The 72089-nt window shown below is 38.9% G+C and overlaps 1 protein-coding gene across 1 annotated transcript; it reads left to right on the top strand.

Moving 5' to 3' along the window:
• Positions 1-34224: 34224 nt before the first annotated feature.
• SLC27A6 (solute carrier family 27 member 6) lies at positions 34225-67836 on the top strand. The gene is made up of 10 exons (XM_027894783.1): positions 34225-34891; positions 42385-42591; positions 44382-44540; positions 45539-45663; positions 55754-55948; positions 60929-61019; positions 62672-62870; positions 63438-63535; positions 64518-64648; positions 66722-67836. The coding sequence occupies exons 1-10, from the start codon at positions 34378-34380 to the stop codon at positions 66896-66898; spliced, it is 1896 nt and encodes a 631-aa protein (XP_027750584.1). The 5' UTR covers positions 34225-34377; the 3' UTR covers positions 66899-67836.
• The last annotated feature ends 4253 nt before the right edge of the window (positions 67837-72089 follow it).

Genomic DNA, 72089 nt, shown 5'->3' with positions numbered 1-72089 from the left:
CACAGCTTGAAAAGCTATTAAGCCTCTTAAAGAAATAATAAGGAATCAAATCTTGAATGAAGTGGGTAGGAGAGCTATACACAATAATTCACGCAATTATGTTCATGGGCCAGGGCCCCCCCCCTGTGCATAACCACCACCTGAACTTGCTTTAAGAATAGCACGTAACAAGGTGAGTAAAAAGCACACATTGAGTTTCTGAGCCGTGGGGGCAAAGCAACTCCTTTCAAGTGACTTGAACATTTGATGTGTGGCCACAAACTGTGGTTTGCCTCCAGAGGAGCCCCAGCCATGACACAGTGAAGGAAGTGGGAGGGAGGAGGGAATGGACTGATGACGTGCCAAGCCAGAGGCAGGACGTCAATCAGGGTTATGTCCCAGCAATGGCAAAGCCTTTTTCGGTGTCCAGGCTGCTCTGGAGCACCTTGGAATTGCACCCTGTAGCTGTACCCATCCCCACTGAGGTCCTGCACATGTTTTCCAGCTAACCCTTTCAGAGGGATCAGGAGACAAAGGCAGTCAGTAGGGAAAACGCAATGGAAAAGCCAGTATGGAAAAGGCAATCAGCAGTAGTGAGATGCCAGAATTCAGAGAAGCTCCTCAAAAGTGGGCTGCTGGAAAGCTCAGAGGAGATCCAAGACCCAAGCCACACTTACTGGCTTATTGGTTTTGACTAGAATTAAGCATTTGCATGGAGGTGTTTGGGAAAGTCATATGAAGACAAATGAGCCCCTGCAGTCTGAACATCACTGGATTTGCAGCAGAAGGAGCTTTTAGAGAGACCCTCTCCCTTGGGTGTCTTACTTTCACAAGGGGTCAAAGCTGTCCCTGCTGCCTGTTCTGGTAGGAAAAAGAGTTCAGAAGGTCTGGTAAGAAATGAAGCAGTGCTGCAGGCCAGGACACAGAGCATCTTGCTGTGATAGTGGTAACATATCAGGCAAGGGGTACTGAGTAAGTCACATAGGTGAGGATATACCTAAGGTGTGCTTGTGCAGACTGCCTAGAGGAAACCTAAAAATAATAAGCACTTCACACTGAAGTAGCCCATTCTTTGGGGAAAAAAAAAAAAAAAAAAAAAGAGCAGCTGCTCCTGAGCCAAAGGGTTAATTTTTTTCTTATTACGAAAACCTGGGAAAATAGAAAATTTTTGTTTTCGCTCTCCTCCAGATGAGTCCTGCCAACTTGCTCAGCCTAAGGGCACAACTCGGTGCAAGGCATAGGCAGCATCATGAGCCTAAACAGCAACAGCTTCATCTGCTGTTCTGTTCCTTCCTTTGCAGTCATGATAATGAAATCCAGGGGGAATTAAAAGTATCCTGGCTGCAGAGCCCATCAGCTAACCATTGTAATGGGGCTGTGAGATACAGAACCACAGACTAGCAAGCACAATTAGCTAATAAGATCAGTGCTTCATCATAACCCCATTTTAAATGGGCTGCTGATAGAATAATTTTGACACCAAAATAGCATCACAGGAAATGCATATTCATTGAAACTCATTGTGTGTTCTATTAAGCAACATTACAAAAAAGCCAGCAAGCGATTTTCACCAGGGGCTGTCAGTGGGAGCAATTTCTCTGCAGAACGTTGTGCTCAGGCCTGTGCTGATGAGAAAATTTTCTGTGTCATACCCTTCCCCCAAGCACAGCCAGGAGGGCATGGTTACAAATGCCAGCTGTGAAGGTTTTAGGCTGCCCACAGCTCCCCTCGTGGACCTGAGCCGGGAGAGGCGGCACGGCCGTCCAGCAGCGCTACAGAGGCTCTGCAGTATCCTCTGTAAATAATTCCACCCAGTTCAGCTGGGTGTGCTGAGCCACGTTTATTCCTGGGGGGCACTACGAGTCTGCTCTTTCCCCTGCACACAAAGATCAGGAAACCAAACCGACCATGCCCGACTGTTTGAGTGAGTTCCTGGAAAACGGAGGTAGCAGGGGCTGCCAGATCTCACCATCAGCTCAGGGCAGTGTACAGCAGCATGTCAGTGTGCTGCTTCCCACAGCATACATGGATGCACAGCGCTCCCCGGGCTTGGAAGCTCCCCAGCAATGGTGCTCTCTCTCGCTGTCCAAACTGAAAACTGAGTGCAGCTCTCTGAAAGGAAATAGCAACTTTTTTTTTTTTTTTTCCCCTCCTCTGGTTTCTCCTGTGACAGCAAACTGCTCCCTTTTAGATCTATTCTAGGTTTCTAACAAACCAGCAAAGGGCAGTTCATCTCCTGAGAGCTTGTGGCGTGAAATCTTTCACCACAGTGGTAATCCCAGTGCAACGAGGTCTCCAATCTTCAAAGGCACCTCTTGGGCCAGCTCCAGCTCTGGACAGCCCTCTTCTAAGATGAGAAGACACTGCAGCTGGGTGGTGTGGCTTCTAGTGACTCCTCCTGTGACCTGTTCTCTCCGTGCCCTCTCTGCCTCCTGAGCCTGCCCCGAGGGTGAACTCCCCCCCTGTGCCAGGATTGCTATGAGGTTTGCTTCTCTCTTGCCTAAAGGACTCCTGCCAGCTTGGTGACCTTCTGGCAGATGTCAACACCCCATGCCCCACACCTCCCTCCTCCTCCCAGGCGGGGCTGACTTCTGCCAGCGTTTGTCCCCCACCACAGCCCGTGGCCCACACACCTGGCATGATTTCTGCACTGGACACAGCCAGCCTATGGCTGCTGCCAGAGGCACAAACAGATAAGAAGCTCCCCTCCCTACTGGCCCAGCCCAGAGTCAGGAGATGATGCGGAAGGCACTGGCATTGCTGGTACCTGACCTCCCCCAGGCCCTGTCCTTGCCTTCTCTGGTTAGCTTATCAGACTGAAACACAAGGTCATGCACCAGAGGTTGTTGCCCTCCAGGAGGTAGCAGGAAATTAGTGATGGGGGCAAAGGTGATCTGCTACCTCTGAGTTTCATTTCCAGTAAGTGTAGGTCAGGGTTAGAAGACCTGTTTTCACGCTCGCCAGCTTCTTGTGCTTAAGGAGAGTTATGGCTCACCAAGCCCAGCCGTGCTGTGGTTTTTTTTCCTCCTGCAGATCTTTTTGCTCTGCAGACAGAATTCATTGCAAGATCTGAGAAGTTAAAGGGTCAAAGCCTCCATCCATTACTGCTGTCTGAAGCAGGCACACACTCATATGCAAATGGTTGGCTCCTCAAACCAGGCACACACAATTTGCAATAGCAGCAGTCGCCTCTTTCTGTGAAGGAAGGTGTGCAGAGTGCACAGACACTTTCTTGGGCACTGTCTGCTTTCCATTGCAGGTCTCTGGCAACACCCACACCCTTCTAAAGGAGCATGCTGTGGAGCTTCTTCAGTGATCAGGGTGGCCTCCCTGTGGAGGGAGCCGGCAGGACACTGTGGGCTTGGGAAGTCTCCAGCTGGTTGCAGCACGGTTCACGCTGCCCCAGAGAGCAGGCAGGCACTGTGGAGAAGGGGAACAGGACTGCGTTCACCTCTTCCTTTACAGATATGTGCTGCTGCTGATGGAGTGTAGCAGAGCTGGCTGTCCTAGGGAGGAAGATGAGGGGCTGTCACCAGCTGCTCCTCAGGCTTTCAGGCCATCCACAGCTCCCAAGAGAAGAGGCAGGATTGCTGTCCATGCCACAGCCTCTAGCTCCATTGCACCCATGCTGTGGTCTCTGTGGGCACAGGAGCTTCCTGCTCTGCAAAGTCCCCAGCACGCTGTTCAGCAAACCAGTGCAGGTCATGGATCACATTTGGTGCTGCAGCATTCCTTCTCAGGCAGGTAACCCACTGCTCTCCTCTAGCCAGCCAGACTGACAAAGACACGGTGCCATCAGCTGGGCATTTGATGCCACTGCCTGGAGCCCAGGCCACTTTCCTACCTGAAGGCAGAGACTTCATTTAACCTCACCTTTTGGGGCCGACAGGCTTTGTGGCAGACAACAGTGTGTGCAGACCGTAGGCCTGCTTTGGGAGAGGAGGGCAAACCAGTCTGCAGCACAGAACCAGGATTAGAAGGTGTTGAGCCCACTAAGAGGGCAGCAGCTGATTCTTGCTATGAAGCAGATTTAGGGAGCCTTTTACCCTTCACCCCACCATCCACCAACACTTACTTGCTGCATGAAGGCAGGCATGGCAGCAGTGGTGCCCCTGGCATTGGCAGCAGTCTGCCACGGGGACAAAAGCCTTTGTCTGCAATTTGCTGTGGGAACCTCTTACACGGAAAGAGGAGGTCCAGGTGGCAAGCTGGAGAAACAGTATTCCTTAAGCTTTAGCAGCTGGAGGACTGCAGCTGACTGCACAACCCAGCAAAGTGCAGACAGCCTTGAAAACCTTTTCAATTATGCTCCTTTTCTTCCACACTGACTTTCCACTGGACTACCACAGCATATCTCTCCCTGGAGGTGAGAGATCATATTTCCTCCTCTCCTCATACCTCCTGCTCCCTCACTCTCCACTGGAAAAAATAGGCAAGAACAGAACCTCTTTCCAGGTGTGCTTGCTTTTATGCCATGTGAGAAACTCCCTTTCTCTGCTCTTTCCCTTGCTGCTGCTTCTGCTCCTGCCCTGTGTCTTTTTTGCTTCTCACTCTGCCTGTCTTCTTTCTGTTCCTGGCTGACTGCAGGGCTTCTCAAAATCTGGTTTTAAAATGGGAAGTGACTTCTGGACTTTGTGGCTCTGGGCCAAGCCTTCACAGGCAGTGGCTGAGAAAATGTACTTATTTACTGCTTTTTGACATGACCAAACCTTATTCCAATGGGCACTTTGGCATGAGAGGAGCAACCTCAGAAACTGACAGAACGATATGATTTGAAGAACCCAACCTTCATCTTCGTGGATGGATGGCTCCTGAGCAATATACTTTGTTTTCACATAATGTTTCTTTCCAGCAGCTCTCATGACTTCTCTTGACTCTGCTTTATTTGAGTGGTGTACATGGGTATGTCCTGCCTCTATCAATATATCCTGTCTTCTGAAGAATTCCTCTCTCTCTCTCTCAGGGCTGGGGCCAGGGCATGCAGGGGTGAGTCAGAAAATGACATTCACACTAGTTACGTGAAATTAAAGGCCCAATTCTGGTGAGCTGGGTCCTTTTGAAACTTACCTCAGCCAAAAGAAGGAGTCAGTAGAAGAACAAAATTCACAGCGGGGCAGCATCCCAGAGACGGCACAGGCTTGGGAGTGTTGCCTTTTGAATATCAGCACCGTGCTCGAGGCTGCTTTAAAACCACATTTGTGGCTGTATCTCTGTAAAACACCGTCATTGTGAAAGGAAATTACTATTTCCTTTCAACACTGCAGTGTTGGAAAAACTTTTTTAAAATTATTTTCTGTGTGGGGTTTTTTGTTTGTTTTTGGGGTTTTTTTTTGTGTGTGTGTGTGTGGTGGTTTGTTTTGTTTTGTTTTGTTTTGTTTGTTTGTTTTGGTTTTTTGTTTTTGGTTTTGTTTGGGGGGGTTGTTTGTTTCTTTTTTTTGTTTTGTTTTTGTTTTTTTGTTTGTTCTTGGTTTTTTTTAAGAAATCGGATTAGTGAGCACCAGGGACCAGCAAGAGTGAGAGCCGAAACCGGAGCCTGCCCTCCCCAGCCGGGCCGGTCCAGGCGGGCCTGCCCTCTTGTTGGACTATGGACTATGCCGAGCTTATCCTAAATCGAGGTGTGCTCTGATGTGAGATCTCTGTATACTTTGAAGCCTAATCAGCAAGAGAGGAGACCTAATCAGTGGAACAGGCTGGCATTCCCTAATCCAGGACACCCGGGAACTGAGGAGCTTTGAGGATGCAGTGAATCAAGGTGTTGATGAGTGTCTGTGTGTAATTTGCTAACGTGGCAAAATACTCACGGCCCGTGTGTCCTGTAGCTGAACTGTGTTCATCATAACACTTAAACTCACGCCTAGAGGTGACAAACCCTGGCCAGGTGCAGACCCTTCCCCTGGCATGTGGAGAAGTTCAGCCGGGCTTACCCAACCCACATGGAAATTTACCATCCAATTGGTCCAGAGGGGCTGGGCTTGGGAAGTCGCCGGCCCTGAACTGCTGTGTGGAAATGACGGCAGGAAAAGTCCGGCGTTTGTGCTTGATTTGTGCAGCACCACCGAGCGCCCGGGCTCGCACAGCTCTAGAATAAATAACCAGCGTCTGCCTGGGGTGTGTGGCTTGTTGCACACCGGGTTACAAATCCGATTTTGGGGACCACACTCTCGCAGCTGGCGGTGCGGGGGCAAAGGCGCGGATCCCCTCGCCCCGTGGGGGCCCCTCCGTCCCCTTATCGATGTAATCCGGCGTTGAGGGGATCCAAGTCGCAGCAGAGTTTTCTACGTTTGTTTTTCCTGTGCCTACCATAATTTCTTCCTTCCCTTACTTGCCATTTGCCCCCTCCGGGAAGTCACTGAGGGGCAGAGATGTGCTTGGCCAAGGGGCCAAGAGTACCAATAAACTTGTAATTTCGGGGTTGTTGAAAACTGCTAAGGAAGGGGTTGGAAGATACGGGAGCGGATCATGGCTGAGGACTACTGGAGAGATTTCTTTTACAGGACATAGTGTCGACATTCACAATGGATGTTCTGAAAGGATGAAATATCTCTCTTGTGCTTTAGCAATCAAATGTAACCTAAGTAGTAAAAGGTTATTAAAAATTCAGGAGGAATTTATTCCTGGAAGGGGTTTTTGAACATTGGAATGGGTTGCTCAGGGAGATGGTGGAGTCACCATCTCTGGCGTGTTGCAGAAGTGACTGGATGTGACACTTATGCCATGATCTAGTTTATGAGCTGGTCATCAGCCAAAGGTTGGACTTGATGATCTTAGAGGCTTTTTTCCAACCTTAATGATCCTGTGATTCTGTAACAGAAAAATTTCAGCACTATTCAGCTGGAAGAGTTGAGTGGATTATGTCTGATGCACTTGAAGCAGGGTGGAATCTGTAAAGAGTGTGACTTTTGCTACTGAAATTAGGTTTTAGTTCTTGGCACTGATTTTTTTTTTTTTATGCTATCACTTGTTACCTTTTCCCTTGGTAAATAAACTCCAGCTTCCTCCCCCTTAACAAAAATCAAAAGCACCTGTTGTAATCCATGTGTACAGCATACACTCACCCCCATTGTGGAACTCTTGCAAGCAATTTAGTAGCTTAACTGTCTTCTGATCACTACTGGTAAATTCATAAATGGTCATGCTTAAGTAGACAACTTTTCCATCAGAGATTTCTTGTGAATTCCTTTAACTGAAATAAAACAAACTTAGTTGGGAAGACGGACTAGAAATTTTATCATACTTATGTATGACAGTTTAGTATAACTCAGCTTGTGATTCCCATGTGATTTATTTTAATGAAGGTATTGGACAAAAGGGACATTTTATAACACATTCTGAAACAGCTTTTGAGAACAGTTCGAGAAAGCTTGAAATCATTATTGAATGAATTGGAAAGGAAATAATCCAAACTTCACCGTATTAGTGGACATTTAAGTAAGCCTTGCCAAAGTGTAGCTGAAAGAAAAAATTGGAATGAAAACTTTATTTTGTGTGTGTAAATTCTTTTAAGATTAATATATGACAAACTACAGAGAATGAAAATTTGAAAATTACTTTTCACTTTCTGTGTATTTCAGAGACTTATTTTGTAATTTTAATTTCTTTTTTGTCAATAAAAGGAAACAGTAAACTGCAAAATTATTTCTGAGAAATTAAAATTCTTTGCCTTTATAACAGTAACCAGAAGTGTTTCCCTGGCTACTGAGTAATATTGCAGTAAATAATATGTTCACTGTGATTTGCAAATAGCCTTCAGTTTGTTTAACGCATGAAATGCTAGAAATTATTTTTGTGAGCCTAACTGAAGTAAAAGAAAGCACTGGAAACCTCACTGGGTTAAAATTATTTTTTTATGCAACTGATTGCCCACTAGAATATTCTTCTGGAATGAAATGTGTCTCCATTTACTTTGCTGTTGCATCCTGAGAATGATTTTGAAAAGTATCATTGAGAAATGGAAGCCTTTCTTGATTGGGGTTAGACTCTTATAGTGAATCAAGGGGTTGCCATGTACTTCTTGGGCACCTTTTCTGTAGTCCCTGACAGAGTGAACACAATAAAATAAAATCCCCACCCTTCAGTATACTTCTGGTGGGGTTTTTATTGTTTTGTTGTTGTTTGTTTTTGTTTTTGTTTTTTTTTTTTTAATGAGAATTGTGATGCGATAACTCTGGAAGTCTCACTATTTTTTTTAATATAAATTGTGTTTAGGTTTGATACTCTTGGGGTTTTTCTCATCTTGGGTGAGTGTATTTCGAAATGAAATTATCACAGTTTTATTGCTTTCATTTTTCATTAAGTTATACTTTCTCCTGGGATTTCAGATATTGATTATGCAAGCCATACGTGTCTGAAAAACCTACCTGTAACACAGCTGATGTTATTTAAATGCCAGTGAAAATAAAGCATTTTGGCATTGAATCTCATCAGCATATTAATGCCTATCTGACTGTTGTGGCCGACCTGCAAGACTTACTAGAAATCTTGTGTCCCAGTCTTGATTGGTTCATGATTCTTAGGAGTGATGAAGTCCCCAGAGTCGAAGACATCTGCTAACACAAGACCTCGGTGAGGGGCATCAGAGGTAATTTTGCTGAGGGATCATACACAGTGTGGGGTAAGTTGAACTCTTTTAGTTCTGTTAGAGGTCTAATGCTGTGGAAGGGCAGATCAGGCAAGGATTTGAGGGAAAACTCGTGATTGTTCAAGGCTGTGTACTTGATGCTGTCCCGCCCAGAGGTAATTTTGTGCATGTAACATCAGAATTTCATCCTGCAGCACCTTCAAGTGTGCTTCTGAAGCTTTTTATTACAGAGCTCTTAGTGACTGACGTTCACTGCTGTTAAATGGGAGCTGATATTAAATGAGTCTTGTGCCCAAGAGCATAAGTAAAACCTGTCTCATTTGAATATATTTTATATTTGTATTCTCTTTTCTTGTACAGAAATGTTTGTTTCTTGCAGTTCTGGTTTTTGCATTTCTAACCCTTCAGCTTAAAATAAAAAGGTGCCTATAAGGAAACAAGCATTCTTAAGTAGACTTAGTTACAGCAATTGAAGGTATTTCTTATGGTAGGAGACACTGCTGTTGAATGTGGACAGCATTACTGGGAGGTGAGAGCCTGAGGGACTGCAGATCCTACAGTGTGGGAGTAAGAAGTAGAAAACTGGGGAAATTTGACTGGGGAAGACCTAATTCAAACTGGTGCATCCACATCAACAGCGGTCTGCAAACCACATTTTCAGCAGAACACAATAAATCCAAAACTTTTGGCATACCCTTTTCCAGACAGAATGGGAGTATACTGTACCTTTGGTGGAGGTAAACTACAATCTTAGCTAAAAACTCATCTAGCTGTCTGTGTCGAGTTGGAGCACCACAAGGCTAAAGTATTGTATCACTTCTGAATTGGTACAGTCTTATGAAAATAAGGCCCAAAGCTCTTTGTGTACTAGTGCACACAGTGTCAAATTACCTGGGCACGTCCACGTGACAGAGCTTCTAACTGAGAGTCTTTTTCAGTCACATGGAATGTATTTAGTGCGTTCTGGAAACCTTTCCCCGGAAAACAGTCAGTTTTACAAGCAGTAAATGTAGCAGTAGCTTATAACACCATGATGTTCTGGACCTGAGGAGTCTGGAGCAAAGCACAGAATCCCACAGAACAGCCGAGGCTGGCAGGGATCCACGGAGGTCCCTTGGCCCGACTCCTCTGCTCAAGCAGGCTCGCCTGGAGCAAGTTGCCCAGGACTGCGTGCCCCGGGCTTTGGAATATTACCGAGTATGGAAACTCCCTGGACAACCTGTGCCAGCATCTGACAATCCAACAATAAAATACTGTTTCCTTATGTGCAACTTTGCCTCCAGCCACTCCCGAGAGTGCAGCAGACTGGAAGAAGCTGTCAGTCTTTCAGAGGGTGGAAGCTGAAACTGATATTGCTCGAGTTAAAATCAGAACTGACTCCGGTGGGTCTTGACTTTTCCTGTCTAATAGAACTGTGAGGTGGAAAGGTTTGCAGGCTCTGCCCAGGGCAAGGAAAACAAAAGAAACTGAAAGGAGAAACAGGCCTGGAAAGGTAGGTGAGAGGGAAAGCTATTTGCAGAAGGAGGGAGAGAGAAGAAGCTGTTGGAAATGGATGAAAGACACAGGAAGGCACAGAAGGCCAGGAAGCCCAGATGCATCCCAGTCCCTGCTGCCCACCTTTCCCAGCTCTGAGCACTGTGCTAAAATGGCCTAGCTGGTTAGCAAGGGACAATGAGGGGCGATACTGCACAGGGTTTGGAAAGAACTCCATGGCAGCTCCCCTGGGGCTTGCACTGAGCACTGCTGCCCGGCACAGGGGCACTGTGCACCTCTGCACACACACAGGTTTGTGAGGACACAGAAGTGGGAGGAGCTGCTGACTCCCTCAGAGGCAGGGAGATCCTGCAGAGAGACCAGGACAAATTAGAGGACTGGGCAATCACCAACCATAGGAAGTTCCACGAGGGGAAGTGCCAGATTCTTCACCTGGAGTGGGACAGCTCTGGCTATTTGTACAGACTGAGGAATGAAAGCAGTGCCAGAAAGGGCCCTGAGGGTCCTGGTGGATGGCAGGTTGAATCTGAGCCAGCAGTGCCCTGGCAGCCAGGAGGGCCAACCCTGTCCTGGGGACATCAGGCACAGCATCATAAGCCGGTCAAGGGAGGGGATTGTCCCGCTCTGCTCTGACCTGGGGCGGCCTCACCTGCAATATTGTGGCAGTTTGGGGCACCACAATGTAAGAAAGATATTAAGCTGTTACAGAGTGTCCAAAGGAGGGCAACAAAGATGGTGAAGGGTCTAGAGGGGAAGAAATGCGAGCAGCAGCTGAGGGCACTTGGTTTGCTCAGCCTGGAGAAGAGGCTTCCCCTCAAAGGGGAAGTGGAGGGACAGGCACCAGTCTCTTCCCTCTGGTGACCAGTAACAGGATCTGTGGGAATGGCCTGAAGTTGTCAGGTAGGTCTAGGTTGGATATTAGAAAGAGGTTTTTCTACTGGAAGAGGCTCCCCAGGGCAGTGGTCACAGCACCAAGCCTGAGGGAGTTCAGGAGTGTTTGGACAATGCTGTCAGGCGCACGATGTCAGTCTTGGTGTTGTGCTATGCAGAGCCAGATCTTGGTGATCATTGTGGGTCCTTCCCAACTCAGGATATTCTAGGATTCTTTTAGAGCTTCAAGACTCGTAGGTATCTCATATATCTAGTCTAACCCTGCCCTCTGTCAGTGTGAAGCCTTTTCCCCATGTCTTGTCTTTACATGCCCGTGTAAAAATTCCCTGTCCACTTTGTTGTAGGTCCTGTTTAGGTACTGGAGGGCTGCTCTAAGGTCTCCCCTGAGCCTTCTCTTCTCCAGGCTGAAAACCTCAGCTTCCTCATTCTTTCTTCTTTAGGAGAGATATTCCATTCCTCAGACCATTTTTGTAGCCCTCCTCTAGACTTGATGTGACAGACATGATGACATAGACATGAAGTCTATGTCAACCAGTGTGATGCTTACTGCTGGCACTGGTTGGTTGGGGTTTTTTTTCAAGTCATGAAGAGGAATCTGGTGACTGCAGGAATAGCCTGGTTAGCTGATGTGGCTTTTGTTGAGGATGGATTCAGATCTTTGGTCCTCTAAGAGCTAAACCAAAGGGACAGGGAACCAGTGCCCTGCAATGTGTGATTTTGACTTCATCTGAGAAAGAAATTTTCAAAAACAGAAATGTGTCTCATTCAAAGTAGTTGTGTTTTAGGAACTTCCCACTGGAGTGCATCTTCAGAGGTGATGTACTTGGCAGTAGAAGTCATCAGCGACAAGGCTTTTCACTGCCCTTAAAAAAATTCTGAACAAGGCCCAGGTGCAGCATGTATTCCAAAAGCTGATGGCATCACTGCTCTTTATTTCTGTCTCACTTCCTCCTTGTTTCCTGGCAGTCCAGTGGCATCTCTCTTGGGCAGTTCAGATGTTCCACCTAATGAAGTAACAAGAAAGGAACCCTAGGCAGGGTATAACCATGTATTTCAAAGATGGAGAATTTAGTGTTATCAATTGACAGCTGTGCAAGCTCATTTAATGCAAAAGGAAAATCAAAGGCTTCTATAGATTGAGTGTTTTCACTGGATCTGTGTAAATATATGCACATCTTTTTCATATAAAGTCATTCACTGCGATTTGTTCCTCTTTTTCTGTTTTTCTCTTTAAAGTTTTACATTTTTCTTCCTGTTGTATTGTCCGAGCAAGTAAGATGTGCACAAGGACTGTAACTGTTGCAGTGGATCTGTAAGTGTAGGTTCTGATTACAGTCCAACCTTGTCCTGAAGCCTCACAGGATTATTTCTTAGCCTTAATTGTGGTCATGATTCTAAACATTACTTTTGAGAGTGTCTTGCCCAACACACTTTTTGATTTAAATGAGAATCTTTTCAAAACAGAGGTTAAAAACCCACCACAACATGAACAAAAAAATAAAAATCCATCCTGTGCGAAGAGTCAAATGGCATGTCATCTTATGACTGGCTCATCACAAACACCCTCCACTGCTCACACAGCAAAGCGCTGCATAAATAAATGTAGTTTATGTTTATATGTGAACACACGTAGTAAATAAAGTATGTAAACAAACATAGCAAACAAGATCAATAATTGCAATAAGACCCCCAAGAAATACAGCAGTGTGCACAATATAGACCTGTGCAACAACAGGTTGAGTCCATAAACTCCTTTTCGTCTCTCCTGCATACCCTGCAGTGGGAGACAGGGCCAAACCCTGAAAACCTTGAAAGGGTCAATAAAAATCACGGAAAAATTGTGCCCGCCCCGCCGCACAAGCCCCTCCGCAGTGAGAACAGCGGGCAGAGTTCCCGGGATGCTCCGGCAAATCCAATACTGCCCTCTGGAGTTTCCCGGCAGGAGAAATCAGCTGCCCGCTGCTCCCGGAGCTCTCGGCCCGAGCCGGGGATGCGAATCCCGCACAGGCCGGGTGACCAGCACCTCTGTCCCTGAGGGAGGACACAGCGCCGCAGGCTCCCGAAAACAGCACACGGAGAAAGAAGGGACCAACCGTGCCCACCGCCCCGCTCCCTCTCCCCGGTGCTACAGACCACCCTGGCCATCGAAATCCTTTAAAGGCACGCAGCAGGTGAAAGGGGGTTGTGCTCACACTTGTCCGTGCAGACCACAGAGCTGTTTTCTTTCCCTCCTCCTTACTCTTTCTCAGCTCCTTTCAGTGTAAATTCCCTCGTATTTCTCTCAGCAAAAGCTATTCGTGTAGTTTTAAGAGAAATGGAGGAAGAAGCTAGCTCATGGAGACTTCAGAGCAGTGTTTGTTGGCCCTTCACACTTGATTAATTCGTGTTTATAATGCTCTCCCTCATTTGAATGGAGCTTGTTGAGATTTATTTCAGAATAAATTTTACTTTCAGAAATTCGGGTAGTCCTGGCCTGCCAGCACAGACAGGAATTGCACTAAAATAATTGGCTGTGGTTTGGTTACTAGCATTCATTTACTATTCTTGTAGTAAACAAAGAATACCGGCAGCGCTGGTCTCGGTTTCACCTGGGATCCTTGGAGCAGGGAGGAGCCAAAGGGTGGGTGGTAAAATTCCCTACGGGGATCCGGTATTATTTCTAGGGGGGCTACCTGAAGGATCTAAGTACGTATTAATTAATATTTACAGGTGTAAATTCTTATTAAAGGAGAGAAACCCGATTTAATTAAAAAAAAAATCAAAATATAAAAAGGTGTTTTTACTTTAAAAAACATCGTCGGGGAGGATAATAGGATGAAAGCTGAACTTTCTGAGTTTTAAAACTTAAAATGAAGTCCCTTCTGGGGGGGCGGGGGGGGGAAGACTTCTATTGAGAAAAAATTATTCCTAATCAAAAGTGACAAACAGAAAATATTAAATTTTCATGTAAAATTGGGTACAAGATAAAACCAATCTTGAAAGGTTTCCAGCAGCCCATAAGCAGGCTCTTTCTAACATGACTTGCAACCGTGGTTAATTGGGTTTGTGAAAACCAGACACACAGAAAGTCATTCTTCTCAGCCTCTGACTTGATTCTGGAAGAAATGCGGAGGCCCAGGGATGAGGACACAAAGAACTACCGTTCTCTGAGGCTCTGAGATAGTAGTTTTTTCTCTAGATTTTGGCTAACTTAATTTCTTGTTTCCAGAAAGACATTAGGAAGAGGTTTCTAAGAGTATGAATGGAGCAATTTCAGCTTTGCAGTATTTCTGCTCTGTTATTTCAAGGAGTTTTTGGGATCGTTTTGGCTTTCCCCCTCCCTTCCCCTCCCCTCCCCAGCTTGTATTTCCATGTAGAAAAGCATGACTTTATTAAAATAACACAAAGGAATAACTTAAACATAAAAATCTCAGCAACCTGTATTCATAATACACACTTACAATAATTGATCATTTTTATTAACTTTTAATCTTATTATTGCAAGTTTTTTTTTGACAGTTGCCAAGGAAAAAAAACATGCTAGCAATTCAGTTTGCAATAATCCTGCTTGGTAATGATAGAACATTATCACCATCTGGCAGCTATTCAGTGTCTGAATGAAATTACTTGGTCCAAGTGCTCTTTGTATCACAAGTGCTGCCAAAAGAGAGGATGAACTGGCAAACCTAATAGCACTCTCATCTCAGAAGCCAAAACCGAGATGATGTGAGAGTTGTGGAAAGTGTGTGAAGAGTGTGAAGAGGAAATCAGGCATGTTACAGATCAAGAGAGAAAAACATGTAAGAGCTAAACTGTGGCCTGTTTCAGCATGAGAACAAAAAGCTACATTGAAAACATTGCAAAAATAATAATAACAATGCTAGAGAACGTTGTGTTTCAAACTTTTTCCTTAATGTAAGCCACATTTTAGATTATATTATATCCCTTCTGCTCCCAAACACTGACTACTGTGTGCAGACCAACTTGCTCATGAGCTGGCACTTGAAAAACTGCTGTACAGCAATTGCTGTAACAAATAACACATGGTGGCATTTAACATTCTTGGTTTTAATGTCTTCAGTGAGGTTCAGAACACTGCATTCACCTAGGGCACCTTGACACCTCCCACGGGATACAAGGTTTCTGAGCTTAGAGTGAGGTAAACAGAGCTCCATGAAAAAGAGCATCCCAGGTTCTTACGCTTCAGAATTGGCTGTTCATGGACTAGGAAGAATACTGAACATAGTACGGGTTTGTGGAGGGTGTAAGGAATTCCACTGGTCTGAATCCAACAGGTGACTGTAGATCAACTAAAAATCTACTTTTGCTGAGGCAATAAATTTCTCATAGCCTGGTAAAAGCTCTCAGCTTCTGCGCATTTTTGTCAGGAGAGGAGGGGATCAGTTACTCGTGACTCTTGAATATATTGGTTTCTCCAACTACTTCTGTGGTGGTCTTCTGTGAAACAATAGGGCTCACCTAGAGGTCATCTTAGAAGCTGACACCTTCTTTTGAAATCATCAACAATTTTCAGTTCTTGACATGGTATTTAGACAGCTCTGAACTGGCTACTGTAAAGAAAATATTTGTATTTTTCTTATTGAATAAAGTTTTATAGAAATACACACACACGCACCCCCTAAACATGTATACCGTTAAACTTTATGAGGACTACTCCAGCATAACCTCTGGTAACAATACACTCAATTAAATTTGCAACACCTACAGAGCTCTCAGAAGCTCAGAGAAAAGTCTGGTCCTCCATCTAGCTTTATTTTTATTGTGGTGACATACTACAGAATAGTAGCCTGTCTGGTTTTTCCTCCTTTCTCCTTTACCCTTTTACTGCTTACCTTCAATTCCTTCCCAACACTCAATTTTCATGAGAAGTTAAAGAAGAGCACAAGACAAAAATTCTATTCCTGGCTGCACAATTAAAAGTCAGTGGTTTATTTACTACTGACATAACCCAATCAGAAAAAAAAAAAAAACATAATAGAACTGAACATAAGCATTAAATAGAACTGGAATTACTCATGTCATGTATCAAAGAAATGTCTTACAGAGGAGGCACCTGAAGCCCAATAAACAGTGCTTCAAACTACAGCAAGGGAAACATATTGCCAGCACAGGAATTTGTGTTAAGTGCAAGTCACGTTTAGAATGTAATATTAGAAGATTCTGGCTTGATTTTCTATACACTGTCATCAAGAACCTAAAACTGGATGCATTTTTGTAAAATGTAACATCTCTAATAAAACAAAGAAAACCTCTCTGGTAACTGAAAGCAATTATGTAAACAGATAAAGGCAAAACTTAGTGGAAGGGGAAGTGACACTTGGAAAGGTTAGATGCTGTATGACACCGACGCATGCCAGTGGAAGTATGAAAGACAGTCCTTACCAAGCATTATAAAAGACATGACCTGCTATCAAGTCACTACATTCATGTTATCACATAGCCTTACAAGGTGCACATCAGCTGTGGGCTCTCCACAGCAAAGAATCATTTTTATTCTGCTTTGAGGGTCTTTCTGTGCATCACAGAACCCTTCAAAACAGCCTTTAGTTTCATTTAAAAAAAATAATTATATGACACTAAGGCATAGATCATTTATTACAGAATAGAACAATAGAATAGATCAATTTGGAAGAGACCCATAAGGACCATTGAGTCCAGCTCCCTGCTCCTTGCAGGACTGTCTAAACCATACGCCTAAGAGCAGAATCCAGATGCTTTTTTAACAATTTGCAGCAAAGTAATTGAAAGTAACTAAATCAAACCAACCTAATCTACCAAAAGAAATTACTACAATAGTACTAAGGGACCACAAAAGTGCTTTGAAAGCTTTTTTTCAGAAGGCCTGTAGATGCTACACATGCTGTGTGGATAGGGACTTTCAGAATGCTATCAGTATATTCAGTCATTTCAGTCACCACAAGATGGTAGCATTTCTGAACATTACTGATACTTGATTTCTTTCTCTAGTGCTTCCATGCCCAGAAGTCTATGAAACAGCAGTAGCCTGATTTTTAATCACAGAATGGTTGAGCTTGGAAGGCTCTGGGTATTTTCTGGTCCAACCCCTTGACTGCAGCGGAAACACCTAAACCCAGCTGCCCAGATGGCTTTTGATTATCTGTCTATCAACACTACCTTGGGCAACCTGCACCAGTGTTTGGTCACCCTGAGGGTAAAAGAAGACCTTTTTCCTGATGTTAGAACCTTTTCCTCATGTTCAGGAGGAACCTCCTGTGTTTCAGTATGTGCCCATGGCCTCTTGTCCTGATAGTAATCTAGCTCCACCTTCTTCACACACTGCCTTCAGGTATTTGTACATGGTGATGAGATTCACCATGAACCTTTTCTTCTCCAGACTAAAGAGTCCCAGCTCACTCAGCTTTTCCTCGAAGGAGAGACACTCCAGTCCCATAAAGATCTTCATGTTGGCCTGAACCCTCTGCAGCACGCACAACTCTCTCCATGTGCCCACAACTGGACACAGCACTACAGATGTGGCATCCACAGTGCTGAGGAAAGGGGGAGAAGAACTTCCCTTGACCTAATGCAGCCAGGGCATAATTATTTTCTAATAATAAGCATAGTATTAGAGAGGTCCCAGAAGCCCAGAGGAAAGTCTGGTCACGTATCTGACTTTATTCTCACAATGGAGATATATTAGAGAACACTGTTTGCAGTTGCTGCCTCCATTCTTCCTCACTCTTTTCCTCTCTGTATGCAATTCTTTCCCAACATTCAATCTTCAGAAAAAGTTAAAATAAAGAAGAGCACAAGACAACAATTCTATCCCTGGCTGCACAATAAAAAGTCAGTAGCTCATTCATTTGCATGTGTTTACAGACAACAAATTATATCCCACCTCACTTCACCTAAAAGTGTTTATCTTTAATGTTTTCTAAATGCCCTATAAAAGAAATTACATCTATTTTATTTACAGTTCAGTTAAAAATTGTAATTTATTTTCTGGTTTAAGGAACAAAAGATATACTAATAAATTTCTCTCCATCAGTGTTGGAGCTACTTTTATTAGGGTACCAGTACCTTTTTTTCCTACCAGTACAAATGGAATGCAAACTAGTCTTGATAAAGTAGGGAAGCAATGACATGGAAAACATTTAAAAAATTAAATGCAAGAAGGAATTGATTGTACCTACACAAAAAGGAAAATAATTAATCAGCAACTCTGTGGAGAAAAGGCTTTGGTTAGAGCGATCAAATCAGAGGATGTCTTACAAAATAGGCACAGGCAGACCAAGTCTGTTTATAGTTTCCAGCAGACCACGTAAAGCAAGCTCCAAACACAAAACCATTGAGTCTGCCCTGGGTACAAAGCACAGTGGCCAAGACAACTTGACCTGCATAAAAGCTTTTTTTCTTTGGTTTTCATTTTTTTTTCTTTGATTCTTTGGGCAAGACTAAGAGCTTCCAGAACAGCTTGGAGAACAGAGAGAGGAAATCAGCTGTGTCTGCATTCCTCCATGAAGATACAACCAAAAGTGCTAAAAGGTAATTTTGATGTCCTCTGGCAGCAACAGCTCGTGCCAACCATGTCATTAAGTGCAGAAGGTGCCTCTGAAAGCGCCCATCTCTTCCTGCCAGTCATACAGCTTCCCCACCTGGGTGCTTTGAGTTGCACCTAAATTTGACGTGCAGACAATGGTGAAGTACAAGCCCCCAGAGAAAACTTCATTTCTACATGGGTCTCCCCTGCACTCTCCCCTCTTACTCTGCAAAGCCAGAGGAAGAGCACACGTTTTCATGAGTAGTAGAGGCTGCTGCAGCATCTCTGGGTGAAGAGCTTGCAGTGCCTGAACACTGAACCAAACACCATTTCCAAGGTGACCAAAGGGAATAAGGCAGCTGGGTATTGTGAAACCCTTCCACAAACTAATAAGAGACTCTTAGGCTGCTGAGGAGGCTGTAAAACATATTGTGTAGGGAGTTTTCTTAAAAAAAATTATTTTCAGATGTGCCCTAAGCTTCTGTTCAGTGTATTTCCAAAAGCCTGCTACGGACTTACTTGAGAACATTATACTTTAATTCAAGAAGGCAGTCATCCAGTTGTGATGCCTTCTGTGTAGCATTCACAGGAGATCAGGTATTTTCACATGGGCACAGGGACTGGCTGTGCATTTTTTCTCATAAATGTATGAGTTGGTGAAATAAATATCAGTGTATTTTATTTACTTTATTGGCTTTTACAGTGAAGATGTCCTAGATGACTTCTTTTGGCCCCACCCTATGCTTTGTATTTTTGTTCAGAAGCAGGTCTAAAATTACCCCTTCTGTATGCAACAGTAAGGTCTAGGTGACCTGCCAGAATTCAAGATATGGAAGGTTATTGTGGTAAGAACAGAAACAGATGGCAGAGTCAGGTATTTTTCCATACATTTTCATCTGCTTCACAGTTCAAAGCTTCAGTCATGTCTCAGTGTTGATTTCTCTTTCAAGTTTTTTTGCTTCTCCCTAGGTACTTTCCATTACGATATCAGACTTCGACATCTTGTCTGGTTTTTTGCATTGTTTCTTTGTCATATCAGCAAAACAGTATCAATAGCATCTCTGCATTTGTTATTTCAAATTCCTGTATAGATGATTTTGCTTTTGTTTTGGAAGACATGCATTCAATTTTGAAAAATGTATTACCTAGGAAACAAACTTTCATGAAGGAATACCTTCAGGGATTGGACAACAGCCTTAAAAAAATTACAATAGTTGTTGTGTTTAAACCAGAGTCAAATTACCATTATAAAAATTTATTTAAAGTATTATGACAAGAATTCTTAGTACTGAAAAGCTTTTAAATGTGTAATTTATTGACCCGTGTCACAGATGGGTGTGAAACAACAGTGACCTATCAAATAAGGAGACCCTGGAAGAAACTGAGGGACTGAATAGTTCACATGCAGACCAGAATATTTCTGGCAATAGGAAAAAAGCCCTGTAAAGACAAAAAAATCCTTAACACATTGACGATTTCAACCATAAACAAAGAGGGCAATGAGTTCTTTATTCAAAACCTGGAAGCCTAATAGCTGCAATGATACCAGGACTTTCATTTGCTGATAAAGCTGCTTCTTTTTTTAAGACCTGAAGAAAGAGGGTGATACTTACATGCTTTTGCCATGCCAGAGAAATAACCTCAGGAAAGACATTCAAAAGCAAGTTTGTTAATATCTGAACATGTGTGCTACAGCTGTATTTACACAGAAGTGTACATACATACTCTCAGTCTATTTTGTCTCGATGCTGCCTTGGGTTAAGTGGCTGCTTGTTTATTGCCACTGGTCACTTTTTCAAATATAACACCTCAGTGTTGATCAGTTCTGCAGTCTGTTCCACTCAGCAGCTACGTGTCCTACCACCACCTGGTTCCTGCCCAAGCTGGTGCCATGCACAGAACAGCCCTGCAGCCTCCAGAGAATCCTTGTGCTTGGTTGATGTGCAGCACCGCAAGTTCATCATTCTGCTTTTCCAGTACATGATTTAACTTGCACGTGAATCATCCCTACCTATGAATAAATCGGCTCTTTTTTTTTTTTTTTTTTTTTTTTTTTTTTTTTTTTTTTTTTTTTTTTTTTTTTTTTTTTTTTTTTTTTTTTTTTTTTTTTTTTTTTTTTTTTTTTTTTTTAGTTGAAAAAAAATCAAGTTAAATAATCAAAATATTCTCTGGGAGATCAACTCAAAGAAAGAGTATTACATAAGGGAGGGAGGGCATTAAAAGAAAAATCACCCTCCCACTTATTCTTCTGGAAGAAATTAAAGTAGAAATTCCGTAATGTCCAGACACAAATATCTGGAGTTTTGACAGCTAAGCAACACAGGAACCTGAAAACCTTGAACATCCGTAAATCTGAGAAGATTTTGGAGATTTTAGGCAGTGCAGGAGCTCCAAGACTCAAGCAGGGAACCAAATGTCAGAGAGCAGGCTAATGTCATAAAGGTTCAGGGGCAACTGAAAGGTCGCCTGGCATTCTAATTCTCACTCTGCATGCTGATTTGAAAATATCCCGGTGGTTTTATGTGGCACTGCTAATTTTATCTGGTGCTGCCAGTGCTCCCTTAGGCCTAAAAACACTTGTTTGTCTGGGTTCTTTGCTAGGACCAGATTAAATTTTTAGACATGTCAAACAACTTTGATGTCTCTCAAAGTTTTCTACAGATAGGAGTTTTAATTAAAAGAACAGTTACAGAAATCAAATGAGAGGATTCTGTAAATGTTGGTGCATTATACAAAATACACTATTTTAAGGTAAAAGCAAAACAAATACAGATGATTTCAAAAGCTTAAAAGAAAGCTTGTATTTCAGAAGCAGAAAAATATATGTATACTGGGAAGAAAAACCTAAAAGATTCCTCTTTTTTTTAAAAAAAAGGACAACTTTATGTTTTGAAACTAATAAGGCACATTTTACCGCATGCATCATGATTAAACTTCAGCAGTTTAATCAAAGGGGAAAACCAAAGGAAACTCAGAGTTGCTGGAAATATGTTGATGTCCTTCACACACAGCAGAGAGGAATGGGGGTGGGCAAATTTCGGTCCAAGTGTTCTGATCTGTTGATACCTAAACATACTGAAATAGTGCAAACAAGAGAAATAAAAGTTCTAAGATGAGGGATCATCCTTCTTTAATTGCAGCAAAGATAGGCTAATCCCAAATGGACATCCAGAAAATTTTTCAAAGTAAAGTGTTCAATACTGCTTTACTTTACCATAATATAAATATCATTCTTGAATAGAAGTTATCTTCAGAGGTCCTAGAGATAAATCAAAATTCTGAGACCCACAAGGTCAAAGGGAAGAATAAATGTGAGTTTTTAACTGTTTCTTGGTAGGTGGACTTAAAATCCTTCTCAATAATAAAAAACCTTGGCAGTATTTTAAATATTCCAGTATGATTACTATTAGATAGTGCTTGCTTTAGTGTTTAACAACTTTTTTGTTGTTTTTGCTTGAGTTTTACTTTGAGCATTTGCTTTTATCAAATTCACTTTTATCAAATTTACTTTTATCAAATTCAATGTAGCTCACCAAAGGCTTCTATCAAAAGCCTTGAAGGAATATATTTAAATTAAACAATGCTGGCACGCTGTATTGTAAATAACTACATATACAGTAGCTTTTAAAATAGAGTCCTTTGAATGTGGTCTAATGAGTGAAGCAAAGTGTTTATAAAGTAATTCATAGTGTTTTAAATACCAGAATTTTGGTAATACACAGGTATATTGTCATATTCACTTATCCTTCACATTGGAATTGAAAAGTTTCCCCAAAACACTGTTCTGAAAGAAATTCTGTCATCAAGTTTAGAAGTTCTTCCAAAATAACTAGGTTTATTTCGATGTTTGTCTTGACCATTATCTTAATAACAATTGCCGTATGAAGTTATGGGCCCATTTAGTAACAGACACTGGTACTTTGCATGGAGGCTTATTTTTCTGTATACTTTTTACTTCCTGTTAAGTGGGCATCCACCCTGCCGCATAAATATGAACAATACATATGCATTTTATGTGAATTAGAGTATAGAGGATCCTTATCCAAAAATCTCTGTACTTCTACTTCAGGGCATAAAGAAAAAGAGAGTCAAGGCTATAGGACAAATCTACTTACCTTGAAAAGAAGATAATGAAAATAAGGAAATAATAAATAATGAAAAAAATGTCAATATCAATAGACTAGGAGTCCCACCTCCTTGAGCCAAAAATTATAGATATATAATTATAATATAGATAATATATCTCAAATCTTCGTTCGCGAAGCCTAGCCATTAGATAATATATAATATGGATGTATAATACCTGAGACAAGGACACAGTAAAAATTAACTGAGTTGGGTAATCTTAACACAAGTACTACTTCCCTTACAAAAAATCCTAATCATCCTACAGCGTGCCTCGAATGCCTGAGACATTTTTCTAAAAAAAAAGAGCAACAACGTGGCAAAGATATGAAGGACTTTCAGAGAGAGAGAGAGATACATGCACAGCCTTACAGAGGGATTTGTGAGAGACCTGAAAGGGATGATGATATGTGGAATATACTCCTTCTAAATGTTAGAGACAGTAAATGAACTTTTGGAGTCACACAGCAGCATTTTGATCAACAATCATTTTTAAAAATTGTTTATGCTCTGTGTTGAAAAACAGTTTAAAAGTAACAGAACTCTTGATTGCGGAATCCTTAGTAGAGAAGTCTATTAAATGGCTGATCCTCTTCCTAGATTATATTTAGCAATACCTCACCCATAATTTTTCTGATCTCTTTCGAAACTTCAAGGACATGCTTCTTGAATTTTTACTAAATTTACTACGGAAGCCTTTCTCAGAATAGTTCATTAACCATTAGTTTCTGAATATAGTGTTTGCAGAGCATGCAGACTAAATAATTTTGTTACAAAATAAACAGAAAGAAGAATGGAGTAACCAAATTGTAAGTACACTCAGGACTCCTTTACAAAAGGATTTTTTTAGGAACTTCCAGACACAACCTTTTTCACTTTCCAAAGTAAGAGACCAAGATAAATAACAAGGCTCTAAAGCCCTTTAAAAAAAGTGATACAAACAAACATTTCTGAAGTCTTTAGGCATAGCAAAGACTTCTGAACTTTAGCTTCAGCAAAACAATCAATCAGTATGGAAGTCAGAATAATTAGCAGGTCTCATGACATGACTGGGTTCTCTCCTTACCAACACTGCATTTCCTTGACTTCTCACAGTGCAAAGAGGACATATCCAACCTTTGGAGAGCAATATAGTGCTGAGGGACAGAGATCAGGAAACACAAGCAGCAGCATGTCATTGGCCTCTCAATCCTTGCCCTGTGTTTATCTTCCTCCCATTGTCAGAAGAAATCTGGGGGGGGGGGGGGAAAAAGGCAAAAAGACCCCAACTCCTGCTGTTTTAATGGGGTCAGAGGTCTTCACTGAACTACTTAGCGAAGAGAGTGCATGAGAGAAAGCACTTACTGCCCATGGCCGAGCCAGTGCTGTGTAGGCAGACTCCTGCAGTCATTGCTCTCACAGAAGTGAAACTTTTCTGCAGTTTGTGGTTTTCTCTTGCCCCAGGTAGGCAATTCTCTTATTACACAAGCTAACCAGGCAAAAACTTCCCTGCCTTGGCATTCTGCAGCAATTGCAAAAGCAACTCACTTCCCCATGCTGTTAGTTTTCAGTTCTCATGGTTTACAGAGAGACGGAAATGTAGGACGATGCACTAACAGCAAGTTACTGCAGTCAGAACATGTTGGTCATCTTTGCACGCTGTTCCACGGTCAGATGGCCTTGTGAAAGCTTCCAGAATTCTCTTTGCTTTCAGAGGAAAGTGGGGCTGACTACCTCCTGTTAAAGCCATTTTCAGTGCTGTTGACACCTGAGCAGACAGTGTGCTAGCCGAGAAAAGACAACTGTGATTACCTTGGCATGTGTCAGTACTTCACTGACCACTAACACTCCTGCCACAGGGCTGTGTTAGCATCTCTGAGACAGGACTGTGAAGCTGCAAGTAGCCAATAGGTCAATTATTAGGTGATTGATGGACTGGAGTACAACATAGGTTACTAACTTAGATTTCAGCAAGTCCTTAAAAAAAAAAAAACAGTCCCTGCACACAGACATGTCCTTGAAATTTTTTTTTGCAGCACCCTGGCATGAAAGCGACATTTTGCAACAAGATCATTCGTATAGATATGAAAAGTAATTAAACTCTATCCAGATGAAGTTTTTGGCAAGAGGATCCCTCCCAGAAGCAAAAGCATAGCTGTTTACTCACATAATGCTGTTTTTAAGTTGTCTATACTTGCCTTGTGGTTCCCACTTTTTCTCTTCTTTTATTACCAGGCTAATATTTGAAGATACCTACATACTTACCTCCTCATTTTTAAGATAACCACTTAATAACATAGACACACCCCAGGCACTTAGAAAATAAGAAAATGGCCAATTTGTCTGAAATGTTCATGGCTTACAGCTTACAGACACCATAAAATGACACATACAAAAGATAGTTTCCTCGCATGAAGTAGTGACTATATAAAATAAATGTAAAGTTAATGATACTACAATATCCAACTGAGTCACCTTATTTGTTCCTCGTCAACTTTTTTTCCACATTTGTTCTGTCTTAACTTCATGAAGTTTATCAGTCAAGGTGATTGAATACGACAGATCTCATTCTGTAGTTCATATGATGAGTTACCTGAACGAACATAAAAGAATTTTTTTTTTCAGGAGCAGTTTTCAGAAGACTGCTAAAGACATGAAGCTCCAGCTGGAGTCAGAGGGTGCCATAGCTTCTGGGAGAATCTGTGAGAGTCAAGTACCATGCAGTGAGATAAGTTCACCCTGGTGGCCCTGGCCAACAGTCATTTGAGGTCTCCTCCCCTCCACCCAAAGGCTCCAAAAGGTCTGGGAGGCCAAGGGCTAAGACCCACTCTTACCTGAACTGACCTGTCCTGCCCCGTGGATGGACATTGCCATATTCTTGTCTCTAGTCCTGCCTCTGGCCTCGTCTCCCATCCGGAGTGACTGGATGAATCCTCAACCTGATTCATTACTATGCCTTGTCTGGGACTGCTGCAGCCCCTATATTGTAGTACCCCAGACCTTGGTGTGTTCAGGGGCAGCAGGACTGCCCTCTGTTCAGAGGAGGTACTGTTGCCTGTGTTGGGAGCATCCTCAGCACCTGTTTCGTCCCCAGCTTGTTGAGCAGTTCTGCTGTTGCTGCTTGGTGACACTGGCTATGTGAAATGGAGCCACAGGAATACGAAGTGGGAGTTTTCCCTCTGTCACCTCTTGAAGGCTGCTTTGTGAAGCAGAGGAGGGGAATACCAGATAAAACAGGGAGGAAAAAGAGCATGTCAAACACCGCTTCAAGCAAGCAAATTCGTAATGTGCCAGAAACTCTTATTATCTGTACAAAAACACATCAACTCAATCCAGGAGACTTAATACAAAAACAGTTTGGTTTACAATCACACTCACCAGGATCCAGATGAAGATGCTTGAGGAATGAGTCTCTTGCACCACGAAATGACTGTGGTTTCAGGATTCACTAATGTCCAAACATGTACTGTACCTGTAACTCTTAAGCACCTAAGATTCTTTTCTGCCTAGCCTGGTGTAAGTTGCTTTTTGGGCTTTCAAGAGAGTAATTTCCTCTCTTCATTTCCATACAACAGAAAAGGAGCATCTGAGGAGAGAGCTAAGAAAATGAGCAAAAATTTTTGCTACTGAATTTAAAGAAGTTGGTATTTTATAATATAGCTCAGTTACACCAAATGACAAAGTATTTCAGAAAGTGTTGTTCTATATAGAAGACATATAGAAGAATTTTTTAAAACAGACTGTATCAGAAATGGGAGTACAAGCACAGACAAGTATTTCTAGCAAGCAGAGGTGACAGGAACGATCTGTTATATCAGCTAATACCAATAATGCTATCATCACAGTCATCAAATAAAATTGCTAATGCAATCAAAGCACAGAATTAAAGCACAAATAAGGGTCAGATGTTCTCTGGCATGCTGTTTAATTCTGTGATGGAAACATGAAAGCTTGGAAAACAGGCAAGCTGAAAACTATCTTATGCATGCCCAAAGGCAGAGAAGGCAAACACCCTGTTCTAATTCTTTGAAGGATGATTACGGCAGCCCTTTCACCCAGAAATTCAGCAGGATAATAAAAACACTAAACACTTCCAACTGGTAGTTATTCAAAACACCCTGATCTGAAAAGGTGCTTTTTAAAAATCTTAAGTTAAAATATGTCTCCCCAGCACATAACCACAAAGCCAGAGCAAATGATGGAAATGGTAGTCATCTAGCTCAGACAGGAGCCAGTTTGTTACATTTACACATTGCTGAAGTTTTGCTCAAGATCTTCATGCCTCATCTGCTCCATGCTGCTTTAACACAGGCCAAAATGCCAGCAAATTTCCCTGACAATCACTGCAAGATTTCTAGTAGACTCTGATGTTCTCCTATTCCAAGATAAGAGTATATATAAGTATGCTTTTATTACTTGACATCTCTTAAAAACCTAATTTAAATGCTATGCTCTGCGGTGGCAATTCAAAGCAACAATTGCAAGAATAGCCAAAAATTAAGGCATAGAACTTTCAAGAAAAGTTTAGGTACCTCCAAAGCACCCATAACTCGAGTCAAGTTAAACTAGGGCTCAGCAAAATACCTTAAAGGATGTGAAAATAATGGGACTTCATACTAAGAAGTCTATTTCCTTCTCTACTGCACTCATGTCCTGCCTGGTGTTTCCTTATGCCTTAGTCTTCTTGCTTACCTTATACCTGAGACTGCACCAGAATATCCTCTATAAAGGATTTATATTCAGATTCAAATCTTCACCTGACTCTTATTTCAGAGGTGATTTTGTTTTTTTCTCTGCAAATGATTACCTATCCTCAAGAGTCAAGTAAAGTATGCATCCCTCTGAGAGGTCAGTGCCATGTCCTGTACTTGATCAGCAAGGCAGGAGCTGAGCAATGAGCAAAATCAGAAACGTTGGTTGGAGTCTCTAAGACTGAAATGTGAAATTCTTCCACACAACTATTTCATCTCAAATGCATAAACTAATAGAATTCAATAGTGGGGGACAATCTGCAAGATAATATTCAGAATATGAGGCTGTTTTCTTCCTTTTCCATGTTACAACATTCCGACAGTCTGAAAAGCCAGCTCTCTATTTTTAAGTCAGACATTTTTTCTTCTAGGAATGCTTGTTTCACCTCTTTCTGTTGTAAAATTCAAAACTTCTATTCCAGAAGAAAATTCACTACTTTAAAATTACTTCAATGAAAAACTGGAAAATACCTGACACTTCAGAGTTTATGCTATTATTTCCCCTGAGGGAAAACAAAAAAAAAACCCAAAAGTAAAACCCCCAATCAAAACCTTAAAACTCCATACATCTAAAATACTTTACTTAAAACAACTTTCCTCTCCCACCAAAAAATTCAAGTAGTTCACTTCGTTGATGTTTATGCCACTACAATAGCACAAGCAAATTCCCTTAGGCTTTTTAGCCAGGTTTAGATTTAATAAAAATATACATTCAGCACCATACTGTGTTATCTGGATATCAAAAAGGCATAAGGTATCAAAATGATAACATCAAAACTTTAACTTTTTTACATTACAGAAGCATTTCTGTAATTGGTGTGTATTTTCCTGCTATACTGAGATGTTGTTACAGGGATATATTTTAGTTTTATCTAACCACATTAAATAGAAAATTCTTACATCTGAGTTCCAACGGTAGAAAATTAAACTCCTTTATATTTCGTTATTGGGCCATAGCACACTCTCAGGCACTGAAATGTTTTCTGTTGAAGGGAAATTGAGCAGAATAATTACAGTGTACTAAATAATTCAGGGCTCAGTGGTTTGCCTGACGTATGAGTTTATCAGTTCCACATAATGTCAAAAGTAAAATAGATTCCATCTCACGACATTTAGCAAGCAGCTGATGAACAGGTACATTTCTTGCTATACTTCTGGGGTTTTATTTACTTTTATTTATTTTTATTTACTTTTTATTTATTTTACTTTATTTACTTAAAACCAAACATCACTAAATTTAAAATATGAGAATTTTTTAGAGGTTTTTAAGATGTGACCTTTGGAATAGCTTTAATCAAGGTTTCCTCACAATATGGATTTACCATTTGCAAGTATGTGCTATGTCAGTAATTTTAATCTCATCATAACATACATTTTTTTCCCAGACAACTACTGCTTTATTCAATGCATATGGCAATTCATATTCACTAAACAACAGTTCAGTAGTTTGTGTTACACCCAACAACCCATGCATGGAGGTAATTTTATCCTCACTAATGATATTAACTAGTTAACAAGAAAAAAAAATTATTACTTTCTTTGTAAGCCATTCAAATTCTATGCTGTTTACTTTAAAATATATGAATAAATGTGCATATATTTCCAGTGGATTAAAAACTGAAACTGCAGATACCTGTGAGATGATTCTGACTCAGAAAAATTAGCCAAATGTGTCTGATAATTTTTAAGGGTTCGATTTTTCATCATTCCACTTAGCACAGTAGATCCCTATGTCTTAATCTAGAGTTGTTTGTGTAACCACCAAATCAAGAGTCTAAGAGGGCCTTTAAGATTAGGCACGTAGCTTGATTAAAATCACCTGGTTTGAGGAGGGTCTATGAGATTAATCCAATATCCCAAAAGAATTCTGACACAGGCAGGGTTTAAATGCAATTTTGCAATGGCTTCACCTGAATTCTGTGACTCTTTCATTGCCTATTGAAATTTTTTGCCTCATCTTACCCATTTTTATAAGAAATCAGAAAATTACTGAAAAGCAACTCACAGAGAAATTTCCTGCCTCCTTTCAAAAGGATACAAGAAGTAAATTAATGTTACCTTTTCAAAGAAACTTGGATATTTGAGTAGAGAGGATTGGTATAATTTCTGCGCAGAGTTAAGGGGAACAGGGACAAATTTCCCTTGGAAACTAAGTATTTCAGAATACCAGAGTCTTTATATTAGAATCTTGCTCATCATTTCAGTTCTTGGGTATTAGCAGCACAGATAACATCTAAAAGCATAAAATTCTTCCTCACTGTTCTCATGCCACGTCTGTGGTGACATGCTAGTCATTAGTCACCTCAGTTAATGCAATTCTGCCTGACTGATTTTTCAGCTCACAGCACAGTATATTTAAAATAAATCTCTCACGCATAGGCCATTCTGTATTTCTCCTCCTTTTGTGCTCTTTCAATCACCTATTGCTTTTCCTTTCACTCTCACCCATACACCCAGAGCCTTTCACAGGACTCATCTGCCTTCCCTTCTGCTGTCTTTCTGCCTTCTTCAAAGCAATCTTTGCAAATAAGAGTATCTTTCAACCTCTGTCTTCTTTCAAATCAGCATACAACTATACATCTTCCCTGACAGTCACAGCCTTTCTCTTTATTCATTACTTATGGACATTTATGTAGCAGTTAACAACACCAAACTCAAGTCAACCAAATAACTGCAGCAGGGTCGTTTGTGTTAAGCACAGGTTCATGCAGCACTTAATTTACTTATTTAATTTTTTAAAATTTAACACAGTGGCCCATTAAGCTGCCTTCCCCCAGGAAAAGTAAGCTAGAACTCTGCATTCTCACAGAATGTCTCTCTGGAAGAAGTGATTCTCACCAGTGGAAAAAATAAATACTTATGTCCTCCTGTAAATATTCATACCTCTCTATGACAGAACATATACAGGTGCCTCCACTGCCCTTTTCAAGTAAGCAACACTGCAGTATCAATAAAAACTGTCAACCCAACAGCCTGTAAAGAGACATGAAATCCACTCGTAATCTAGTTTTGCACTATTTAATTCCCTGGAATTTGTTTTCAATGGTTGTCCAGTCAGCATTCATATAACAAAGCTGTGTCTGTATATTTTTGATCTAATCAGGCCTCTGTCTTAGTGCTAAAACAGAAAATAACAGTACCAGAGCCTGCTGGGAATGCAATTCAACTCTTTAAGTGTCTGCTCTCCTCCACTCCTTTGGGGCAAAGCCAAATGAGTTAGCTTAGACTAAAAACTTAACAAAAATTAGTGGTTAGTGGCAAAAATTAGCCAAAGGCACAGGGGTTTGAGGTAAACTGATTGTGTCTGCACTTGGAGCTGACACTCATGACGACTTCAGTATGACTAAAGGAGAGATGTCCGAGTAGCAATTCCCAGAAATGAAAAGTGGTGTGAGAAGCTGTTGCCTGCCACTTCTCCATGTGCTTGTTGATGCCTCACCCACTGTTTTCTCGATCCTCTCATTCAATTCCTAGTGCATACGGAGTCACGGGAAAAACAGGCCATGTGATTCTCAGGGTTCTAAGCTAAGAGTTAGAGTTTTTTTCCAGTGACATGAAGGAACGAGCATGAAGCTGAGCTTTGGCATGAGTCAAATGGCCAGAAGTGAATTTCTAGTATTCCTTATTGTAATGGTTTAATCCCAGCCAGCAATCAAGTACTACTCAGCCGCTCACTCACTCCCCCACTAATGGGACTGGGGAGAGAATCAGAAGGGTAAAAGCTGGAAAACTCATAAGGTGAGATGAAGAGGGTTTAATAGGAAAAGCAAAAGCCATGTAAAGCAAAACAAGGAATTAATTCACGACTTCCCATGGGCAGGCAGTGTTCTTGAGTCTCAGTGGCAGAAAGAAAAACCTGAATAAACTGAGCTTTTCCTCTTTTTGTGGTGGAAATCTGTCTTCAAAAGCTCTAGCTGAATCAAGTCTTTCTCTTAGCAATAAAGTGCCAACTACCCACCTCCAGGAAAGAGATGCCAAGAAGCCCAAGAAATCGAAGATTCTTTGATTTCTGTTATTATCCTTTGCAGTAATTTTTTTCAAACATTGAGGAAGGCAATGTGTACTGTGATTTAGAATGATTTGTAGGTCTTTGAGTTTCTGGGACAGAAGTCTGGAGCATCTGGAACAGATGTGGAGGGGAAAGTCTCCTAGTAATAACATGGAAATTTGAGGAATCCTTTTGCAGCATCTGAATCACATCTCTTGAAATTTTTACTAGGTTCCTTGTTTTCCTGTCACTTACTGAGTAACAGAAGAGCAATGGCACACACGACATGCTGCAACCTTGTTGTCATCCCCCTCTGGTGAGAGGGCAGATTTGTCCCATTATTAGTCATTTGTGCTGTGTCAGAGTATGAGCCTCCTGGGCTTGCCAGAAACAAAACATTCCTCAATCCTATTGCCTGGAAAGTGCATGCATTCTGCACTATTTTCATTAGTTCGTTTTGTGCGTTCGTCACGATCAGTACAGATCATCCTTCCAGCCCTTTTGCAGCTCTTGCTTCCTCACCTATCAATGTTCCATTCATACCTCAATGACACCAGTTTCCTTGCTTTTGTCACAAGGCTCTAGAAGAGGCTAAGGAGATCCTTAGAAGATGAGGACGAAGACGACTTTGGAAGATGGGAAAAAGCTGGCATGAGTTTTTTGCTGAAGTGACCTGTGTTAGCTAAGAAACCCACCGCATTTATACAAAGCCAAATGGCATATAAGTTTTGTAAGGAGGACTCTGGACAAATTTAGGCCATTTGCTTAATGTATGAATAACTCTGACACGTTATTTCTAATATTTTAAATTTTTAAATTGCCATATGCAAACTCTCTCTGCCCTAGAAAGAAAAGCTAAATAGTATAGGATGGTTTATGGGATGAAAGAGTGACTGACAAACAGAGCAGGAGAGAAAAAGATGAAGGGGAGGGCAGGAGAGTATATCACAGACACACAGAATATTCTGAGTTGGAAAGGCATCCACAAGGATCATTGAGTACCAGTGGGGATTGCCCCTGAGGCTCTGGTGTTATTAACACAATGCTCTCATCAACTGAGCTAAGGAGAGGAAAAGGGAGAGGGAGAGGAAAAAGAAGCTATAGACTGGTAGCAAAGGCAAATGGCTGGGGGTTTAGCAGAACGGGACACAAGGGTAGTAGGCTAGATGGAGACTAGATGAACAGAATATCAGATAGCTGTTTGGAAGAAGCAAAGGTCTGTCAGGTCTGTTCCATTCTGATGGTGAAAGCACAAGCAGTGTCTGGAAGACCTGAAGAGCAGAAATTGCGAGACACTGTCTGGATGTAGTAAAGGAGGATTCCAGAAAGAACTGACTGAGGAGTTGCTTTAACTGTTCAGGCTTTACTATTCTGTTCAGGGTTCTGCAAACCCTTGTGCTAGACAATCTCAAGAAGAAGGTTAGCATTTCCTGCCTGATAGAATGGGATTCTCTCCACACAATCCACAAAATTCAAAATTCAAGATGAGTCTGGAAGAAGTATCCTCTGGTATTATGAATGTCTTCTTTGTCCAAAGAAGGAAGACATCCCTCACTGACAAAGTGCACAAATGACACAGGGGGCTGGCTTGGTATCTGAAGAAGACAGCAGAAACAAAAGCTACACTGTCAGCTTTCAGACCTCACAGTTAAGACATGCTATCTTGTGGACCAAAAAGATTTGAATGTCAAGTGTCAATTGGATTAATAAGTAGTACATCTTTGCAGATATTTCAGTAACACCCTGGAGCTCAAAATAACACTCTGAAGTCTTATCTATCTCAGTATGAGAGACATGCCATTGGATGGGATGTGGAACGTAACAAGAGGCTAGACTATTCCAGTGAGATCACGACAAGAAGCAGACAGTAGAGTCCATGCTGTAAACTACCTGTACTTACGGTCTTGTAATTTTAGAAAATTCTTAACTATTCAAAAGTGCACTCATATCCAGTAAAAAAAACAAAAAACAAAAAAAACCAAAAACCCCTAAACAAGCCCATTTACCATGGGCTACAGTTTTAAACTAAGTATCTTCTGATTTTTTTTTATTTTTCATGATGCACCGGAGTCACGAATTCAAATTGCTTGTGATCAACACAAGGGCAGAAAATGTGACCTCGTAACCTCAGTTTGTCGGGGTCCACGCAACTCCAGACTCCGGGCTGCAATAAAACTCTTCATCACCTCATTACGTGTCTCCCCAAGGGCAGGGCAGGGCAGGGGATGCCCCGGCACGGCAGGGCTCTGACAGTGGGTCACGGACCTCAGCAGCAGGACCAGCACCGTGCCCAGGTGTGCCTACTTCTTGCCAGCGGCATCCCTTCAGCACACACAATCAACCCGCACAGTCCGCGGACCCATGGCCTCGGCCCAACCCTCCGTGGCCCGGCGGGCTCCTCCTCAGGCGGAGGAGCGCTGTGTGCCCGGGTGGGGCACCGCGTCCCGGGGCCGAACGGGACCCACCTGCACCCCCTCCTTCCCAGCACCTCCCACCGCCCTCCCCGAGCCGCGGCCCCCACACCCCACCCGCTCCGCCGCCGCCCGCCTCGTCCCGGGGCGAGGCTTCCTGCGCTCCCGCCGCCGCCGCCGCCTCGCCCGGGAGCCACCCCCGGGCTGCGGCCGCCGGGCGGGGTGAGGGGGAGATCGCGCCTTATGCAACCGGCTCAGGGAGCGGCCGCCGCCCCGCCGGCAACAGCGGCGGCAGCAGCAGCAGCAGCTCCTCGGTGCTGTCCGTGAGTGCCGGGGCGGAGGGGGGAGAAGGGCTCCGGCCGCGGCAGTGCCCGGGCAGCGCAGGAGCTCCCGCCCCGCCTGCCCGCGCCGCTCCCCCCGCGGGCCGTGCCCAGGTGCCGGCGGGCTGAGGCGGGCGGGCGGCTCCGGGCGGCGGCCGCGCCGCGCCCCGCTCCGCTCTGCCGGCGCTGAGGGAGGGAGGGCGGGCGGGCGGGCGGTCGCCGTCGGAACTCGGCTCCCCCTGCCCTGAGCGGGTGTTGCCCGCCGTGAGGGAGGAGAAAGGCGGGAAGAGCCTCAGCCCGTGCCGGCCTTCCCCTCCTTGCCCCGGCCGGCCGTGAGCCCGGCGGCCCGGCTGCGGGGAGATGCGTGGCTGGGACGACCTCTACCCGCTCCCAGTGCCGCCCTCCTGGGTGCCGGGGGCTGCCGTCGGGATCCTGTCCTTGCACTTCCTCCAGAAACTCCTCTTCCCGTACTTCTGGGCCGACCTGAGATACCTGCTCAAGGTGGTGACCTATGGGCTGAGGGTGGAGATGTACCGGCTGCAAGGGAGGGTTGTCACCGTCCTGGACAAGTTCGTGAAGCTGGCGGAGAAGCAGCCCCACAAGCCGTTCCTCATCTATGAAGGGACGGTTCACTCCTACCGGGATGTGGACCGGAGGAGTAACAGGATAGCACAGGTCTTCCTGCAGCACGAGGCTCTGAAGAAGGGAGACACGGTGGCCTTGCTGATGGGCAACGAGCCGGACTTCATCCACGTGTGGTTCGGACTGGCCAAGCTGGGCTGTGTGGTGGCATTCCTCAACTTCAATGTCCGCCTCAAATCTCTCCTGCACTGTGTCAGTAGCTGTGAGCCCAAGATACTGGTTGTGGGAGCAGGTAGGGTATATGACTCATTCCTACATCCAAAGCTTTTAATGCCACATCTACTTATCTGTCCCTCCAGCTCCTTTATTGAAAACCTGATTTTCAGATGTTCACGTTTTTCAGAGTAAAAGAATGTTCAGATGTTCACTTTTTCAGAGTAAAAGAAACCCAGGGCTGGAAGGAGCTTCAAGAGATTACAAAGCTCAGCCTCTCAGGCAGAGTCAAATAGTCAAATTTAATCCTAGTTAAGTCCTGTACTTTATTCTCTTATACCATCTCCCCATTTTTCTACCGATCAAAACCACTGCAAAACTAGAAGGCCTAAGCTCAGACTACACAAACTCTGATGTTCAACTGTGTTCAGAGCTAAAATAGTTTTCCAGGAACTCAAGTTTCAAGAGTAGAGCACATAGAAGGTTGGTTCATAATAACCAGCTTGTAGAAGAAATTGCTGTGTTTGAATAGGGATAGCAGTGTGTGTTGTATAAGTTTTCAGAGTATTACATTTTTGTTAAATGCTTTAGAGGAATTTCAGATCTCAGTGTAGGCATACTGGGCATTGTATGCTCAAATTTGGCTTCAGTTCGAGAAAAGTATAAACTTAGATCCAAAACATAAACTTGCCACAGCATTTATGATCAAGTGCAAGTGAGCCTGCAATGCTAAAAGATCACACAGAGCCTTGACTTCTGGTTGGAGGAAAATGTTTCAAAATATTTCGTGTCCTGCCTCTCCAAAATTACTGTTTCAAGTCTAGTTAGCCTTACTCTGTTTTTCAGCTTCTTCTCTTACTCCTGTTACATGGGTCGTGGGATTTTGCATCCATGACAGCTAAGTGGTGGAATTTGCTTTCATCTGTTCTCTGCTGCAGCAAATATGTGCTTTCAAAAATTTCTTTTAAGATTTTTCCCTTGCATATATTTTAATTATAAATCTTGTTATTCTGAATCAATATGGTATGCTGGTTTAAGATGTTTGGTAGTTAAAACAAGCTGATGAAACAAAAACCAATTTAAATATAATCCCAACACATGATAACAAGGCTTCTGAAATGAAAGGTTTTTATTTGCCCTCTTACTTAATTTAAAAAAGCCAAACTTGTTTAGCCACCTCTCATGAATATGTGTTTTTGAGTGTGTGGATTAAGGACTGGAATTAATGTTTGGGAACTTCTTGCCCATTTGACTGTAGTGAAGGAGAAATTTTGGATCAAAGCTTGTATCTAAGAGAAGTTTCTAGTTGTTCTGGGAGTCTTCCATTGCTCACAAAAAGAAGAGCTGTATGCAGACAGATAATAAAGCAGAGACATCAACAGATTAGTCTCTCAGCTGGTATTTTACATATTGGTCTTCTTACTTTATTAAAGGGTTTTAGTCTCTGCTGTAAGTTTGTCATCCCATGAGCCGTCACAGCACTCTTCCTCAGAGCTCTGAGACTCTTTTATTTGTACCTGTAAAAGAAGTTAAAGTTGTTAGGTCCTTGGTTATTGCCCACATCACATGGAAGCCTCTCCAGAGGAGCCCAGATTTAGCAACTGAAGGTTTATACACTGTCCAGGGACTGCGAGGATGAACTCACATCACTCTTGAAAGAAACATGTTGTACCTAACGATTATAGATAATAATTTTCCCCTGATGTTCTTAAAAATGGCAGAGCAGCATTGAGGTTACACAATCAGTTACATAATTCTCAGAGGTCTATTCACGTGTCCAGCGTTAGTGTGTGTTTCAAGGGATTCTTCCTGATCAAAAGGCATGACTTTCGTGTGCATTTTGCCCTTGTGGCACCATTTTCACAGGAATGTGGATAGCTTGCACAAAATATTTACACTAAAACCAATCAACCTGTGGTCTAATATCTATCATTGCCATAGTCAGGCATCACTTTTGGCAACTAAGATTGTTTTTTTAATCAGATATTAATATGTAATGTCAGTGTTTCTGGATAGTGAAGTTCTAATTTTAAAAAATATGTAGGGTTTTCACTCTCCACAGACAAATGCAGGCCTGACACATCAATTCTATTTCTTGTAATAGTTACAAAACTATGTTTTCTATATTTTGGATGACCTTTGATCTTATGTATAGACTGTAGCAAAGCAGAAATCATCCTCTTAACAATTTGACTGCTAACTGCTCAGCAGGATCAAATTTGCTCTAGAAATTCTTGTCTGTAATGGCACATTCAAATCCACTTAATATTCAGGTTCCATTTGTACTGAAGGGAACCTTCCACCTTTGCCTGCTGTCTGAAACAGTTCCCAGAGATAATTGTTCACTGCTAAATCTTCCCTGCTCAGAATGGTAATGTAGCCTCCCTTTGTGTGAGATGATTGCATCTTGAAGCTTTTTTTTTTTTTAGTACCTCTTCTAATTTTCAAAAATGCTTGTATTTTTTTACAAATGCGATACCTCTATACAAATAGGCTGGATACAATTTATGGTTGCATTTTCTTCCGTGGCCTTGGCCCGTTTTTCATGCTGCCCCTTGCAAGCTCATTCTCCTTAACCAAATTTGAGCTCTTCACTTTTGCTGTGTGCCTGCATATTTTTCAGACACTGCAGTTTGGTAACCCCATACGATTAATATCATCTTGTCTTTGCTTCTGCACTTGGAATCAGACTTTCTTCCAGTCTGACAATCTCCTGACATCTTCATTGCTGTTTCTTACTTTAGATGTGAGTGCTCCAGCAGTATTTGTGGGTTGGATTTTGATTTAATGTATTCTGTGAACTCTGCAACTGAATGCTTTATTCTTAAGCATTCAGATATATTATAAAAACTTCAAAATTTCTCTGCCTTGTTGTTTCTTATATGATATGGCTGTCTCTAAAAGGCTGGTATTTTTCTATGACAGCAATGTTCGTTTAATTCATTTAGCACCATCTAGTAAACTTTTTTTTTTTTTTCCCTTCTCATCCAACCTCTGGCTAAAAAGCGAATACAGATGCTGTGATTTGCCAATATTTAGTCTTTCTGCTCCTTTCCAGTATTTCCATCTGCCTTAGTGTCAGAGAGAGTTTTTTTCTTTAACTACTCTCGTTTGTCTGCTGTGTTCCTAGAGCATTTAGCTCCTGCTTTAATTTATTAGTAAACATTGTCACACTCCATTCCCCGAAACACTCTCTACCACCACTCCCATTCTGGGAAATGTTTCTTGAAAGAGGTTCAAAAGTTGGACTTTAAAAAGGCATTTTTAACAAAACAGTAGTTAACTGAGTTGTAAATAAACGAGGAACTCCTAAAAGAGAAAGAAAGAAGCTGGATACTCCTCTCGTTGCCAACCAGCCAGCATTACCTTACTCTAACAGCAATCTGACCTGTTCAAAAGGTATTTGTCCTTAGTACGGCTGTTACCAGATCATGCCACCCTTAATTTGTTAAAAGCTGCTGCTCAAACAGAGGAAGAAGGTACTTAAAATAAAGACAACTTCTTAAGGCCCTGTGTCCTCTCTGGGAACTATTTCTATTGATTGAAGTCTTGCTTGAAGAAGGAATTACATTGTATTTTTTGTATAATTTTCTCCACTGCAGCGTAACGTTAGTACTATGAAACAACACTTAACAATCTAGTGACCAACCAGAAATGCCCAAGTGGAATTTATTTGCTAACACTTTTCTAGTGTGTTCCTACTTGGAAGAGTTCAGCTCAGAGTAGGACAACCCCACACTGCCATCACGGCTTCCTTGGCAAGGACTCAGCTGTTGAAGGATTGCATTCTAAACTCCATGAGACTGATTTATATCAGTCCTGTTAACAAAGGCTGTCTAGGGAGTGTACACGCACATGTGCTCGTGTGGGCATCCTGCTCTGTGTGGGTGTGCTTGAGCGTGGGGACTGGGCCAAGACAACCTCCAGAGGTGCCTTCTGTCCACAGCCGTCCTGTGATTTTGCTATTTGTAATCTGCTGTTTGATTTTGGTGTTTGTAAATTAAGGTCACATAGCGTTACATACAAGCAGAAGTATCACCTCTCATGTTAGTCACTGAGGGAGAAAAAAGAATGGATTTCATCAAAGCCACTTTTTTTTATCTATATGGAGTAAGAAGCTATTAGGACCTAAACATTTAGGACCAGGGAACTGTAGAAGACCTGTGGGAGACATGCTTACCTCTTCTGTTAGACACCATATCTCTCTGATTACTTATTCTTGCTTAGCATGTGTGTTGTCTCAGATGGTCTTTGAGTGGAAAAACGGACAAACTCTGGTTCACAAGGTGTTTTATTGTCTTTACTGCCTTCGGTGACGTTTCAAGATGCCAACACTGATCCTGAGCCACTGCTGACTTCTCTGTTATTACGACTTTGTGAGAAGCTGTGCCGAGTGTAACAAGTCACTGGGGGGATCAAGTACAAGTAAAAATTATTTTCCAAGGCCAGACAGTGTGGGGAAGAGTTTGGACTTGCCATGGCTTCCTGAGCATATCAGCCAGGGCACACATCAAAGCTTTGTAAAAACCATTTCATACAGTTTTCTTTCTGAGTAACTTTCTGCTCAGTACAAGTTGATCTCATAATCTGATGTATTCCTTTCATCAGTGTGGGACTGTGTCCTTGCCAACAGCCTGCATTGTTTCTTTGCTAGGAGAAAAACATAAAAAACCTTTGTGCAACTTGAAGCCTAGGTTGCCAGTTGAAAATGTATTTTCCTTGCTTTCTCAAAAGATGTGACTGAGTTATGTATTCATGTGAGTGTAATGTAACAGTTTCACGGATTTTTGTTGAATAATGAAATGCTTTAAAAGCAAGAGGAAAAGAAAAGCAAAAAAAGTGGAGAAGTATATCCATCTTGATCAATTCCAGATATTTTTGTCTCAGAGGAGCCAAATGATTAGCAAAAGGTGAATATTTGTATACAAACTATGTAAACAACACAGAGAGAACTTTACAGACTTCATATAAACAGCCATTTCTTCCAAGTCAAGTAACCCAAAATCTGAATATACTTTTATGGTGTAAAAAGTAAACAAGTACTGGAGAGAAACCACAAGTTTAAATAGCTGAATTGCTTTACTGTAATTACTTTTATATGTGATAAAGTGCACGTACCAGGTACCTCTAGAAATAATCAAATTATAGTTCTTCCAAGAGGGCTGTTTCTTCCTGGCTGGTGAACAGGATGACATGCAAAGGCTAGATGCAAAGACACTTCACAATGTCTAGCCCAGAAGTTTTTTTTTGTGGAATGAAACACGCATGGAACAAGATGTTAGTTGACTATGACTAGAATTATTATTTGGAAATATGTTAACACAGCTGAGAGTTATCTTCAAACACTCCATTTCCTCTGTGTTCCAGAAGTAACTTTCACCTTCTGGCACTTTGAATATAGCTGTTTTAAATTGCCTTTTTTATTCAGGAGATAATTTATTGTTTCTTCTGTTTTCTGCTATCTACCAAGACATTCCTTTCAGGACAACATTCAGTTACAAGCTGTTCACGTATTGTTCCGTGTACTAGATTCATAAGCACAGAAGAGAAAAATTCTGCTGTGTAAACATTTAATAGTTCAATAGTAGTAAAAAAAAAACCCAGAACTTAGGTTCTAAGAGTGAACGTTTAGCAAAACAATAAGCACTATGCAAGTTTAATTTGAAGATTGATCTTAACTATTTTGGGTAAATATGTTTCAGTCCACTAAAAGAGAGCTGTGTCTTCATGTCATTCTTGAATCTTAAATGATTGTGCCTGTAGGGTTAAAATTAATAGTTGCCATCTTTATTCCTTTGAACCAAGAAAAGGAGGAAAAAAGACAAAGAAGAAGTTAAGTCCTCTTCTTTTTGACAGACTTGCACTTCATGTTACTCAAATGCACAAAGAACTTGATGCACATGTTATCTAGAACTTCTTAGTACTAAAACATTAGAAAAGTTTTTGATTTCATGTCATGCCACTTCTAACACCTATGTTTCTCTTGCTAGTTTCCTGCAGTTAATAATATTGTCCTTAGCGTTATATTTCATTCATGTTTCATTTCATTGCCTTGTCTAATGGAAGGGGACTGTACTCCAGTGATTCAAACAAGAGATCGTCTATCTTTCAGACTTCTGAAATTATTTGTGTTATTCCTTCTTGAAAGCATTCTGCAATACAAGGAAGTTAGAACACAAAAATTTTAATGTAGCACTCTATCAGATCTATTTGTTCAATGTTCATAGAATCTTGTATTCTGTAGGGTTTAGGTTTGTAAAGCATATTTAGTTACTGATAGTAGGCTATACCCCTGTAATAGTAATGCAGATTATTATGTTATTAATTAAAATATATACAGCAGTCTGTCATTAGGAAAATAGTTTTCTGAAAGATTAAAAATCTTCAGTTATTTTAGTGTAAAATAGATGCATTCCATTTTTTGTATCCATATTTATCCATATTTGGTATCGATTTATTTATCCATTATTTGATATCCATATCCAATATCCATATCCCACAGGAATATTTGCAAGATTAATTATGTAGACTGAGATGTATCAATGCAGTTAAGTATAAATGAGTTCTACTGAGAGCAGTATTACTCCTACTCTTGCCTTGTTTCCTAGATTAGTACTTTAAGGACTGTGCAGTCTTCTGAGAAAGTGACATTATAAAAATGCTTCAAAATATAAATACCAGATGTACTAAGGATTGGTCTTTCTGTACATTTTCTCTTTTTATTTAATCTGGGAATCTCTCTCGTTTCTTTCCTCATAAGCCAACAAAATAAATCTTAGTTAGATTGCTGGTTTTATTTTATAAAAATAAGTCTGTATTTTTGTATAGATAAAGGCCAATAGAAGGAATGGCTTTCAGTAAATTAACATATGATTATAAGAAAATAAAATTGCCTGATGTGCCCAAAGTCAAATTCATTAAGGTTTTTAAAACACTCAAAGCACTACATAAATAGCGACACACCTCTTTAGCACTGTCTGAATAAACCATGGACCTGTATCATATTTCTATTCTGTGAAATTCAGGCATTATATAGAAAATTATGTTTGTAAACTAATTTATAAATTAGTTTGTGGATGTGTTTGTTTTTAAAGTAGTCAATTCTGCTCTTTTAAAAAAAAATAATGGGAGATTGCTGTTGATGACATCCAAGGAAACCTGCACTATAATTACCAGTTTGAATATATTTACCTTGCATCTTTAATGGATTTCTTCATGGTTTATTTGAAGCTGAAGCTCAACCACACTTCATTCTGATCTTAGCAATGGCTAAGGATTATCTAATATCACGTGGGAAGCAGGAGTTAGTAATCAAGGCTCACAATTTTGCCTCCAGGGCTAGTTGACAATTAGACTGTGTGGGGTCAGCAGTATTTTTAGCACATTACACCCTGTTTTCAGTGCGTTTTCATTCTAGTTTGTAATTATTTTATTGCATCTATTTGTACCCTTGGAGGTTACTTTAATTTCTCTTCCTATTATCAAAACCCTAAGAGGAAAAATTCTTTTTTTTTTTTTCCTGGTTTTGTGAAGACATAATGTAAGTAACATTATTTCATGTTAATTTTTAAGATTTGCTGGGGACACTGGAAGAAATTCTTCCTAACCTTCAAAAAGACGTTAGTGTTTGGATAATGACCAAAGACTCCGCTTTTCCAAGTGTTCACACCCTTTTAGACAAGATAGAAGCTGCATCTGAAGACCCCGTTCCAGTTAATCGATGCTCTGCCAACAACCTCAAGTCACCTGTTTTATATATATTTACTTCTGGAACAACAGGTACATGTCTGCTGAAAAAGCTCTACGTTCTCCTTCAGCTTTCATCTAGAAACATGATCTTCCTGAGACTGTAATCTTTTAATAGTAGAATGCCATATTTCTCATCTAGAAACTTTATTATAAAAACCAAGCATGTTTCTTGTCAGTAACTCTTTCTATACAGTGGTTTATGGGTTTCTCTTTTTTTTTTTTTCCCTGCCACATTGTGTAAATACTATGAGAGGTTTTACCTCTTATTACTTCACAGCTAAGGTGTTTATAAAACATTGCCTTTTTTTGTTGGTATACAATCATAATGCTATTTTTGTGATCACGTACCCCTGTCTAAAACCTAAGGTTTTACCTAGAACTTTAAAAAACAATCTTGAAACAAGCAAATAGACATTTGTTTTTCATTCATTAAGCCATGTCTTATGCAAGTCATGATAGAGACAGAAAATAGGATTAAGTTATTGCCTTTTAGTTTAGAAACAGATGTCTGAATTTGTTACCAGTGCTCCAGCAGCTAAGAAGCAAAGACTTAAAAAAACCTGATCACTGACATGAAAAGCAGAGTGATTTTGTTGAGCAGATAGACCTTCCCGTTCAGCTGAACACAACAGTTTTAGTAACAAAAAGATTTTCAATGAATACCTGGTTTATAGCTTGGTTCCTTCATACAAATAATAATTCAGTTTATTTGCTTCAGGTTCTCGGGAAAAAATTAGTAAATAGGTACATCAGTTTAGAATAAAAAAAAAAAGAATTAAGAAGTTATAAATGTTCTCAAGAGGTGAGGTTATGTTTGTAATACCACTAATATAAATATGGTTGAGCTTGCTGGTCAAAAGTAAGGAGTTAAAATTAGCTAAAAAATAATACAGAATTATCCAGGTAGGATGTTTTTGTTCTTATAACTGCATTCAGAATATCTGTGTGAAGTTTCAAATTTCAGTTATGTAGGGTTTAATATATTTTTGAACCCTTGTATACATCACACTAATTTACATTGAATTTCTATTATGTACCATGTAACTAAACAACAGCTTTGCTAGAATAGGTGATAAAACTTTATGAGCCATTAAATTTTTTTTGAAAAATTGAACAGCACTCACTGTTCATCATCAGCCTGACTCAGCCTGAAATTTGTGAATGTGAGTAGCCCAAGAAGCCCTTCCAGGTGAGTCTTCATGTTGCTGAACAGAAATTCTGGGCTGAAGCTGAAGAAACTCAAAAAGAAGAACCTAACTGGAGTGGATTTTCACTGGACTTTTTTTTTTGTTTGTTTTTAATTCTATGTAGTCTTCATAGATTTCTAAAACAAATAGGAAGATGTGGATGCATGATTCTTAGAGAAGCACCCACTACTTCATGTAGATCCATATCTTTCCAATTTACCTTACAATCACAATGACTCTTGCCTGAACGAGATCTGGTGTGATGCCTCTTTATGTTAAAGGAAGTCCATATGTAGAGTAAATGGTTTTGCTGCTTTGTTGGAATTTGATAGCAGACAAACCATGGAGTTTCTTTATGTTTCCACCTATTTGAATTGACTTTACATCTGACTAAATAGCAAACAGATGGGGTTACAAACTGGTTTATCTTTATGTGTAGAGAACAAACATGCAGCAGTGTATTAAACAGGCAGTTGTCTTATTTATGGCCATCTAAACAGATGGCTGAAAATTTGGTTACAGAAGAAAGAATTGATTCTTTTATGATCTTAGAGACTTTGATACAGGGGGGAAAAAAACAACTGAGTTCTCTTCAAGAGTAATTTTATACATTGTTTTGTGTTTTTATTACAGGTCTTCCAAAGGCTGCAGTCATCAGTCACATGCAGGTTCTTAAAGGAGCTGCTGGACTGTGGGCTTTTGGTGCTACTGCAGAAGACATAATTTATATTACTCTGCCTCTTTATCACAGTGCAGCATCTCTTCTCGGCATCGGTGGATGCATTGAACTGGGTACAGCTTGTTTCATTTACTTGTGTTGTTAAAATAGAATTAATTAATAGAAAAGTGTATAAAACCACTTAAGTTCATTGCCACTGGAAAAGTTGATGCTTTGCTGAAATTAAATGAGTAGTCTTTTTTTCAGAATAGCTGTATTCTGGGGAGAGGGAGAGTGTTGTAATAACAAATTATGTCTACAAGAAGCTCTCTTCATTGAGAGAATTAGAGTAATTTGTGTCATAAATGCTTTTACTTTCTTTTATATTTTGGTAAAAATGAGGTTAAGAACATTTGCAATATTTTGACAGTGTGTACAGTGCATTGGTATCTGTGCAGACTAAACACTGTACAGTGGAATAGCGCTGAAATGTCTTTTTGTGAACTTAAAACCCTGACAAATACATTTTGAGTAAACATTCAGCTTTTTTGTATATCATTAGGTGAATATAACTTTTTTTTTTTTCCATTTAATTTGTGTCCTGTTTTAACATAGACAATAAAATACATTCTGTACTGAGACAATGTAGGTTCTGTCTTTGATGACTCTCTTTGGAAGAGATTTCTTTGGAACTTCATGGCAAATACTTCTTGTTTTCTTATGCATCAAGGGCAAGTCAGAGCAAGGGAAAGATGATTGTAATATGGATTAATTCTGTTTGAATCTACATTGATGAATACTTCCTTTAAAAATGAGGCTTCAGTGATACCCAAATGATTTGTTAATCAGGCTGAATTTCCTGGATATTTTTTCAGTTAAACTCCTTTGAATAATTTTACAATACCATCAATGAGAAACTGTCGTCTTGTTTTCAAGCTCTTATCTATTGCTTTATTGTTTTAGCCGGGTTTCCTTTTTGTCTACCAGGTTTCAAATAAAACAGCTTAAATACCACCTAGTTCTCTAAAGAAGGCTGTTCTTGGTTCCCCCAATGTTCTGTTTTGTAGAACCAGTGAACATAGCTGCCACATGGAGAAATTGCTTCATTTCCTTTCCTGCTGTTTCCATAAAGGTGCAACCTGTGTGTTAAAGAAGAAGTTCTCAGCTAGTCAGTTTTGGAGTGACTGCAAAAAGTACAATGTGACTGTCATCCAGTACATTGGAGAACTTTGCCGTTACCTTTGCAATCAGCCAGTGGTAAGTGGAATCAAAGTGATGGCTATTTGTCTGTAAGTGATACGTGCATTTATTTTTCTTCATGTGGGTATGGTAAAAGGGGAGAAAAACTTTATTGGAAATGTCCCTCTGCCCTTCTATTTATATGATGTTCTTCAAAAACTTCGGGATCTGTCGGTGCTTAATAAAAGTAATGGCTTGAATCACGAAGATGTACTGGAAGCATTTACAAAAGGAAAGATTTTGGGATTAAAAACAGATTCAGTATCATTTGGTGAGAAAATATTATTTTACAGAGTTTCACAAGGTAAGTTCAGAAATCCAGGATTACTCTTCAGTGCTGTTTCTGAATTTTCAAAACTTTGTTTCTTGGCACCTGAGTGTATCAGAGGTCTCACATTTTGTAGTTCGTGTTTTAGCACCGTGGAGAGCCTTGTGGAATGTGCATGCTTTGAAACCACCTAAGCAATATTTTAAAATTTGGAAGGGGCTTGCTCTAGGTTAGCAGCTTTTGGTTCCAATGCGAAAACGTTTGCCTTTTGTTCCAGTGAGAAAGCTATTCTAGACAACAATTCTGTTTTTGTTACAGTGACATTCTTCTCTGAAATACTTCTTTTCCTTTGGCAGTTGATGGTGTGATGGCTTGCTGACAGGATACCATACTAACTGACTCAGGTTAACTGAATTAACTTTTGATCTGGCTGTTTTCTAGTCTATTTCTGTACCTACTGGTTGATGACAGAGAGAGCCCAAGATGTTCAGGCTAAACTAAATACCTAAAATTTGTTGGAATTAACTCAAGATACATAGAATAGTGTAGGTGGAATGAATATAATTTGTTGTATAGCAAATCCAGCTGACTTACTATCCTAAATGTGTAAAAATGACTATGCAAAAAACATTTATAAGCTGTGGGTTGTCCTGTTGTTTTTCAGTAATATATCCTAAATGTTACCTCCTACATTATCCTACCTAGTTAAACATTTTAATAAATTACTTTACCCACTTATTATTATAAATAGGTTTTATTTGGAATATTTAATAAAAATAAATTATGCCCTCCAAGTGCCTGTACAACATTAAGCAAAAAGAACCATGTCCTCTCTTCATTTAAACAAATGTTTAGAAGAACATAAAGCAAGTTGTGAAAATGTGCAAAAGTTAGGTGCAATACAGCTATTATCTCATTTAACAGCCTCCCTTTGCCTCTACCTTAATTTCATTCTGTTGTTTCAAAAAAATAATCAGTGGTTTATTTCCTTTTCAATGAATTTTATCTCTTAGGAAAAGGTGCCAGTAATTCAAATTACTTAATCTAAAAATTATTTTCTAATCCAAGTCCTTATTTTATGGTTTTCCAGAATAACATCCTCCTTAAGCAGTATTCTAAAATAAGAGAATGCAAATCAGTCATGTTTTCCAGTAGAATAATAATTTGCATTAATATTTCAAGCTGCTGACCAAAGAATGGAAAAGGTCATTGGATTTCTTTTCCCTCTGGAAATTTTTCAGAAGAATGTTTAAGCAATGTAGGGGTGGGTCATAGACCCTACTGCACTGTCCATGCATGCCTCAGTGAAGTGTAAGTTCTTGAATTAAAGAGAGCGTGGCTAATGTCCCAGTGACCAGCACTGACTGCGATGGGAAAACAGGACAGTAATACCTTTCTCTCTGTTTTTTTGGTATGGTTTGGTTTTGTTATGTTTTGGTTGGGTTTTTTTTTGGTGGTGGCATTTTATTATTATTGTTATTATTATTATTATATTATTATATTATTATATTATTATATTATTTTATTTTAATTTTTTGTTGTTTTTTAAATTTACAGCAAGATTAATGAAAAATTACAGGATAACAAAAAATCAAGTTAAATGCCGTAAGGAAAATCAAGACACATGAGAGGCATGGCTTTTTTTTCCACGCCTATTTATCATCCTGTTCAGTATCTTAAAGCAAGAATGACAGAATAATATATTTCATTTCTGAAACAAACTCTCTCATTTTAAATCCTTACCAAACCATCATGAAGTTAAAGCAGTTTTAAGTTTTTCCAATAAAGTTGTTTAAACCATCAGTAACTATTGATACACTACATATGGCGGTTGTACAGTCATTATTTATTAACTATATAACAATTCTATTTGTTATTTTATATGCGTACTTTTTAGGAGCTGGCATGTCTAAACTCTTTCTTCTGTGAGGCTAGAGGGGTTTTTTTTTGTTGGGTTTTGCTAGCTTGCTAAATCTTCTTAAGAAAAATTGAAATTAAAAAATTAATCACTTTGACAGCTAGGAACTTGAAGAAAAATAGTAAGTATTTGTCATGTTAAAACTGGAAGAGAAACATGTTCACACAAATAAGTAGAAGGTTTTAAAATACATTATGCAACCCGTTATTAGTTTGCAAGTGGGTAAAACAATTTGCTAAGTTGGATTCTCTCTTTAAGCCTCAATAATGTAGAAGTACTGTATAGGCTAGCAGCATGAGAAAGATATGACAAGTACAAGTTCTGAAGTTCTGTGAAAATAATATGTGGGCAGTGTTCTTATGATTAGAGCACTATAAAGCCCTTCTAATCAAAATAGATTAAACCTGTAGCAATTACCCTATGTTCTTAATTTGTTTTTTTTAACGCTAAACTTGAAATAAATAGTATATTTCTTACAGTTGGAGTGCAGACTGTGGATTCTTATTTCATAAATTTTGAATTAAACTCTGGGCAAGTCCGTGTGGTAGCATATAGACTCCAGGCTGAGCTTTGTTATTGGTTTTGTCTTGTTTGATCATTTTGCCTCCCACTCACATCTGCAACAGCTCTTGAACACTCTTGCAGGAGAATTTTTCTGAAAGCTGTTCTGCATGGAGTTTGGTTTAGTAATCTGATGTCTGGAAAGAACATTTGTTAGAAAAGGAAGTTGTCTTTCTTCCTTAAGTACAAGTACAAAGACGTTCCATTATGCGACCTTTATAGATTTTGCTGGGCTCCTAAGTGATTAATCCTCATGCTTGGCCTCTTCCAAACTCTTCTTCTGCAGTACTTTGGTTACAGTGAAAGTACAAGAACCAGCACTGATGGCTAATAGCCATAAGTAGCTACAAAATGGGTCCTGCTCTAAGATACTACCATGAATACTCCAGTGAAAATAATATTCAGAAAATTAATAACTTGGTCTTGCTGGATGACATTTCTCAAAGTCTCTATTAAAAATTATTTTGAAAATTACAGAAGTATGGCATAGTGGAGCTCCCTAGATCCTCTCTCAGCAAAAGCCTTCTCTACTAATCTGTGGATATATTTTCCTTAGAGGCTTGCAACTAATTTAAAATCTAACATTTAAAGTGTAAACAAAATCTTCTAAAGGCACTTGCAGATATATTTCAAATTTTATGTAATGATCTATTTAAATAATGCATTACATCCTGAAGCTTCTGAAAAGATAGAAACGGTAATTCAGCATCTCCTTCCTTCTTTTCTGTAAAGAAGACCTGGATCCAGAAATGCATTACAGGAAGAGAGTAGAAATCAGTTTTCTTGATCATTATGTCCTATCTTCTTCTTTCGTAAGTTCTCATACAGCATGACAGTATTTGTATGATTTATGAGACACTGCATGAACTAGGTAAACTAGAGCTGTGCTTCACCTCGTATACAAAGTCTGTTTCACAAATAATTATACCATTGCTCAGAATTTCAGCATCTGTCCTGCTTAATGTCCACTTGGAACTGAGCCAGCATTATCCTTTGTCATCAGTAACATTTTCTATTCTCTCTGGGTAACCTCGAGCGTGTAAGACCGTGTATATCAGCTTTCGGACTAAGTTTTGATAAGCCGAAGCAAGCCAGTCTCTCTACTAGATAGAGTTTGGCCAAGGGTTCTTTGGATGGGATTAAGCTCTCTGAAGTGACTTTAGAAAAGACGCTTAAGGATTTATTTTGTTGGAACTCTTCTGTGTGTTAGAACAATAGTAATTCCGAAGGAATTACACTACAAGGAACGTGGCGCTGCCGGGATAAGGAAACAGAATGAACATTTGTTTCCCTGCAGTAGACTCAAGTGTTGTGGGAAGGGAGCGTAAGAATGGGGTTTATGTATGTTGGATAGCACTGCCTCTCAACTAGAAACAGGCTTCTTTGAAGAGAGAATGTTTGATAAGCACACAGACAAGGAAAAATTAGTTAGCAGGTACTTTTCTATCTATAATGGAGGTTTGACTTGAAATCACGTTTTACTCCCCATTAAAGTTTAGCTCAATTTATGTTCAGTGCTGGAAATTGTTCTTTCTGATATCCTTAAAATGTAGAGTGGAAATTTGTCAAGCCCCTTGCAGGTTTTCAGCATAAACATTTTATTGAATACCCCAAACCAGTAATGTTACACATTCACAGACAACCACATCTGTATCTTCTATTAACAATCTCTACATGTCATTACAATTTAATTTACTGGGGGGAATTTTGCAATTTATTTATTCATCTAATAACCTGACCCTTAAAAAAATTAGCAACCATTTGAATATATCATAAGCAGACATCATCCTTAATCCAAATTATTACAGTATTAACAGTGCCTCAAATGAGAATTGTACACACTGTTAGAGAGAACAGAACTTTTAAATTAAGAGCACATTCAGCACATCCAAAATTGAAGCTTGGAAATGGACCTGAGATTTAGAAACTTATATTTACTTCCTTCCAGGCAACATCAGCTGATCAATTGATCTTATAAAAACAACAAACTTTGTCTGTGCTTTCAGCTCCCTTAACTACAACAGCAGCATTGTTTTTTAAAAGTGGCTTTAGGAAGAGATTATAAACCTGTCTAGTTTGACTACTCCCTAGTGATCCTTAAATGTACTGGCATACTTCTCTTGGACTCCATCCACATGATGATCCTGTGTCTGTTTTCTCATTCTCCTCGCTAATAATGGTAAAGGTTTTCAGATGTTTCTTGTGAAAAAGTCTTCTGTAATTTTGTTTGTAGAGTTTCTTTGGCCTTTGGAAGCATTAGTTTTTCCTATCCAAAGCACCCCTGAAGGCTTAGTTGCAATGTCAATTACAGGTTGTAGCATGGTGACTCAAGACTCAGATTCTGAGTCTTTAAGACTCACTGGCCACAAAACTTTGACCAATTTCCTTACTTCCACCTTCCAGTTCTTCCTAGATACTCATCTTTTGGGTTAAACTAGTGGAGTCATGCAGAAAATGTCCTGATAATGAAGCCTGGAGATGACAGTCATGCTTTCACAAAGGGAAGCTTCCTATTGCTCACAGAATACTGTGTGCAATATGATGCAAAAGAAATAATCTGTGCACGCTTTAGTTCTCTGAATTGACCTTTGAGAAGTTTTGTGTAATTTGTTTTGACTAGTGTGCTCCAGGGGCAATAAGCAAAAGTACAAAAATCTGCTTCGTATTAATGGGTGGAACACAGACATAGGTGACTTTTTTTTTGTTGGTAGATATTTTCTGAGGAAATGGAGGTACAGCTAAATAAAACCTTTCTATGAGAAGAGCTAAAGGAAGAAAGCTTCTTTTAGAGTCTAATCCCATTGGATTATCAGGAGATTTATTAATAAAAAATGTGGTGAGAGTGAGCTGTGCTAAGTAGCAAGCAACCAGTTTCAGAACTAGAAGGATGTGTCCTTTTCCTACAATTCCTGTTCCTTTCTTATGGTGCATCTCTTCTCTACACTTCCAGTTTTTCTTTATTTGTATTTTTACATTTGGGTATATGTTTTGCTCAAAAAATCTGGTTGCAGTTTATAATTAGGCATTTCTGAAAAGTGAGGATAGATGTGCATCTTGAAGAATTTATTACACCTGTAACAGCGGGATATCTCCCATATAGTTTAATAAATTACCTAGTGCACCTTTTTCTGGGCTGATGTATCAGTAGAATCACAGAATCAGAGGGGTTGGAAAGGGCTTCTGAGATCATCAGGTCCATCATCCATGGTGAACATGCTGTTACATCCACTTTTTGTAAATACATGAATGCAAATCCTATGTCATCTGTCTTATCATATTTTATCATTAACAGATGTTAATATTTCTCAGGCCCTGAGAGTGCTTTTAGTTTCATCGAGGCCATGGTGCAGACATTTCATGCCTCCTTTTCTTGAGTTGTGTTTGCTTCTCTGCATTTGGCTTTCCCTTTGGCAAAAACAGGACAATGAACCTGTCTTCCTGTATTATTTTAAAGCAGATGTTAAGCACTTTTTTATACAGCTGCAGTCATGAATCCTTCCTGCACCAGTTGATAACACTCTAAAAGGCATTTATCAACAACTTAATCACTTAGATAGTCCAAATAGTTTACGAAGAACACTTAAGGAGGAAAGACTGGAAGATGAAAAATCCCAAGTATGTGGTATTTAATGTGATAAGGCAGATCCCGACTTGTCAATTAATTAATGTACAAAAGAAACAAGCACGCAAAATGGAGACATGGTGTGCCAGAAATGATTTATGATGTATGCAGATGTTCGGCACGTAGTTCAAAGAACTGGGTGATGAAATGCCACCTGAACGTGGCAGAAATTCAAACCTATTTGGTCTAGTCAGTTTAAAGCGTAAGTTCCTGCACAGTTATTTTCTTTCTTTTTTCCATTAGGACAGCCTAAGCATGCATCACTCAACTGTGTTGGAATGGTTTGTTGGAATTATCATCCCTTTTCCTTCCCTTATCTTACTTGTAGCACTTTATTTACTGCATAACTATTCAGCCACAGTGCCCACGGACACCAACATGCCTGCTCTGTCTGGCAAGTAATCTGGACAATAATACATGTGAAGGTGTTTGTTGTTAAAAAGAGATGACAGATGTTAAAATGGCTAATGCTGTTTTATTTACTGCAGCTTGCTTTCCACTGAAAGTTAGTTATATGTAAAGCTAACATGAATTATTGTCAAATATTAGTTGTGAAAAATTTTAGATAAAAATAGGTAAAACATAGCAATACTGATTTACTTACATATAAAATTAATGTGAGTAAAACTCACTGCCTAAAGTTTCCCTCATTGTAATAATTTTCTTCAAACTTATTAAACCTGGTGGGAGGTTAAATTACATATAATTTCCATTCTTACAGTTGAAAGACTGATAAATGAATGACAGTTTCAATGTCTTCTCCAGAAAGCCCTGCAGTACTCTTCAGGGGGTCTTAGATCAGCAGATAGGTACAACTGTGGGAAGCTGACTAAGTCACAAACAGGGCAGTTGCAGCAATGCAATCTAACAGAAAACTTACTGTAGTTGGGGAAAAGGGAATTACTGCCCTCCCTTTTAGGAAAACTTGCCTTCTGTGATCAAATTCTCGGTGACATCATATACCTTCTTTGTATTTTTGCAAAAGGAATGAGCATCCCTTTCTGAAGTGAGATGGTCATCATACAATGTCTTGTTGATGTTGCTGATAGGTGTTAACATGGCAGGCAAAGCAGGATGCAGTCCTGCCAGGTCTGCTCTGCATGTTTTCCATTAGAGAAAAAACTTTGTACTGTATTAATATAAACCAGACCAAGTAACGTGGAGAATTGAAATTACTGCACTTATAAATAATGAGGCATTTGTTCTTTTGGGGAGAAAAACGAATTTTTAGTTTATCCTGGTTTGTTTTTCAGAAAACAGCTGTCTTTTATTTTTCTAAAAGTATAAATCATAGAAGCAAAATCACCTTTTTATTAGCTTTGTCTCTGGAGGTTTTGAATGTTCCTAGTATGGTGAAAGTCTCACTTAATTACTGTGTGTATGTATAAGCACGTATTTGTCTTTTCTGTTCGTTGTAGAACAAAGAATTTCCTTGAAAGTATGTCTTGAGCTATTTTTTATATCTTAGCAGATGCAGTACATTTGAATAATGTAGTGGCATCAGCAAGGGATAACTGCTGTTAAGCTACAGACATGTTCGTTTCAGTTTAGCATTGAAACTGTAAGGAAAATGGAAACGTTTTAAGTTGAGCTGACAGAAATATCCTAAAAATGGTGGACAATTTTCTAAGGGAAAAAGAGTTAAAAGCTTTCCTCATTAAGTTCAAGGTAACTCTGAAACACTTTCTCTTAAAAAGCAGGAATACTTTTGTTGTTCAATTACAGCATAATGACCTTGAATGTGTAATGTAACAGACATTTCAAGCATATGAAAACCTACACTGTTGCATTGTGATGTTGTATGTGAAGATAAAAAAAAAAAAAACACAAACAAACTACTTTGTTCCAGGCTGCGTCCACATCAGATTCATTTTGCTATGTAATGCAGCACTTGGTAATAACGATTTAGCAGGAAGTCAGTGAACTCTGTGCTTCTCTGTTTAGAAATTACTTTCACCTCTAAAATAAGATAGGAGAAGGGAAAGAGGAAGAAATGAGTTATTGTAAAAACAGAATGGTTAGTGAACAAGAGAGGCTGGTGAGTGATGTAGTTTTGAGGTAAAATTGCAGGATAATGTCTCAGATTTTAATGTGCCAACAGTTATCTCTACCTAGTGAAAAAGATGCATTCTTCACTGAATTCCAGGAAGATGACTTAATTTGCAGAAGGAAGATTCTGAAGTTCAATAAAGAAATTGCTTCTCTTTCTATGAGTTACTGGTTTTGAAGAGGAAAGAAAAAAAAACTTAGTTGGTCTTTGTGATTTTTGCTGTTGCTTTGTGCTTGCAGTTTTTGTTACAGAAGTCAAAATTCACATTCTCATGAAAAATTTGATTTGTCCAAGACATGAACCTCTGAGGATTGTCTGTATACTCAGTAGAAGCTTTACTGCTTTTAACAGCCAAAATATTTAAAAGATTCCTGTTTCACTCAGCTGGCCAGATCTCTTCACAGAAACAATTAGCTGTGCTTCTACGTGAGATTAAAGACGCTAAAATGGATTTTTTACTACAGAGGCATAACTAATTCAAAGTGGATTAGACTGGGAGGGGGAACTAGAAATAGAAGAATAGAAAATAGTGACTCTTTTCTGTGATTTATATGTGAACATGTACATATCTGTATGTATCTATACAAACATATATCTATAAAAAATGTGAATATATGCATATGTGTGCATTTGTATATAGAGAGGTGTTTGCATACACATATAAGTGTACATAGATAGAGCCATCTACAGACAGTGATGCAGTACCAGGGTGCTATGCAGCTCTAAAGCTGTGTGGTAACAAACTACATGTACCTATATTTATTTTGTGCCATCTCACTTCTAGAGCATTCTATATTGCCACTTGCAGTGATTACAAAGGGAGACTTATTTTGAAATAGATGTAAATAAAAATCCCCAGACTATCTGAAGTAACACTCTAGATCTTTTGCCTTCTGTTACTTCAGTGTAATATTTAATATATAAATATTTTAAAGGTGGTTCATGCAAGCTGAATGTTTGGGAATGTATTAATAAAATTAGAGCATCTAGCTGAACTGGATATATTATGTTTGTTGTGATAAACATGAGAGCTGACAGAAAGTCTCAAGATGACTAAGAACTAATGTATTCCCAGTAACACTGAACAAAATCTTGAAAGTCTTAATACTGAAAAAAATACAGATGACTCATACACAGTGTGTGGGAAGGAATAGATCTTACAAGTGTGTGAAATCTGATTGTTTCTCATAATCAGTCTGAAGACAGAAGAAAGTAACTATTCATCTTTTCTGACTTTAATCCCATGACAGAAATAATTCCCGCCTTTCTCTGTTCTTCCCAGATTTTTAGTTCCCCTGGGTAGCAGTAGACTGAGACAATACAATTTTGAAAATATGGAAGCATTTATATAAATCATTGTAGCCATTATTCAAGAAATAATTTGTTTGCCCAACGAGGTAATAGGTTTCTTTTATTGCAGTTTGCTACATTGTAGCTGTATGCCAGCTACGCCCGCTCTATTTAACTTTTTTTTTTTTTTTTTTTTTTTTTTTTTTTTTTTTTTTTTTTTTTTTTTTTTTTTTTTTTTTTTTTTTTTTTTTTTTTTTTTTTAATTTTTTTTATTTATAATTGATGTATTTTAAAGAACGTACATTTTCCCCACAATACATGCAACAATTAGATGCAGTCATCAGTATGCTACATTTTAATGTTATTTCTTTTTCTTTTTCTTTTTTTTTTTTTTTACAGAAGGAAGGAGAAAAAAATCACAAAGTCCGACTAGCAGTTGGAAATGGAGTAAGAAATGATGTATGGAGGGAATTTTTAGACAGATTTGGTGCTGTTAAGATCTGTGAGTTTTACGGTGCTACTGAAGGAAACATTTGTTTCATGAACCACACTGGAAAAATTGGATCTGTTGGACGCACCAATTTCTTTTATAAGGTGACTCTTTATTTACATTTTACTTAGTTAATGGTAGCACTGAAAAATTGTGTTTCTGTTGGATGCTGGGCCACAGAGATTACAGTCATAAGTCCAAGGTAATATTTTTAAGACAGTTATTCCAAGTTTAGTTGACTCTGTAAAATCTGGACACCTACTCCAGTTGTATTTTAGGAGTAACAATTTTTTCTTGGGAGTTCAAAAGGGTCCAAAAGGCCTTAGCTCTCTTCTGACAGTTCTGCGTAGGTTCCAAGTGTAGTTTCCAATCTCTACAACGTTATAGGACAAAAGAGAAAGCTGAATTTGTTTTAGTACCTAAGAACTCATTACATATAAAATAAGCATACAAATGTCCTATTCTGACTTGTTGTTCTACAGATTATATTAAAAGATGTTTTCAGGTAGAATAATTATATTGCATATTGCTATGTAAATATTTGTCATAATTGGAATAATAGTAATTAAAACACAGTAGCATATAGATATAACTTAAATAGATATTTTATACCTAGGTGCCATTAAAAACAAGTAACTCAAACTACATCTATTCTGTATCATTATACAGAAATGTCGAAGATAACACAATACATATATTACTGAGTAATTGTGACAGAGAATGGTTGCCGAGATTATAAATTTTAAAGTGCTGTGCCCCTTCATTTACTATGTGCTATATGTGTTTGGTGTGTTCTCGGTTATTAAAATTAGAAAAAAAAGCCCTTCTGTATTTCATTAGCCTTGAAAATAGCAGTCATATGCCTTGGAGAGAAGGATTGCATATTATTTCTATTACACATGGTAACTTTTCCTTCATCCTTCTGAATAAATGCAGAAATTATTTCAGCATGAAGTTCACAGATGGACTTTTTCTTTTTGGTCCTATTAGTACAATCTTTCAAATGGTTTGAGAAGTCCTTAAGTAACCTTAAGTCCTTAAGAGGTCCCAAGCTTTACCTGATAATATGAAAGATTATTTAGCAAAGCCTTTTGCAAGGAGACTACATATTCAGCATTTTGTTGTTGTTTATGCCAATTTTTAACTCTTGAAATGAACAGTACTACATGCATTGCCTAGAATTTTAAATTGACTGAGACACCTATCCATATATACAAATCCTGCAGACTTAAGTGACATTTGTGCTCCTGAGGAGAACTGATAGCAAAATGTCCTGACAACATTGCTTTTAGAGAATGTTGTAAAACCATTGTTTGTAAATACATCAGAGGTATCTTCTCAGGGCACACAGATAGGTTTCCAGGCCAGATGTGTTCCAGGATCCCTACAGCTTCCCTACCAGCATCCCCACATGACAACTACCTGCTTTACAAGTTGGGGCCAGAGGAATTCTTCACTTCTGGTCAGGGAACTCAGACTGCAGGGAGGAACATGAAACACTCAGAAAACCACCACAGGAGCCAGAGTATTTTTCAGAAACTGCTGAGAGCTCAGGAATTTAAGCAGATGACTCCACTGACTCTCTGTCCCACACGTCTGATGCTCTGTAGCACACATGGTGGCCATCTGATGCTGACGGATGTCTCTAGAAGGGTAGAGATCCACTGCGGAAAATCAGGAATCTGGAATTCAGGGAGTATTAGGTGAACTAGGAACCTTAGAGTTGATGTTAATTTTTGTTTCAGAGTTTTCTAAACCACATGCCTTACAATCTTATGAAGTTTTTTACGTTCCAGACCTGAGTAAACTTGCTTGCGGTGCTGCAGAACTTTTGGCAGAGTTTTGTCATAAGTCAATAACCTTTTGGAAATACCATGTAAAGGTCACAGCAGACAAAGGATTAGACTTGAAACTACCTATATATTTATTTATCTGTATTTTTAATCGAGTATGTGACACAAACTAAATATGTATTTTAATGCTATAGATAAATTAGTTTTTACTTATTTGAGGGATTTGTGGTTATTTTAAAATACATTTCATGTGTCGCAGATTATTAAAAAATGCATTCTGAAGTGTAGCTGTTCTATTTCTTTCCAAAGGCTGGGGACAAATAATTGTGATAAAATTAAGGTTCTACAGAACACTTTTATTTTCATAAAAGAATTGAGAGACACAAGTTAATAGGAAGAAAGAGATAAATGTTATAGCAGTTGCCAGACATCCAAGAAGTCACTGTGTTTGAGACGTTAACTAGAAGTAGTGCTCTTGTTTACACTTGTTTATTTTCACACTATGTTTTTTATATAAGAGGGATTGGTTCATGTGCTTGAAAGCCTCCCTGCGGTATATGAATGAATCTTTCAATAAAAATGTTTTTATAGAATCAGAGAAGAGAAAAGCAGAAGCCTCTGAATAGCTTTTTATCTGGTAAAACTTAAAATGTTTTGCAAAGGAGAAAACTGCATAGGTTATGGTAATATAATAAATTACTTCTTAATCTTTACATCTGACACATTTAGTTAATGTTAATCAATTTTGTTGTGTATGACATACATTATGTGTGTAATTTTATAAATGTGACATGGGAAAAATCTCTAAAAGCCTCAGTCACGTCCATCATATATATATATAAATATCTGTCTTACACTGAAATAAATTCCAAGTGATGGCAGACAATAAGGGAGCGTGGGATTAAAGAGATCCAAGGAAGCTTACATGAGGGGCTAAAAATAACCCGTGGCAAGTACACCTGAATAGCAACATGTGGAAAAAAAAAAAGAAAGTATCACAAACTTCATTTGTAAATGTAATTTTTCATTAACTTAAGCATATTCAAACTATCACAGCAATCTAAATCTCTTATTCAAAACTCTAAAGATCAAAATCAGCCTTGAGCTGAGAAACATTTAAATGTTATAACAAATCCTAAATAATTTCAACACACAAAACGTCTTTCACACAGCAATGCAGAATTAGTATTATGCAATGTTTTCATGCAGTTATAGAAGTGGCAGAAGAGATACTTTTTAGTTTAAATGTTTACTCTTTAGTTGAAATGCAAGCAAAGTTAGCTGTAAACAAAGTTTAAGAACCTGGAAAACTGGATTCTCAGCAAGAATACTGGCAGGTGCAAATTGAAGCACCGGAGGCTCCTAAATTCATTGGCCAATGAAAATTAATGCTGTTTCTCCTCTTTTGACTAGTTGTGAGCTAAAACAGTCTAAGGTACTACGAGTGTATTACAATCCATATTATATGTGGTGATTCACTCAATATCAATCATAACTTAAAAGGGTTTTTTCCTTGCTTTTGTTTACTTTGGCTAACAAAAACTGTGTGGAGGACCTATGAATATACTCTTTTACAGCATGCAGAAGGCATGACAAGGATATTTTAAAAAACATCTCTAAGATGTAATGATACTATGCTCCGGAATTTCTGTCTTAAATTTCAGTTTTTAAAGATGCTTGCATAGTACATGTAATGCTTGTTTTATAAACAGATATTCTTCCAGAGAATTCAGCAATATTTTATGTCTAAAACAAGTAATAAAAAAGCAATAGCTTGTGATCTTTGTTTTCTGATAAAGGTTCTGTGAGCTTTCACTGGAAATTGAAGGTTTAGGAATTTCAAAACTGTTTTCAAAATTTAAATTTAAATTATTTAAACTCAGTCAATGAAAAAAAAAAAGGGGGAGAAAGCTGTTATTAGATAACATCCAAGCAGCATAGTAATAGACAATAATGTTGCAGATTAACTCATTTTAAATTTCAGCTAGCTAAATTATGCTTTTTGTTTGCTACATCTATGTGGTGCTTCAGGGAGTAAAATGTAGATTAAAATGATGAATATTGCATGCAGTACTCTGTGAAAATAGTATGGTAATGCTTCAACAGCTCAGATCCTCTTCCCTAATAAATTTTAAATAATGAGGTGAACCAAATATAAGTCTGTGCCCAGACTAAATACTTTGCAGTGGAGCTTTCATTTTCTCATATTTAATATGAAAAGCAAGCTGCTTAGAATCACAGAATGATGTAGCTTGGAAAAGGCCTTTGCAGAGACACAGTTGTTTACACAGAGTCTGTATGATCTCATTATGCATATCTAATACAATAAATGGCATTTTCTTTTCATTTGCATGACTATTATTTTGAAAACTGGAATAGGCCTAGTTGCAGGCACTAAAAGGTGTATACACCAACATAGCATAGTCACATATAGTAAAAGTCTCCACAGGTTTTAGATGGCCTTAGATACTAAATTACAGTTTGTAAGTGTTTGTAACAACTTAAAATAATTCTTTATTCCTTCAGAGGTCAATTGCTGTATCTTGTCAACATACTATTCTGTATGATGCATTATTTTAAGCTATTCTAATAAAACACAAAAGCATAGTAACATTTCATTTTATACAATTTCATTTTTATGGTTTATACTATTCATTGAGTTTGGCCTGTCATAAGAAATGTATTAAAGTAATAAATATGAATGTAAAAAAAAGAAAGCAGAAAAGAGCAGCATTTAAATGTAGGCATCCATAAGAAAATATCATAAAAAAAAAGTTATTCTTATTCTGTTCCTCTGTATATTTTCTAATTGAAGCAAACTTTCTGACTCTCAGATTCTTGACTTTGGTAAATGCCTATAGTCTGAGGTTAATTAAAAAAAATTACCATTCACTTCATTGAAATTGTATCCCATTCTTGAATCATTACTTTATTTTGCAAGCTATGACCTTTTTCCTTTGATCACCTGTTAAAAATACCTTTTCGATCTAGCCTTAGGGTAGAAGGAAAACACATTAAAAAGACTCAAGAGAAAGAATTTTGTCCAGATTGAAATTGTGGGATTGATGTTCGATTCAAGTTGCTGTTTATTCAGACTTATAAAAATGTTTTGATTTTGCTTACCTCCAGGAAATGGCATAAGTTTACATACAGAGTATTTTTAGTTTTAAATGAATCTGCATTCACCTTTTAAATGCGGGAGACTGGAGTACAGGTTTCCTAGCTTATATTTGCTGCCACCAGATGTCACTGTGTAGATGAATAACTGATGACTTTTTCCCTTTTTTTTAGCTTTTTTTCCCATTTGATTTAATCAAGTATGATTTCCAAAAAGATGAACCAATTAGAAATGAGCATGGTTGGTGTGAAAAAGTTAAGAAAGGTAAGTATTTATATTAACAGGATATTATGGCATATTGATTTTAATGCAAATGCTCCAGATAATTTTTTAAGGAGCCTTTCTATTGTGTTAATGCAATATGCCAACAACAGCTATTACTCTTTGCTCTGAAAAAAAAAGCAACATGATTTTTGATCTAAGACAAATCTTCATCAAATATACCAGAGCTGATACCAGAAGAACCCAAGAGGTCTTTGGATGCATTCACAGAAGAGTGATGCTCAAAAGTGATGATATGATATTACCTTTGAACACTTAGATAGTGACATCTGTGTTCTTTAAAGGAGTTTAGCATAGGGAGATGGTTGCCTAAGAGATCTACAGGAAACACTGGTGGATGAGAGCAAATGCTTTTTGATGAGAGATTAAGTGTTTCTGACTAAGTGATGTGATTCAGCTTTAATAATTAAACAAACCGAAAACCAAAATAACGACAAAATTATTTGATTATAAATGTCTTCAAAATGCTTATCAATTATCTGGTATGTCATGATTATACCGTTTTTCAAAGTGTTTGTTAGATACTGAAGCATCTCTTGAACTCCAGGAAGGTAACAGCTGAAACTGAAGCAAGAAGTCATATTAAAGGTCAGGCAGACATTTTCAACAGGGAGCTGGAGCAGATTTTTCAAAGGAGTTAAGAGATTCTCTAACAGCTGTTAAACAGAAGTGGGCACTTCAAAGAAAATAAGTCCCTGAAACAGGAAACTTTATAAGAATTCAGCTCTAGGGATGTCAGACTGATCTGTGAAGGGAGCAGATGCTCAAATTAGATACCTGGTCTAATTTTTTTCCAGCTATACCACTCAGACTAATAATAATTATTATCTCTGTCTATAGTCTTTGTCTTACCCATGCCCTGTATCTTCAGAGCACCATGGCTGCAGAGACACTGCCAGTGAACTAAATACTTCCACTTTAAACACTACTAATTTATGGGAAAAAAAGGCACAGGTATTTTATGAGGAGGAAGTTATGCATATTTTTGGAAGCATTTTTTTTACATTTTCATGTTTATAATTCTTGTCTCTGATGCAAAGTAATGTAACCCCCAAGCTTTACCCTTCACAACTTGCTCCCAAAAGGTTACTTCATACCATTATTCCCCTTTCAGCGAACTAACTCCTTGATACGCTGCATGCCTGACAGGATATTCCTTTCCCCGTCTCCTTATTTTTTGAGGGGAAAAAGTTGTATTAAAACTTTCATATTTTACTCCCAAAAGTAAAATGATGATGCTATATCACTTTAATGAATATTCTTAAGAAGTGTTCTGAGAACTTCTGAAAGGAGACTAAAGAGGGATTTAATGCCTGGGTTGAGCACCCACTTTTTATTAACACTAGTTTTCCTGTAGGAAGCCGATGAAGCTGAGACTCATCACTGGGAACCCAGTAAGATGTGGGGAGTGAGACATAATATTAACTTGAACTGTGCACTTTGGGAGGACAATAAACCTACTAGTGAGCTTACAATTGATAGGTGACAGTTCTGGGAGAAAACTGATGAGTCAGTAGGAAGAAATACAAACGACTCAGAATTCCAGTGGACAATACTGTAAGCAATATTAATGTCAAATACAGGAAATGTCCGGTGATACCTTAGGTTTATATTCTTTTAACTTCTCCGTATAGGTGAGGCTGGTCTTCTCATTTCCAAAGTCAATGCGAAGAACCCCTTCTTTGGTTACGCTGGCAATAAGAGACACACAGAAAAGAAATTACTCTGTGATGTATTTAAGAAGGGAGATCTTTATTTTAATACTGGAGATCTAATGGTTCAAGATCATGACAATTTTCTGTATTTTTGGGACAGGATTGGAGATACCTTCAGGTATAATTATTGTTTTATTTTCACATTTCATTAAGAATATGCAGAATAGAATAATACTGTTATATTTGGTTTTGACCAGAAGTGTTCAGTTTATTATGTTGTGATGCAATTTATAATGGTCCTGAAGTGGATGATAGGGGCTTAATTTTGTCACAAATGTTCCTCTGTAGTTGGATAGCTCACTTTCAGAATGTTTTGTAGGAATTCCAGCTCTTTGGACACTCCTTTCCTTAAGTGTATAACTAGTGATGGTTTTGCTGTGACCATGCAATTTGGATACTGATGTGGAAAAAAAATTATCAAATACTAGAGATGATACATTTAAATACATGTAAAAATTTTGGAAACGATTGCTTTAAGCTTTTGATGTCTGGTATAGGGATTCTAATACCCGTAACATTTGAAGTGCAGGCATGATCTGGTGGTCAGATCAATATATCCATGTGACAAGTGTGAAAAATCTAAGGTGGTGTTAGTCTGAAATGAATGGAGCTTCTACTAAAGTTAGTGCTCTTTAAAGAGGAGGTGTCCATAGGCTTTCATGGGATCATTTTTTTCACATTTTAGGTGGAAAGGGGAGAATGTTGCAACTACAGAAGTTTCTGATGTCATTGTAATGCTGGACTTCATACAAGAAGCAAATGTGTATGGTGTGTCTGTGCCAGGTAAAAGCTTTAGTTGTATGTGTTTCTTCCCCTAGGTTAGTTGTTAACCCTCATAACTGTTTTTATTTCATATTTTAAACCTGTAAATCACTTCTGATTGAGTCATCTGTTTAATACCTAGTTAAAATGTAAATGCAGATAATGAGATACCACCAGATTGTGAATGAGCCAGGGAATCATGCATTTCTATTTGCATGTAGTTATGTGTATTTTTGAAAAGCTAATCTTGCATGAATTTGTGATAGCTACATAACCTAGATTTAAGATTTATTAAATTCACATCTATGGAAAATCCAGACATCCCTGTGTCCAAATGAAATGTCAGCAAGGTAAGCATAAATAATAATAATAATAATTTGTAGTATTAGCAAAAATTAAAACCAAAACAAAGATAGGGCAGAACATCTCTGCTGTTACTACCCGCTGATGGTTAAAGTGTGCAGTTATTTTTGACTGCTGAAGTTAATTGCTTTTATATTTTACCCACTTCTTCTTTCCCAAAGATTGAAAGTGCTCTCTCTTTCCAGACAAACAAGTAAGAACTTTTGACCTCTCTCTCTCTCTGTTAACAATCTGCAGATCCACAGTTTTGGGAAAAGATACTGGCAGAGAGAGAGAGACTAAAACTGAAGCAAAGACATAACTGGCTAATCCAGGAAAGAGGCTCATCACTCGTTTCTGAGTGGAATGGTGTTCATGTTTATGCCCCTTTATTGATTGATATCAAGAATGGGACTCCATTTACTCTTACCCACCACACTTATTGACAGCATTATTGCTTAATTGATCATCTGAATGATCTCCAAATATGTGTAATACTACATAAAATATGAATGCAATCTTGCATCTTTATTGAAACTCAGAAGATGATAACAGGACTGTCAGCTTGTTAATGCACTACACTATTTTTTGTAAGGTTCATCCCTAAAGTGTCAAACTTCATTCATGTGTCAAAATTCTCATCTCACTTCTTTTTCCCCAGACCATGAAGGAAAAGCAGGAATGGCATCTCTTATTTTAAAGCAGAATAGATCATTAGACTTGGAGCAAATGTACAAGCAAGTAGTGACTTATCTACCAAGTTATGCTCGTCCCCTTTTCTTAAGAGTCCAGGTAAGCTCCATTATTGCACTGTGCATACAAACATCCACATCATTTAGACCCAGAGATGGCTGAGTGAATAACAGAAAATGCTTGTTCATGTATCACCTGACCCAGTTTTAGACCCAGTCCTATTCTCTGTCTTCATTAATGGAGTTCTGGGAAAGGGATTACACAAAAAGTCAATAAATTTGCAGATTATGTTTAAACGGGAGAAATTGTAGAAACGAGGAAGGGCGGAGATCATACAGAAGGATTTAGGGAGATTAGGATCATGAGCATTGTAAAACAAAGAGATTCGGATTAAAAAATGTGAACAATTGCATCAGGAGAAAATAATCTAAAATCCATTTTATTCAACGCGGATGAGAGAATGAAGAAGTACAGCTAAAGCAGGAGACATCGATCATGCACAATAAAACAAATGCTATTTTCAGTGTAATCTAATGACAAATGTTAAAAGACAGTAGGTAAATTGAAAAGGTGAATTAAAAATGTACATTATTGTTGTCACCATGGTAATCACCAGTCATCCCTATTTGTGTACTACTTCCCTCTAGTAACTGTCAAGTTTGGGGAAAAAAACAGTCCCTCGCCCAAAGAGTTAAAAATTTGAATATAATACAGTGGATTACATAGGGCTAGGAAAAAATGGAGAGCATAGAAAACATGCAATACTGATAACCATGATAATTGAAGTCTGATGAGCATCTTCAGTCCTGGTTAGTGTTTTGAAAACATCATGATAAAGATGAACAGAGAAACGTTTTTGAAGATGCTTATGAAGGGGTCTCCTAAACCTGAGGAGCAGATGAAAAAATTAATCATCATTTAAAGAGAGAAGGTGAGTTATGGAAGTTGGTTCCTGAGGCCAACCAGAGATGGAATACTGATTCAGAATAAAGAGGGGAAAGGAGAAGACTGTGAAAGATATTGAAATTGAAATATATGTATTTCTATCTATCTTATAAGTCCAGGTAGATATCTTTTGCAGCAGCATTCTGATATGAACAAGCAAGATTAGACTTGAGAACATTGCAGCAGTCAGTTTATGAAATTATGATAACCTAGTCTAGATTTACTCCTGTAGAGATGTACAAAAAAACCCTTTATGCTGGACAGAAGGATTCTGAATCTTGGATGTAGCCTTGATATCAAGTATCTGGAATTTCAGCTAAAATTTAAATGCCTACATTACAGATGAATTGTTGTTGGTGAAGCTGTCATTAACCAAGAAAAATGGTAGTGGGTGGAACTTCAAGGGAAGAAATTAAAAATGTACTAAGCTTGATCTGACATATAATTATACTTTAGGGGATGTCAGAACATTTCTTAGACCAATCAGAGCAGGTACATGCAGTCTGGAGGTGTATCTGGAGCAGATACAGTGGCTCTTTGACATTTTTGTTGGACATCACACTTAATTTTTCATTTTCACTGATTGCTTTCATATATTTTTATGTATACATTATATAAATATATATAAATATAAAGACAGAAGAGAAGAGGATGGAGAAAGGAGAGAGGTCATAAAGTTGGGCTGAGGGGAGATAGGGAGAATAGAGGAGAGTCCCACTAGAGATACCTCCCACTACTTTTCCAAGGTACACTGTGGCACTGGAGCAGTCTGAAAAGTTGAAAGTTGAAAGTCTGACTCTTTCAACCCCTCTTTTAAAGGTGACAATTAATGACATCAAGAATTTCCTGAGTTTTATCATTAAAGAGCTTTTGATAGTGATGGTTTTTTACTCACACGTGCTTTAAGATGTGCAGTTCAAAACATTTTATAACGTGCACAGTGAAGGAGATCGATTGTCTCGGGCAAGTTGGGGCTACACCACATGTGACACTAATGAGGCACCGCACAGGGATGCAGAAAGAGATGAGCTCCAGCTCTTGTCCACCACACCTCCTGGTGTGTGTCCACCACACCTCCTGTGGTAGAACACAAGTTCTAGATTTCCAGCGCGATGAGGATAAACAGTACTGACCTTATACCAAGTAAGATTCTGAAAAGCGCATGTGAATGTGAGCAAAAGAGGAGAAGCTTCCCTTTAGAATGATGTATCTTTCTCACTTCTACAGGAAAAAATGGAAATGACCGGAACATTCAAACAGCAAAAATTTCGCCTTGTGGATGAAGGTTTTAATCCATCTACAATTACCGATCCTCTTTATTTTTTAGATAATTCTAAGAAAGCATATGTCTTGTTAACCAAAGAAGTACATGAGATGATCTCATCAGGGAAAATAAAGCTTTAATTAACCAAATAATAGGCTCTTGAGGGTCAGTCTATGTGAGCTATTGTATAAGAAAACAATAAAATTACCAGTATTTATACATGGTAATCCAGAATAATGTTTTCTATATTTGATATTTACATTCAGGTATGTCTTATATCTTTACTCACTTTATCATTATTTTTATTAATCACTTTTTACCTCTTGAGAAAAATTTCTAAGTAAATAACCTGTAAAACATGACTGAAATCTATTCTATCTGAACTTTGGTATATAAATGCTGAATCTGATACTTTTTCTTAGTACTAAATGAACATGACTGATATGTGGTATGAAACACAGTAAAAAAATATTCAATATATAAAGATATTGTGTCACACATTGTGTCTACAGAGAGAAAATATGCGAGCAGCATCTTTTTTTATGCAGTTTACATTTTATATATACTTCTGAATATGTATTTCAAGAAGTAAAGATTTGACAGTGGCTGGAACGAAAAACAACTCTTCTGCATAGGACTTTTCTAATGGAACATAAGATGAAAGAAACGGAAGCAGAAGAAAGCTCTCCAAACAAACCCAAATACTAACATCACTGCTGAGATTTTTTTGGTTTTGGTCATGATCCGTGATCTTTCATTTGTAAAACCGGCTGTTTGGACTGTCAAATTCTGAAGGCAAAGCAAACTTCTGTAAAATGTTTATCAGCAGATGAACAACAGGCAGAGAAAATCTGCATACTTAATGGGGAAAATTGTTTATATAGCATAGAAAGAATTATTGCAGCACTTTGTCATGCATACTGACTAAGAAATAGCTTCCTTACTCTTATTAAGGACTGATATAGATCATTATTTTATTAGTATAAAATATAGCAGAAAATTTAAAATTCTAAATTGTATGTCCTAATAATTGCTTTTTATAAGTTTTAAAATAAAATATAAGATTATTTAAACCAAATACTGTATCAGTTTGATTTAAGTCTGATTGCATAAAGTCTGTTTTCTAGCCTCTCTTGATACACTGCACGCTCAGTGTCACCTTCTAATGGGTCGTGATGATCTTGGGATCAGCCAGAAGGAATATCAGAGAATACTGAAGGGGTGACTCTCTTCAACACTGGGCATCATACTGTCTCTCTTCTGCCATAAGAGTTTGTGAAATCAGGTTCTCATAGAAGAGCAGGATGTGACACATTTTAAAAATATTTTCTTGTGTCTTCCTAATTTTTACACCTAACAAGACACTAGAACCTGTGTCAACTCTTGAATCTCTGGTTATCACTTTCACTGATTCTCCTTAAAAACCCAAACCAAGGTTGCAGTAAAAAATAACATATAGGCTTGCTTACATTTTTGAATACCGTGTTCTTCATGGGACTGCCACTATAAATAAGCAAGTTTACAATTTGTCAACTTACAGAGCAGTGTAAGACCTTACAGCACTTACATGAGCTTTTTCTGTTTCTTTGGGCAGTGTTCAAATGGCTAAGGCAGAAAGCTGGGGGAGGATGTGCTTGTTCAAACAGGTGGAAGTACTGTTGCTCTGCTCTGCAGATGCACTTTCCTAGTCAAGAGCTGCAAATTTAAGTTAAACCCGGCTTTGCAAGTTAGGCTGCAATCTTTAGCAAAGGGTTGATTGTTGAAATCAAATCTTTTCTATCTCTTACGTAAGCGTGTGCTGAATATAATTCAGGATTCCTTTTCTTTTATTGCAACAGTAAACTTTACATCCTTTCTATGGAAAATAATTGTTGTGGTTTTTTTTAAATATTTGCCCCCCCCAAAAACGGTACCTTGAGGTTCACAGTAGCAAATTTAATCTTGCAATAGAATATAAAAGAATATAATGAAATCAAATGCTTAGCTTTGCTGTCATATTTAGCACTTCTAAAATTAATTTTCCTCCACAATATTTGATAGTATATGTGACCAGTGAAAAGGTTCTACCACTTAAATTCAACAGAAATGCAAGGGGGGAAAAACATGAAAAAAAAAAAAAAAAGAAAGAAGAAAACACTCTTCCATAAAGGAAGGGAAAATTAAAAAGGAAACAAAAACCTGTTTATGAATGTCACTATTTGGTCACTTGTTCTGTAAAGTATCTAAGATTGTTTCTGTGAAGGGCAGTTGGGTCAGAGAAACATCAGAGAAAGACCAGCTCATGTGTGCTTCATGTTCTGTCCAGTCCTGGGTCAGTTGGTGTTTCTGAGCTCTGGGATACATTTTCAGTAGCAATGGGACTCTACTAACTTGACTCTCTTGGGCAGCCTACAGGTTTGTTTCCCAGCTGGGACCACTAGTGAAACACAGAATTCCAGCTGCTCCCCTCTTTTCCTTAGTGTGGCCAAGACAGCCTGGGCAACCTGCCTGTTATCAAAGGCTAGTAAAATAATTTTTGTCCCATCCACATTAAATGGGCGCTTACGATGTCAAGAAAATAATAAAGGGAAAATCTGCAGAACCATAGGCTCTGTATCTCCTAAGGGGAAAAACTGTATGTTATGTTCAATCCAGTAGTTTTATTTCTTTCAGCCAGTAGGTTAGGTGCCAGCAGATGCACTGAAGCATGTTGCAGCAAAATTGTCTTATTTCCCATGGATATGTAAAGTATTGAACCAGCAGCGTAGTTAGGCTGAAAAATAATGATCTTCATGTCAAACACCGCAAAGGGCCTTCCTTTCAGAATGAGAAAATATTTAGACTAACCTGTTTGTTTCCTACCCTCACACCCAGATCAATATCTGGACGGCTGAGGTCTGAGGGCTTCAGTGTGCCTGCAGAATTATGCCCCAGTAGTTACTTGGGAAATTTAATTTCATGTAGTATGGGTAAAGAAGTAGATGAGGGGTGGGTGGGGTGTGGATGGAGAGCTGCACTGCCAATGTCCTGTACTGAAAAAAAAAAAAAAAGATTAAAATAAATGTAATTATTTTTGCTATTTAGTCTATATATCTTGAAGTTTTCCTCTGCACCTAAGGAGGGTCAATGATGAAAGAAATGTTTATTTAAAAAAAAAAAAAAAAAAAAAGACTGGAGTTATCATTTAGGGAAGGTAAAATTCTGAGAGGGTGAACACATGTCCATTCTCTTGTCCCACTGAATCTGATACAGTTAGTATAGTTATGGTCTCAATTAGTTTTCATAAATCTTTTTCAGGATCACAGCCTGAATTTTGTTCTCCTCACCCAAGTCAGATAGATAGGGTTTTTCATGAAAATTCCCATTCCTGTAACAGCCACTGTAAAGAATGTATTTCAATTGACTTACAAATTCCCTGCAGATGCCATGCAGAAAACATCTTTTACTATTGCTTTTTAGAAAAAAGAGTTAAAGGGAGGAGGAGCAGTTTTGCCTGCATTTTTAAAATCTAAAAATACTGGAGGGCTATGGGAGGAAAGACAAAAAAGAAGCACTTATTTAAAAAAGATAAAAAAAAAGTGATGGTTTATTTTTCAGTAGCCTGTCCCCAGCCAAAACAGTTCAACTAGTAATTTAATGTGCATCTTTACAGCAGGAATAATAAGACATGTACCAGTATTTATGAAACTTATTCCTTAAGACTAATCTCAAGCAAATAATGTCTTTCTGTTTAGTATTTGCTGCCACAAATAATAAATTCAAAGATTCAGCAGACAGCCAAACCAAGTTGCATGTGAACAGTAGTAATTTTAGTGTGATATGTATAATTAGCAGTACTGTCGCTAACTGACAGCATGATCTGGCCATTAATTTGGCCATATGGGTAACATCAGAAGATCATCTGCCTGTCTCCTGATATTCAGGACATAATACCTTACACATTGTACCCTTAATCAGACAAAGAGATTATATGATCATGCAATGCTAGTTCTAAGCAAACTAGATCATTATCAGAGTGAAATTAAATTACTGCATCACTAACAAATCCCCAAGTCTGAAAATCTTTTTACCAAAACAGACTTAATTGAGTTTCTCTAAAGATTGCAATGAACACAGCTCAAATCAAACAGTCAGGAATTGCTTTTGCAATACAACAAAATCAGTCTTTGCTGCTGCCTTGCAGAAGGAGATACACTGAGCTGTTTCCATTTGGAGGTTACGCATTATGTCAGATGGACCATACACAGGATTAACTCTTATTTATAAATAAAAAGGGGCACTTAGACTGGCACAAAACCACTCATTGCTGTGTCTCCTTCAGGTAACTGATACTGATACTCCTGTGCTGACAAAAATAATGTTTCTCACAAGTATGTAGGTATGGTGTTACTAGTATGGGACCTGCCAAGTTTGGTAAGATGCTTTTTGTGGTAGTTTTGGACTTAGAACTCAGCTAAATGGCTCAGTTCACTTAAAAACCAACCAACCAAACAAACAAACACAAAACCAAACACACAAAACCCCAACCCAAACCTAAACCCCATATTATAGCAAATTGAGTAATGAGTATTTAATTATTTTGAAGCACATTGTGCAAGAAAGGAGTGAATGGCTTGATGAGACTTCTAATATGAAAAGAGTCTTGCTCATTCAGTTCAACCTACTGAGTACAGACGAACAGAACTGTCAGTCTTTTACATTATTTACTGTATGGAAGGGCATATTTTCGATTTTAAAATACTGTCTAAAAGAGCTGATTTGATCCACAGCCAGACAGCTCATTTCAGGATACAGTTATTTGTCTGATAGAACTAATTTCTCATCTGTTTTTGTAGGGTATTTGTGCATCATTGTTAACAATATGAGGCCAAAATATGTTGCAACAGGTGCCTGTAGGGGATGATGGGTAACAGAGAAACTAAGTGACAGCTTTGTGATTCTTGACAAATGTTACCTGTGATTCAAGAAGAAACATGCTGTAGTGAACAGCACAATTTCCATTCAATTTTTTATTTGTTCTGCCTTTCCTGTTCATTCTTTTCTCATTGCTAGTAACAAATTATACTTCCATCCCTAATTTTTTTTAAAATTCGCAGTAATAAGTCAGGAAGTGGCTAATGCTGAAACTAGTCCTGCCACACTGAAACTCAGGTGAACCAACAGTTAGTACTGACTTAAGTTTTATACTTAAAACGTGACAATTTGCTCAGGGGGGGTTAAAACAACATTGGACTTGTTAAGTTCATGGTGTCAGTGAAAGCATAGAAGTTTAACATGCAGGCTTTACCAGGCAGCTGCCTTTGAAAATCAGGCAAATTACTTAATTTTTTCTCCAAATGCAAGACATAGTTA

Source organism: Empidonax traillii, unplaced genomic scaffold, assembly GCF_003031625.1.
Source record: "Empidonax traillii isolate 1590-97213 ecotype Southwest subspecies unplaced genomic scaffold, ASM303162v1 scaffold2:size4533513, whole genome shotgun sequence".
NCBI lineage: Eukaryota > Metazoa > Chordata > Aves > Passeriformes > Tyrannidae > Empidonax > Empidonax traillii.
This window is presented reverse-complemented; position numbering and strand designations above follow the sequence as displayed.

Coding starts and splice junctions, on each gene's coding strand:
- SLC27A6 (XM_027894783.1), top strand. CDS start 34,378: ATGCGTGGCTGGGACGACCTCTACCCGCTCCCAGTGCCGCCCTCCTGG. Junction 45,664..55,753: donor ACCTTTGCAATCAGCCAGTG/GTAAGTGGAATC, acceptor TTTTTTTTACAG/AAGGAAGGAGAAAAAAATCA. Junction 64,649..66,721: donor CCCTTTTCTTAAGAGTCCAG/GTAAGCTCCATT, acceptor TCACTTCTACAG/GAAAAAATGGAAATGACCGG.